The sequence below is a fragment of the Medicago sativa genome, chromosome 3, assembly GCF_051527215.1.
Source record: "Medicago sativa cultivar Bolivia chromosome 3, Bolivia_mono, whole genome shotgun sequence".
Lineage (NCBI taxonomy): Eukaryota > Viridiplantae > Streptophyta > Magnoliopsida > Fabales > Fabaceae > Medicago > Medicago sativa.
Window position 1 is genome coordinate 32,459,979 of NC_140751.1, and position 60,948 is coordinate 32,520,926.

Genomic DNA, 60,948 nt, shown 5'->3' on the forward strand with positions numbered 1-60,948 from the left:
AAAACTCTGTTAATCGAAAATCAATTGAAATAAACTACTACAAAAACTACCAAACCATATAGATCAAGTAAATGACAAAAAACACAAATTGAATAAATTAACAATAAAACAAATGAAACTTAGAAATACCTTGTTAACATTGAGATTCTGAGGCCAAGCATGAAGAAGTTTGTGAAAGTAATGAAACATATCCAAAGAAGAACCAAACGTTTTGGGTCCCAAATTCACAAAACCAGATGCTTCCTTTTCTTCTTTTTCATCACCTTCGTTTTTCTCCAACTTCTCCAACCTTTCTTCTTCCACTGATTTTTCCTCGTCTACTTTAGCTTTCTTCGAAACCACGTCGTCTTTGGGTTCCTCTGCTTCTTCTTCTTCCCTGGCACGCTTTTCTTTGGACTCAGTGACGTTTTCAACTTCCATGTCTACGGTGGCGGCGACGGTGGTGTTGGGATCGACGATTTCGGGGGCGGTTTCTTCTGCCATTAGGGTTTTGGGGGAAATTGTAAAACCCTAGATTGGGATAGTTGGGAGTGTTCGTGGCTTTGTTCGTGGGTTAGACTCGGTGGAGCGGGTTTTGTTCGTGGCTTTAATTTAAGGAAAATGTTAACGAGTGGCCGGCCCGGGCACTCTTTAAGCACTTTAAATAGCAAGTTTATAATGAAAAGTTGTGTATTGAATGTATTGAAAATTGTAATAGTTGACTTTTCAAAAGAATAATTACTAATTTTAGGATGCTTAAAGAGTGTTCCGGGGGCACTCGTTAACAAGACCCTTAATTTAAAGGAACTTTTGAGCACTTGTTACACCCTTGTAAGCAAATATTCACTTTTTAGATTCATTCAATAAATAATGTATGTAGTCTACATACATCATTTATTAAATGAATCTGAAATGTCAATTTTTCAATTTTTGTTTATAAAAGTGACTGGAGAAAGTACTCTCCAAACTAACATCGTTCAAAGTTTAAAGTTTTTACACACATATTAAAAAAATTCAATAATTGGAAAAATTAATATTTTATCAAATTATCGTTTTTTTTTTTTGAACAAATCAAAATGGAATATAATGCTCAAAAACAAAGTGATTCACACCGCACAAGGTGTGCTAAAGTGATGAATCACCTAATGTCTGTTACATCATCACGGCACCTAACACAGATGCCAACACCGCTAAAAAATTACATGACACCCATACATAGGAGTGGATGTCTCCATCAATCGTGAAAACCAAAAGCAATAGACATAACGTTTGAAGAGAGCCATAAGAAGGAATTTAGCTTTACTTTATCAACAATACGGAGAGGATCAATAACCGTATCTATGAAGATCAAATAACCTTTAGATACAAGTGTGAAGATCGCGGTAACCCCGCCAAATGAATAAACTGAGTGTAATGATCCTTGATGCAACCTGGAGGAACAAAATAGAACCCAAGCCATTGATAGAGTAAAAGCCAAACCATTCTAAAAGATTCACAATCAATGAAAAGATGATCCGTTGTTTCTATCAAACCGCATCCTCCAACACATAAACTGTCATTAGGTTGTAGAACACGTCGTCTCACCAGGTTTGATCTCGTAGAAATTTTTGTCTTGAATGAGGCGCCAAGCAAAAAGAGAAACCTTTGTCAGAACCAGTTTGTGCCACACATCAATAACTGCACCATCAGCCACCTGTTCTTCAATAGTTGTTAGGAAACGATAAGTTCCGCGAACCGAATAGCCATGAACAGGATCGAGAAACCACCGCCAATGGTCCTGAGTATCAACCTGCAAAACAACATTTTCCAACAAAGTGACACATTCCCTCACACTCTCCTCCTCCCAAGCCAACAAACGCCGTCTCCAACCCCATCCATTACTGCCTTCTTCCCACCCCCAACGCTCCATATCCGCCACAGAACACTCCTTATGTACCGATAAATCATAAAGACGGCTGAATTGAGTTTTTAAGGGAACTCCGCCCAGCCAATTATCAGTCCAAAAGAAAGTGCTACTACCATTTCCTACCACCCTCCTAATATTATCATCGAACCAACTACCTACTCCTGATCCTACCCCTTCCCTCACGTTGCATATCATCCTCCACCAACCAGACACATCTCTCCCTCCTTCCAGAATTCGACCTCCAACCTCCCCATATCGAGCCTTTAAGACACGATACCACAATCCATCTTTATCAACCAACAACCTCCAGCACCATTTCCCTAACAAAGACAAATTAAATTCTCCTAACCTCCGCACCCCCAAACCACCTTGATTCACAGGTAAACAAATTGAATCCCATTTTATCCAAGCAATTTTTTTAGAGACCTCACAACCCCCCCCCCCCCCCCCCCCAATTTTTTTTTTTAAAATAGATTCGATAGAGGAAATTATACCTGTAGGTGCCTTGAAGAAGGAAAGAAAGTAAACCGGAAGAGAAGACATGACAGATTTCAGAAGAACCAGACGGCCACCGAGCGATAAAAACGTATTATTCCACGACGACAATCTTGCAGTAATTCGATCCAATACCGGTTTCCAGAAACTGAATTTCCTACTATCTCCACCAATAGGTAATCCCAAATACATAAACAGAATTGAACCCGTTTTACAGTTCAACACTGAAGCCGTTTCTGACAGCCAAGTTGGAGGAATGTTTACACCTGCAGCATGCTCTTATTAAAATTTACCTTCAGCCCTGACACCTCCTCTAATAATAACAACACATCCCTAATAGTACGTACATTCAACCAACATTTTTCACCAATAATAATAGTGTCATTAGCAAACTGTAGATGAGAAATTTTGACCTCCTGATGGGCTCCAACACCATAGGCATTAAATAAATTCGTCGACACTGAAGCCTTCATCAAAGCATCAAATCCTTCTGCCGGCAATAAAAATAAAAATGGCGACAAAGGATCCCCCTGTCTAAGCCCTCTCTGTATAGGAAACTCTTCTATCTGACTCCCATTCACAATTACTGAAGCAGTTGCTGTTCCGACACACTCCATTATCCACTTCCGCCATAGAGTTGGAAAATTCATGTTAAGCATCACTGAATTCAAATAATTGAGGTTAACCGAGTCATAGGCCTTTTCGAAATCAACTTTGAACAATAATAATTCCTTTTTCAAACGTTTTGCTTCATCAACTGCCTCATTCGCAATTAGAATGCCATCAAGGATCTGTTTACCCCGCACAAAAGCTGACTGAGTGTCTGACACCACAAAACTCAAAATAGCACGTAACCTATTTGCAAGAACCTTTGCCAACACTTTATACATACAGCCAACTAAAGATATTGGTCGAAAGTCAGCAAGCTTCTGAGGACTTGCCACCTTTGGAATCAAGGCAATAAAAGTGGAATTGACACCCTTTGTCAACTTCCCATTTCGATGAAAATCCAGAAGAAATTTCATAAAGTCATCTTTCAACTCATTCCAAAAATCTTTAATAAACCCAAAATTAATACCATCCGGCTCGGGGCTTTTGAAACTCTCACAATCCCAAACAACTTGTTTAACTTCTGATAAAGAAAACGGACGAATCAAGTAAAAATTATCAAATTATCGTTATTAACTATTGATTAGCTTTCTATTCAAGTAAAAATAATAGTTGAAAGTAACATGCATAGTGTACTTGCAAAAAGTACGGTAAGGAATACTAGGGTTCTAGGGCTTAGACTGATGATTAGATGCCTTGAGACTGCTCTCAAGAGAGGTATTTATAGCCTGCTATGGGCTTGGGCTTTGGTTGCTTGGTTCCCAAGCAACAGGGGTATTTACGTATTTTGGGTGATTTTAGAGGGTTCTGGAGACTAAGTGAGGCGGCGCCCTCATGGAAGACGAGCCTGGGCCAGGATAGCCTTTCTGAAGTTGTCCTGGCCCCTCTAGCGGGCGACTTGGCCCTTCAGGAGGGCGCCTAGGCCCTTATGGAGGGCGTCCAGGTCCTTATGGAGGGATTTTGGCCTTTAGAAATATTATGACGGTCCATAGCCTCCCAAGCACGAGTCTTGGGACAAGGCGAACTGTTTGAGTCATGCAATGTTTCGTCTTCAGCACATACGTCATGAGACACTGTTGCTTTACAGAGCTAATACTTCCTCGCCTTACTTCCCGAGGGCGTACGTGTGATTGGCGTGCGAAGTATTCCCTTAAGACTGTAATGAGATATTCTAACATCTGCTGAGGGTGGGTATATCATGCTACACTCATCCGTGCAGCGTCCACAACCCCCCAAGCACGAGTCTTGGGGGACACAAGGCGAAGTGTTTGAGTTGCGTCATGAATTCGTGAACGCCGATGGTCTGACTTTACGACGCCCCGGGGCGTGATAGACTTTCGCGGCGCGTTCAACTCACCGGTGATCGTTTCGTATTTTGTTTCCCTGATGAGCGCCACGTGTCACGATCCTATGACCTATCCCACTCAATCGTCTGCGACACGCTTCCCGAAACGAACTTCTCGCCTCCCTATAAGAAGGTTATGTTTGGCTTTCCAACATTTCTTTTCATTTCTCTTCCTCTTCATTTCGCTATTCCAGCTGCTCGAAGCTTCGACGATTCGTGCTAAGCTCCCATACAGGTATTCTTCGTCCTCTCGTCACTTCTTCTCGTATTATATTCATTTTTACTTTAGCGCGGTCATAGTTTTTAGGGGGATGGTTTTAATTAGGGATTGTGACGAGGATGGTAAATTAATCTGTCCTACTGACCCAAACGAAAGGGATCAGCTGAGGAAGGAATGTTTGTGACATGCCACTGGGCCAGATGGGATTATTGACTGGGATAAGTACTACTTCGGGTTACACGGAGAGGAGTTGTTTAGTGACTTGTCTAGTGACTCTAGCTTTGATTCGGGTAGGGATAGTGACTGTGTGATTCTGTCTGCTACTCCATGAACCCAGTGTAGACAGGACGATTTCCAGGACAGCCTTCCACCTCGAGAACTCTTGCAAGGATCTGAAGACGAGGGTTCCTTTGTTAGCTCGGTTGGAATGGTTCCTTTCGTGGAAGAAGTGCGTATGGAGGAGTCGCTATACGTTGATGTTTCGGCTGTAGATCTATTTAGGAGTAAGTTTGATATTTCCGCAACTGAAAGTGAGGAGGATGTGGTGTTGTTATCTTGTGATCCTGACGAACGAGTCTGTGATCAGGAGATGGCTGGTGAGGGCGATGAGTCGTACTTTGTGTATACTACCGTGCTGGAAGAGTTTGGTGTGAAGATACCGTTCACGCCCTTTGAAATGGACGTCTTAAAGTTTTTAAATGTGGATCCGACTCAAATTCGGCCTAATAGTTGGGCGTTTATTAGGGGGTTTGAGATACTGTGTAAGGCATTCGGTTTGGAGCCTTCAGTTGGCGCGTTCCTTTGTTTCTATGGGACGAAAGACGTCAATAAAGGTACGTGGATCGCCATTTTTGATCATTCAGGGAAACGAGTTTTTCCTCAATACGTCTGTTAGAGTTCAGGGATCGCCTGGATGTTCAACTTCGTCAGTGCTGTTGGATGGAAAGCCTAAGTTTCCTCTTCGGTGGACTAATAATCCTCTGGCGGTGGGAGGATATGACTTGGACGCCATGTCCTCTGACGAACGAATCTTGGTACAATTTCTTGAAGAGGTTCCTCTGACCAAGATTCATGAACTATTGAATAGGGAAGGTGACGAAAAACGCTTGACGGCTTATTTGCGTGAGTGTCCTACTTGGCTTTGTTTGTCGTATTCCTCTGCTGGTTCCCATTTTGCTTTTATTGACCTTCGTCTCTTTTTTTGTTTCTCGTTTCTTTGCAGAAGAGATGCTGTCTTTAACTGGAGCGGAGATGAGGAAGTATCTGGCGGAGTTGGAGGCAAACAAGAACCCTGAAGGGTACGTGTCGAGTGATCCAGCTGGAATGTCTTTGAGGAAGCTAAAAAGGAAGGAGGCTTCTACGAAGGGTGATGCTGGGGGTACTGAAACTGATGAGCCGGAGGTGGCTGCTGATGGGAACGCCGTTGTTCATCTTGACTCGCCATCTGCCAAGAAGGCAAGGACCGGCAAGGGCGCCAGGTCAGGAGGTAGTCGCTCTTCGGCGCGTGTTAACGTTGGGGGTACTTCTCTGAACGACCAAGCCATGGAGTCGTTCTGGCACTCAAAGTTTGACTTCCGCCGGTAAACTTTCTTTCCTTACTGTTTTCTGGATTCTGACTTCGGTTATTATAGTCTAAACGAGCTTGGTTGTTTGTTTCGAAGGTATATGGCAGAGAAAGTTCCCTTTGCTCAGGTTGATGTTGAAGCGACGGTGAAGGCAAAGGCCAGTGACTTGGTTGCCGACGTTGGCACAGCCGCCCTCCGTACTTTGCTATTGACTCATGCTTGGGAGTTGAAGTACGGAGCATTGGAGAAGAAACACCTGGATGCTGCGGAGGACGTGGAGAAATGGAAGCACAAAGCTGTTGGTTTGGAGGGGCGACTATCGGATGCGTTGAAGGAAAAGAAGACGGCAGAGAAGGCACTGGAGGAGATGGCGAAGGAAGCTGCTGAGAACGAGAGAGATGAGAAGGACGCGGCTCTGAAGAAGTCTAACTTGGCGGTTGATGAGGGGAGGCGCTCTTTAGCTCTCTATTTTCAGAACGGATTCAAGCTGGCTACCGAACAAGTTTTGCTCTTTAATCCAGAGGCCAAGATGGAGGAGCTTGATCCTTTTAAAACCATTGTGGATGGTAAATTGGTAGATGATGAGTGAATTTTATGTTGTACCTAACTATGGCGACTCTGCGTAGCGCCTTTATTTTGAACAATGCGTTTTGGCGTTTTTGTGTTTTGCGAACTATATTTATACTTCTGCGAATTGAATCTTATATTGCTTAAACAATGCTGGATGTTTAATGCTTGTATTGGCGGCTTAAGTCATTTTTATTTGGTTTCAAGGATGATCGATCTTGCCCGAACTTTGCTGTGTCTTACTGGCGACCTCTGTATTGGTTGAAAAATCGTTCGTTTATGTTTGCAGTTTTTCTTTCGACCGTCTATGATTTATGTACGGAAGGCGAGGTTATCATGGCGACCTTGGAGGTTGCGGTGCCTTAGTATTTTTGTTGGTGTTGTTATACCCTAATTTTGGACCTAAAAATACTTATTCAAAATATTTCTTCTATCTTGAATATATGTCTATTACTCTTGAAGAATTGTCAATTTGCTATTGTTTACACTGACATTTTACTCTGCTTTATTTCTCAATTTAGCTCTAAAAATCTTTTCAACTGTGTATTTGTCTATGTTTTCTTGCATTTCAAGTCATCCAAAAATATTTTCCTTGCATTTTAAGTCATTTGAATTTGTCTCTGATCAATTGCATATTTCTCTGCATTTTATTTCAATGTTACTTGCAAGACTCATGAAAAAGGGTATTTTAGTCATTTCCTGCATTCAAACTCATTTTAGTCCTTGAAAATTGTCTGAGTCTTTTTAATTGGTTTGAATAAGTCCTTGTTTCAATCTCATGTCAAAATCCATTTCAAAAATTACGTTTAAAGTCATTTTGAGTCAGTTTAGCCCCTAGGGGCATTTTAGTCATTTCCAGTGTTAAAACTCTGGTTAATCTCTGAAAAATTGTCTCTGAGTCTTTTAATTTGCTTGTATAAACTCTTGCTTTAGTTCCCCGTTAAAAAAACCATTTTAAAATTGCATCTGAGTCATTTTGAGTCATTTTAGTCCCTAGGGGCATTTTGGTCATTTCACATAAAGTTTTGACAGAGAGAGGTTACTTTAAAGTACCTCATTTAGTAGTTGGTTCATTTTAGTCCGTTTTGTTATTTTTAATTGTTTCACTTTACGTTAATTTTCAAATTACTTTTTTTAATGCAACTTTAGTTAATTTTGCATTTTAGTCCTCAAGTTGTTAAAATTGCACCACCTCTAACCACCCTAACTAACTTCTTCCACCACAACCTCATCTCTAACCTCTCTCCAACCACCACAATCTTCTTCCTCCACCATCATCATCAACAACATCCACCATTAAAATTCACCACAAAACCTCCATAACCACCACAATCTTCATCTCTAACAAACTTCAACCACCACAATTAACCTCAAACCTCCAAAAATCCATTACCAAATTCACGGATTCATCCAAAACACTCATCAACACAAACCTTCAACTCCACAAAAATCACATCCATGAACAACAACCTTCAATCAATTCCATTGTGACTTAACTCAACAACGACGAACTGAAATCGGACGAAGGAAAGGAATCCAATCGAAGCAAAGGGAGAAGAGAAACAGTACCAAATCCGAATACATAAGAAGAATCTGGAGCCATTGAAAGCTTCGTCAAGCATCACGGTATTGTTCTTGATCCAAGCTTTTTATTCCATTCTTTTGCCTCAAATTTGCGTGACTGTAGCTTTAGATTTAGGTGGATTGATTGTGTTTTTAATGTTTCCGAGTTCATATTCGAAAAGAGGATAACGATCCGGTTTTAAAAGTGTAAAAAAAATTCGAATCGGAGCTTGCCGGAATCCGGAAGTGTCGCCGGAGTTATGAATTTTCCGGCGAACCTTTGAAGATTCCGGCGAGTTTGTTGAACCTTCCGGTGACATTCATAAGGTTGAAGATGAACATTTAAGAGAGAGAAGAGAGAGTTTATGTATGCTTTGGCTTTAGAGAGAGAAAGAAGTTGGCATATGAGCTTTTCTTTCACGTGTTCTTGTTTCAAAGAAGCTCTTGTTTCATTTTTCATTCCATGCGCGCTAGTACATGCCCATACCATGCTCCCTCGCCTTCAGGATCGCAGGATCAATGGTTTGATCCAATTGGATCAATCATACGGTTCCTGTTCATCCTGTATGAACCTGGATCTTGTGTGTTTGGGCCTGGACTTTTGTTACTACTTTTTCCTTATTTTCTCGCTATATGCACACTGTTTCTTGCTGTTTGCACCACTGTTTGCCTAAAAACTTTGATAAAAATTCCTAAAAGATTGGTTTAATATTTCCTTATTATTTTCAATAAATGTTGATGTATTTTACATATTAATCTTGATGAAAATACTTGAAAATAATTGGTGCTTTGTTAATTCAATTCTTTTTTATCTTTTGTTAAAAAATCTTGTTGAAAGCTTCTAAAAATTTTGTGAACCTCCTCGCAAGTAGTTTTGACACTTAAAACTTGTTACTTAGGATATTTTGACATACAAAAATGGGAAAAAATATTGTGTTGTGTGTTGCTTTATTTCTTGAATTTTAGGTTAAGAACTTGTGAAAATATGCATAATTTTGATCCCAATTTTTAGTGTATACTTGTGAGTTGGGATGTGTGGATTGGGGATTGATTTGTCACTGTTTAGATGTGTCTCTTGCTGTATGTGAATATGTGTGGTTAGTTACTTGTTTTACAAGTCATGTGAACATTTGTTTGTTAAAATAAAGTGTAAAAATATGCCTATGAATATGTCATAACTCTTGGCTTGATATTTCTTGGTGATTCTTATGTCATGGCTGAAATAAACCCTTTGAAAATTGTCATGATATAGGGATTATGGGTCATATAATTTCTTTGATGTTATGGTAAACCTTAGGCATATTTTGCTACTTTTAGGTTAAGAGTTTTATTACTTTTTGTCAAGTTTTTTAGTGTTTCTTTTGCTTATAATTTCCATTCTATTATGTCCTATGCTACTAACCCCTTTTTATTTCATGTTTCATGCATTCCATAAGCTCATCTCATCTCATATTCTAGCTTAATTTTCTTGCCATTTATATTTCTTATGGAAACTTAGTATGTAAAGATTTATGGATTTTGTAATTTTCTTTTATGCTTTTAAATTCTTGCAAAACCATAGAATGTAAACTAGGGCATATGTAAAGGACAATGGACTCTAATGATGTACACCGACACAAGCACCGACACATGCACACACGCTTCACATGGATACTTTAGATGTATGCTTAGGGTGTGCATGCCTAGATGTATGTTTAGGTGATTGAATGCTTAGATGTATGTCTAGGAACTTTGAAACTTAGACAAAATTCTTTTTTCCAAAAATATGAACAACATCACTCAAATCATTTTCCAAATAAACCTTGGGATCCAAATTCCCATTGATTTTCCCTTTCTTTTCTTAAATAAAACCTTAATGAATTTTAATCATACTTAGACCTTTTTTGCAAAATAACTAATTCCACCTCACGTTTTTCCAATCTTATGCCCTTGAGGCCTCTTTTCCTCATTCTTCAAATTTCCATTTTCAAACTTAAAATCAACCAACAAAAACAAAAACATTTTTTGGAAGAGAACTACGGTGGATTTGATCCCTTAAAAGGGTACGTAGGCAAGGAACCAATATTCCTTCAATTCAAATAAAATAAAAATTCAAGCATCTTCTTCTCCCTCCAATTCTTCACTCAGTGAACTCTTAGGTGTAAATATCATTTTTCAAATAGCATTTAAAAATAAAGCGCGCGCATAGAGAGTAAAGATGGTTCCTATAGGATACTATAGTCGTTATGGGTGCCTAACACCTTCCCGTAGCGAAAACAACTCCCGGACCTCGATTCTCAAGGGTTTTGCTTATTTTTTTCCCTTCCCAAGAAAAAAATAAGATATCAAAGGTTAAAAAGGTTCAAACGTAATCAATGTTTGACACCCGAAAAACCAAGATAAAACAGCTGGCGACTTCACTGGGGAAATTCGAAAGTTACGCCTAGTCTTTATTTCCACGCTTGCGCTTTCATTTTTACTTGCTTCTTTTTGCTTTCCTATGTGAATAATTGTTTAAATTCTTGCAAACGTGTGGGGTGAAAATATCAAAAGTCCTACACCCGGGCTGAGTGAACTTAGGATTTAGGAGGGATATAATCGACAATTCATTTCGAGGGTTGCCTCGTGTATTGGATTATGCGATCAATCCCACATAGTTGAGGCATTTTGGAGGTGATGTTGTCGGCGCGTGTTGTCGCGTTTAGGCACTTTACTTCTAATTGTTCTATGACGCTATGAACCGTAGATAACCGAACCCATCCATGGCCATTTTCTAGGATATAGTGCGGAGGCTAAACCGAGTGTTGTCTCGAATTTTAGTCGTCACACGATACTACACTCGAGTTAGACCTTCTTACGGATAATCATGGAGCGAGTGTTTGTCTCGTGGCACCATGATATACGTCGGAGAGGTTGCAACTTGGGAACCTTTTTAGAACCCGGTTACTATTATCCAAAGCCCTGGTTTCACCGGACACCGTGTCCACCCATGACTCCTTGACTTTGAATTTCAACCCACCATGTTTTCTCCGTGCTTGCACATAATCATGCATACATGCATACATGCATACATGCATAAACTTTTTCCATGCATTTATCGAAGGGCTTAGACTAATTGAATTTATAAACATTGTAGGAATGGGGAAGACTAAGTCCTACAAGTTCAAGGAAGTGGATTTGGCTAGTTTGAGAGATTTGGCACTCAAGATCGAGGATCCGACTGGTTTCCAACATCGTTACGGGGCCTTACTTACTCTTCTCCAGACTAATGTGGATGAGAAGCTTGTGCACACTCTAGTGCAATTCTATGATCGGGACTATCGGTGCTTCACTTTTCCCGACTTTCAGTTGGTGCCCACACTTGAGGCTTATTCTTGTTTGATGGATCTATCTATTGCTAAGGGGGTACCCTTCGCGGGACTTGAGAATCCTCCTACTCCATTGGTTATTGCTAAGGATCTCTATCTCAAGACCACCGATGTCTCCAAGAATCTTGTCACTAAGGCTCACATCCGAGGGTTCACTTTGGAGTATCTACTTGAGAAAGCCAACCTCAAAACCACTTATCAGGACACTCTTGAGGCTATTCTTGCACTCCTCATCTATGGGCTTATTCTCTTTCCGAATCTTGATGGCTTCGTGGATATGAATGCTATTATGATCTTCCACTCCAAGAACCCGGTTCCTACTTTGCTAGCTGACACATACCATGCTATTCACGATCGATCCGGCAAGGGTCGTGGATACATCCTTTGCTGTGTACCTCTCCTATATAGGTGGTTTATTTCGCACCTTCCGAAGTCTTTCCATGATAATCCAGAGAATTGGTCTATTTCACAAAGGATCATGGCTCTCACCCCTAATGAAGTGGTTTGGCTCACTCCCGCTGCTAGAGTCAAGGAAATCATCTTCGGTGGTGGGAAGTTTCTTAATGTACCTCTTCTTGGTACCCGGGGTGGAATCAACTATAACCCGGAGCTCGCCTTGCGACAATTTGGTTTCCCGATGAAAGAAAAGCCCATCCATCTTGCTACATCTCCTTACTTCTTTCACTACTCCAATGCACCCACAGGAATAAGAGAAGACTTCATAGAAGCTTGGTCTAAACTCCGGAAGAAAGAGGTGAAGCATATGGGTGTGAGATCCGGTGTCGCTCATGAGGCCTATACACAGTGGGTGATAAACCAAGCTGAGAAGATTGGTATGCCTTACCCCGCTATGAGGTATGTGTCTGCATCTATTCTAACCATGCCTTTGCCTCTACTGCCACCTACTCAGGAGATGTATCAGAAGCATCTAGCTATGGAGAGTAGGGAGAAGCATCAATGGAGGACTAGATACTATGAGGCTGAGAACTTGATCATGACTTTGGATGGAAAAGATGAACAGAAGACTCGTGAGGTTTTGACGTTGAAGAAAGAGCTGGCTAAAGCTCGGAAAGAAATTGAAGAAAAGGATAAGTTACTTATGAGAGACTCCAAGAGGGCTAGGAGTGCTCGTAACTTCTATGCACGATACTGCAGCTATGAGTCTGGGTCTGAGTCTGAGGATGATGCTTCCACTTCCTATGCTTGAGGATTTCTTTTTCCTGTTGTTATTTCCAGTTGTTTATGTTGCTTTACATTTCAAAGTCTATCCCTTGGCTTAGTATTTCAAAGGGAATTATCTAGTAAGACTCTGTGATGCTTGATTGTTTGTCTGGTTTTGATGTTTCAATTGTTTAGTAATGTTTACAAATTTCTAATTTGTCTAAAACCCTTCGATAACACAAAAAGAGTCTTTTTGCATATGCATTAACGCATCTCATGCATCATATGCATTCATTGGTCACAAAAAACTTCCCTCGCGCTCATTGCCTCCTGGTTCTTTTGCCACAGTCTGAAAAGTGGCTCGTGCTCGTAAGGTCTACCAACCAGATAGAGTTCATCAAACAAGATTGTACAAGAGGAGAAACATGGCTAACTTTGAAGAAGAAAATGCTCAGCTCCGTGCCGAATTGGCTGCTATGAAAGCGAACTTGGCTAAGGCTCATGACGCTATGTCCACTATGATGGCTGCACAAGAACAACTAGCCACATCTGTTCCAGCTTCTACTGAAATGATTCCATCTATCCCACTGTCTACTGTGATGTCTGATGCTCGGTTTGTTATGCCCAATGGACGCCCTTATGGACTCTCAGCTTTCTATGCTCCTAATACTGCAGCTGGTATTTCTGGTATCGGCAATCAAGGACAGATTCCTGTGACGACTTTTACTCCTACGTCTACCTCTATGCCTCAAGTGACTACTGTTGTTACCGATCCTATTGTACACATTGTACAACAGGTAATCGATGTTGACACTTCGCGTGGACAAGATCCTATAATGGAGGCTATGAGAAAACAGTTAAGAGAGTTAGCTGGAGAACTCCGTGAGGTCAAAGCTAGCCGTGGGAACAGTGTTCCTACTAAGGCCCGTGATCTATGCCTGGTGTCCCGATTTGAGGTTCCTAAGAAATTCAAAGTGCCAGATTTTGACAAATACAATGGATCTTCTTGTCCACACAGCCATGTCATCCGGTACGTCCGAAAGATGGCCAACTACGCAGATAATGATGCGCTGATGATCCACTGCTTCCAGGATAGTTTGATGGAAGATGAGGCAGACTGGTATACTGGTTTAAGCAAGGACAATATCCATACTTTTGAGGAACTCGCCGCTGCTTTTGAAAATCATTATGAGTTCAACACCCGCTTGAAGCCGAATAGGGATTCTCTTAAGTTTTTGTCTCAGAAGTCAGATGAAACCTTCCGTGAATATGCTCTGAGATGGAGAGGGGTAGCTGCCCGGGTTTCTCCCCGGCTTGATGAGGAAGAACTAACACAGACATTCCTGAAAACTTTGAAGAAGGAATATGTTGAAAGGATGATAGTCTCTGCTCCGAATAATTTCTCCGATATGGTTACTATGGGAACTCGTCTAGAGGAGGCTGTCAGAGAAGGTATCATTGTTCTTGAAAAGGGGGAATCCTTAGCTAGTGCACCTAAGAAGTATGGTAATGGCCACCACGTGAAGAAGGAATCCGAAGTAGGGATGGTATTTGGTAACCAGTCTACAGCTGCTACTCAGTTACCTCTACCCTACCAATATATGCAGTACTCTCAACACCCTTTCTTCCCACCATTCTACCAGCAATATCCTCTGCCACCGGGTCAACCACCAGTGCCCGTTAATGCCATTGCCCAGCAGGTGCAACAGCAGCCTCCTGCTCAACAGCAACAGCAGCAACAACAGGGTCCTCGGCCCAAGACTTATTTCCCACCAATACCAATGCGGTATGCTGATCTGCTCCCAACTCTACTTGCTAAAGGCGACTGCATCACCAGACCAGGCAAGCCTCCGCCTACACCATTGCCTCCCAAGTTCCGACAGGATCTCACATGTGAATTCCATCAGGGCGCTCAAGGCCACGATGTTGAGGGTTGTTATGCTCTGAAATATGTGGTAAAAGACCTGATAGACAGAGGACGGTTGACGTTTGAAAATAGTGTTCCTCATGTTCTTGACAACCCACTTCCAAACCATGCTGCCGTTAATATGATCGAGGCTTTCGAAGGAGTTCGTGTTCCTCGAGAAGCTCTTACTTTAGATGTCCGTAATGTTGCCACTCCTTTGGTGCCACTACATGTCAAACTTTGCCAGGCTTCTTTGTTTAATCACGATCATGTTTCTTGTTCAGAATGTCTTCAAAATCCTATGGGTTGTTGTGTGGTGCAAGGTGATATACAAAGCTTAATGGATGACAAGCACTTGATTGCCAATGATGTTTGCGTGATTGTGCCAGTGTTTCATGATTCTTCGACTGAAAGTGCATCTCAGACAAGGAATGTTGAACCTTTGGTGATCAGGCTACCTGGCCCGGTACATTATGCCTCTACCAAGGCAATCCCTTACAAGTATGATGCAACTATGATTGAGAATGGGGTAGAAGTGCCTCTGGTATCCCCAACTACGGTTGATAACGTTGCTAGTGAAATTACAGCTCTGAGAAGCGGAAAAGTCCGTCCACCCTTGTTCCAAAAGAAGGTGGTTACACCTGTTGCTACAATAACTCCACCAGTTGCTCCTCCTGTTGACAAGAACACCGGCCCATCAGGCCAGTCTATTGAAGAGTCTAATTTGGACGAAATCCTGAGGCTCATTAAAAAGAGCGATTATAAGATTGTAGACCAACTACTGCAAACCCCGTCAAAGATATCCATCTTGTCTCTACTCTTGAGCTCAGAAGCTCACAGGAAAGTGTTAATGAAGGTACTGGAACAGGCCTATGTTGATCATGAAGTTTCCGAGGATCAGTTCAATGGAATAGTGGGTAACATTACTGCTTGCAATAACTTGGGGTTTGGTGACGATGAACTCCCCGAAGCAGGGAAATACCACAACTTGGCTTTGCATATCTCGATGCACTGCAAGTCTGACATGATATCCAATGTGCTGGTGGACACTGGATCATCCTTAAACGTAATGCCTGAGTCTACACTGAGACAGTTGAGTCATCATGGACTCTCTTTAAGGGGAAGTAGCTATTTGGTTAAGGCTTTTGACGGATCTCGCAAGGATGTTCTTGGGGAGGTAGATCTACCAATTACCGTTGGTCCTGAGACATTTCAGATCACTTTCCAGGTCATGGACATCAATGCTTCTTACAGTTGTCTCCTCGGAAGACCGTGGATTCACGACGCTGGGGCAGTAACTTTTACTCTGCATCAGAAGCTCAAGTTTGTGAGGAATGGTAAGGTTGTCACTGTACATGGTGAAGAAGCATATCTGGTTAGCCAAGCATCATCTTTCTCTTGTGTTGAAGCCGGGTCCGCTGAAGGGACGTCATTTCAAGGCTTGACTGTTGAAGGTGCAGAACCCCGGAGAGCTAGTGCTAGTATGGCTTCATTGAAAGACGCCCAGAAAGCTGTTCAAGAAGGGCAAACTGCCGGCTGGGGAAAAGTGATACAGATTTTGGAAAACAAGCGTAAAGAGGGCCTTGGGTTCTCCCCTATCTCAGGCGTTTCAACAGGAACTTTCTATAGTGCTGGGTTTATTAATGCTATTGCTGAAGATGCTGCGGAGAGTAGCTATGTGCCTACGTTTGTTGTACCAGGAGGCACTGTGAGAAATTGGGAGGCCATTGATGTTCCTTTAGTCATGCATGCTTCCATATGTAATGTGTCTTGTTGCTCATGTTTTTCTTTGTTTTCAAAATAACAATCCTTTCGCTCTGCCCAAGGCGAAAGTGATATCCTTGTAAGGGCATGTTTGTTTCGGCATTGCCGTTATCAATAAAAGTTGTCGTCTTTTCCGCGACTCTTTGTTTTTGTGCTTTTTAGTGCCTTTTTCTTGGAAATAATGGTAATGCCAGAAAAAACCAAAACATCTGTATTTTCTTATTAATTTCAAAAATCTGCATGAAAAACATTTTTCTAAAATCATCCCAATCATATTATGCAGATTGAACCACAATAAACCCGTTGAACACAGTGACCCTATGGTTTCTCCAAATTTTGAATTCCCTGTATATGAAGCTGAAGATGAGGAGGATGATGAAGAGATACCGTATGAGATCACTCGACTGCTTGAGCAAGAAAGAAGAGCCATTCAGCCTCACCAGGAAGAAATTGAGCTCATCAACCTGGGTACGGAAGAGAACAAGCGAGAGATCAAGATTGGTGCTGCACTAGAGCCAGAAGTGAAAAAGAAGATTACTCAGCTTCTCCGTGATTATCCAGATGTCTTTGCATGGTCCTATGAAGATATGCCGGGTCTAGATCCCAAGATTGTGGAACATCGGATACCGACAAGACCGGAGTGCCCTCCCATCAAACAGAAATTGAGAAGGTCTCGTCCAGACATGGCTCTTAAGATCAAGGCTGAGGTGCAAAAGTAAATTGATGCGGGTTTCCTCATGACAGCTGAATATCCTGAGTGGATTGCCAACATTGTACCAGTACCAAAGAAAGATGGGAAAGTTCGAATGTGTGGCGATTACAGAGATTTGAATAAAGCCAGTCCGAAAGATAACTTCCCACTGCCCCATATTGATGTGCTGGTTGACAGTACTGCCCAATCCAAAGTGTTCTCTTTCATGGATGGTTTCTCTGGCTATAACCAGATACGGATGTCACCTGAAGATAGAGAAAAAATGTCCTTCATCACTCCGTGGGGAACGTTCTATTATAAAGTGATGTCGTTCGGCTTGATAAATGTTGGTGCTACCAATCAAAGAGGTATGACTACTCTGTTTCATGATATGATTCACAAAGAGATTGAGGTATATGTTGATGATATGATTGTGAAATCAAGCGATGAGGAGCAACATGTCGTGTATTTGAAAAAGATGTTTGAAAGATTGAGAAAATATAAGCTGCGGTTGAATCCCAACAAGTGCACATTATGTGTAAGATCTGGAAAGTTGCTAGGCTTCATTGTCAGTCAAAGAGGCATTGAAGTTGATCCTGACAAAGTCTGAGCCATCAGAGAGATGTCGGCCCCTCAAACTGAAAAGCAAGTCAGAGGTTTCCTCGAACGCCTGAATTATATTTCAAGATTTATATCTCACATGACTACTACCTGCGGACCAATTTTCAAATTGCTCAGAAAGAATCAGCCTGTTGTATGGAATGATGAATGTCAGGAAGCTTTGATAGCATTAAAGAATACTTGTTGGAACCACCTATCCTTGTCCCACCAGTGGAAGGAAGGCCTTTGATTATGTACCTGTCAGTGTTAGATGATTCCGTAGGTTGTGTTCTCGGTCAACAAGACAAGACTGGAAAGAAAGAACATGCTATCTACTATCTGAGCAAGAAATTCACCGACTGTGAGACTCGGTATACAATGCTTGAAAAGACTTGTTGTGCTTTAGCTTGGGCTGCCAAACGCTTGCGTCATTATATGGTGAATCACACCACTTGGTTGATATCCCGAATGGATCCAATCAAGTACATCTTTGAAAAGCCTGCTGTTACTAGAAAGATTGTATGTTGGCAAATGTTGTTGTCCGAATATGATATTGTGTACAAAGCTCAGAAGGCAATCAAAGGGAGTATCCTTGCCGAGCATCTTGCTTGTCAACCTCTTGATGATTCCAGCCGATTAAGTTTGATTTCCCTGATGAAGAGATTATATATCTGAAAGCAAAGGACTGTGAAGAGCCATTGCTCAATAAAGGGCCGGATCCCAATAGCAAATGGGGATTGGTATTTGATGGTGCTGTCAATGCTTATGGTAAAGGGATTGGAGCCATTATTGTAACTCCGCAGGGGGACCACATTCCTTTCACTGCACGAATAACTTTTGAATGCACGAACAACGTGGCTGAATATGAAGCATGCATCTTGGGCGTTGAAGAAGCCATTGACCTGAGAATTAAGCACCTTGATATCTATGAAGATTCTGCACTTGTTATTAGTCAGATAAAAGGTGAATGGGAGACTCATCATGAGAAGCTGATCCCTTACCGTGACTATGCAAGACGTCTGTTGACATACTTTACGAAGGTTGAGTTGCACCATATCCCTCGGGATGAAAACCAGATGGCTGATGCTCTTGCTACTTTGTCTTCCATGGTTCGTGTGAACCACTGGAATGACGTGCCCGTAATCAAAGTGCAGCGTCTTGATAGGCCCACTCATGTGTTTACTATTGAAAATATGCCAGATCAAGCTGATAAAGATGTGAATAATAGAGAACCTTGGTATTATAATATCAAACAGTTCTTGCAGAATCATGAATATCCACCTGGTGCTTCCAACAGGGATAAAAAGACCTTGAGACGATGGGCTAGCAGATTCCTTCTGGACGGAGAAATCCTATACAAGAGGAACTATGACATGGTCTTGTTGAGATGTGTTGATAAACAAGAAGCTGAGAAATTGATGCATGATGTACATGACGGTACCTTTGGGACCCATGCTACAGGTCACACTATGTCAAGAAAGCTGTTAAGAGCCGGCTATTACTGGATAACTATGGAGCATGACTGCCACAGGCACGCCAAGAGATGCCACAAGTGTCAAATTTATGCTGACAAGATTCATGTGCCTACACATGCTCTCAATGTTATCTCTTCCCCATGGCCTTTCTCTATGTGGGGCATTGACATGATCGGGAGAATTGAACCAAAGGCTTCCAACGGACATCGTTTCATTCTAGTGGCAATTGACTATTTCACCAAGTGGGTCGAAGCTGCCTCCTATGCAAATGTGACCAAACAAGTGGTGGTGAAGTTTATCAAGAATAACATCATCTGCCGATACGGTGTTCCCAACAAGATCATCACTGACAATGGTTCCAATCTGAACAATAGCATGATGCAAGCTTTATGTGAAGAATTCAAAATCGAACATCACAACTCTTCTCCTTATAGACCTCAGATGAATGGTGCAGTTGAGGCCGCTAACAAGAATATCAAGAAGATTGTTCAGAAGATGGTCACTACTTACAAAGACTGGCATGAGATGCTACCGTTTGCCTTGCATGGTTATCGTACTACAGTGCGCAGTTCAACTGGGGCAACTCCCTTTTCTCTGGTATATGGTATGGAAGCAGTTCTCCCTCTGGAAGTGGAGATTCCATCTCTTCGAGTGATCATGGAAGCAAAATTAACTGAGGCTGAATGGTGTCAAAGTCGGTATGATCAGTTGAACATGATTGAAGAGAAACGTATGGATGTTATGGCTCATGGACAGTTGTATCAAGTACGAATGAAGAATGCGTTTGACAAGAAAGTCCGACCTCGAGAATTCAAGGAAGGCGAGCTCGTATTGAAAAGAAGAATAAGCCAGCAACCCGAACCAAGGGGCAAGTGGACGCCTAACTATGAAGGTCCTTATGTTGTCAAGAAGGCTTTCTCTGGTGGTGCTTTGATCCTTACACATATGGATGGTGTTGAACTTCCGAATCCCATAAATGCCGATATAGTCAAGAAATACTTTGTCTAAAAGGAAAAGAACAGCGTGGTAGGTCGAAAACCCGAAAGGGCGGCCTAGGCAAAAATGTGCCTCCCGGTGGATCGAAAACCCCAAAGGGCGATCCAGGCAAAAGTTAGGGACAAAAAAATGAATATGAAAAAGCTCGCTGAGAATGTACGCAACTCAGGCAGGAATGAGCGTCTCGATGAGCCGAAAACCCGAAAAGGCGGTTCATGCATAAATGAGATTGATAATAAAAGACAAGTAACTATATTTGGCAAACCACCATCACCCCTTGGGGCATCTGCAACTGTCAATGATAGTCTTCATCAGAAGCTTCTGTACTTGTGAATTCAAAATTTCTATGAAATGTAGCGGTCATCGTGTTCAATGTAACACCAACCAATAAAATTACCATTTTCCAAGCTTTGTAAATCCGTGAAGTCATGCCTTTGGCTGACTCTCACTCTTCTACATCAATTTGAGTCTGTGCTATTATTTGACACTCTATTTTTCTTTCTATTTTCAATGCTATATACAAAATATTTCCTTTCTATTTGATAATGTCAATATCTGGAACAAACATCTTTGGAAATTAAAAAACCTTTTTCTGTCTATTTTGAAAGCAAACCTGAGCAATAAGGTACATTCCAGTGAAACATGCATGAATAAATGTATATCAATGTCCATTTCAATACACGTTACAAGCAGGTTGTTCCCCAGGATGATCTATGGTCAATGGCAAGAATGAAAAAACAGAATGAAAGTAAAAAATGCAAATAAAAAGCTCGCTAAGTTGAAAACCCGAAAGGGCGGTTTAGGCAAAAATGAGCACCCCGCTGATTGACAACCTATGAAGGCAATTCAGGCAAAAATGGGGCAATGAAAAGAATTTATTCCCGGTGAATCGAAAACCCGAAAGGGCAGTTCAGGCAAAAATGGGACTGAAAAATGAAAAAAGAAAGAATGAAAGAATGAAAAGCATTGACCACAGATGCGAACATCCAACGTTTACCCAGCACTGACACGCCTAACAACGGCGACCTGTATCCAAGAATCTTCCAAAGGTTCCTCCTCTACAAGTTTCTATTGCCCTCAGCCATGGTTTTGATACGTCTTTCAACGACGGTCTCTCCAAGGAGGATTTCCATATGAATATGTTATAGCACGAGCCACTACGTGCCCAATCTTCCAATGTTTCGTCTGTCTCTGTGAAATTTCTCTGTCAAACTAGAAACCAATCATGCATTTCAAGCATTCTTACATGCATAATCATGCATTTTATGTGCTCATACATTTACTTATCTTGTTATACCATACATACATGTTGCATCTCCAATCTCAATTTTCAATTTAACTCAGTTCAATCTCCACTTTCAATTCAACTCAATTTCAATTTCCAACTCAAGTCAATCTCAATTTCAATTCAACCCAATTTCAATTTCCAATTCAATTCAATCTCAACTTCCAATTTAATTCAATTCAATTTCAACTCTCAATTCAGTGTCTATGTTTGTATCTCTGATTATTTTCAACTTTCAATGTCTCCTTCAATGTCAACTTTCAATTCAATTCAAGTCAATGTTAATCCACTCCCAATTTGCTTTTGGGCCAACAATAATGGTCATGTCTATTTTCAAATCAAATCAATGTCAACTTACTCTCAATTTGTATCTTTTCAAATCAAACTTCCAATTTGTATCTTGTTATACGTCTTGTTATCGGTCAAGTGGCTAGTTCGATCCAAGGAACAGCTTGTACCTGCTTATACGCCTATGTTTCCGGTCAAACGACAAGTTCGATCCAAAGAACAGTTTGTACCCTACTTACATTTTGTTATCGGTCAAACGACAGGTTCGATCCAAAGAACAGTTTGCACCAACCTACATGTTGTGATATTGATCAAGCAGCAGGTTCGATCCAAAGAACAGCTTGTATCAGCCTTTTGTCTATGTCTCCAGGTCAAACGACCAGTTCGATCCAAAGAACAGTTTGTCCCTGTCTATCTGTCTGTGTTTTCAATCAAGCGACAAGTTCGATCCAAAGAACAACTTGTATCTGCCTACATGTCTATATTTCCGGTCAAGTAGCAAGTTCGATCCAAAGAACAGCTTGTACCTGTCTTGTATTTCTATTCCCAGTCAAGCGGCAAGTTCGATCCAAAGAACAGCTTGTACCCATCTTCTGTTTGTATTGCATGGTCAAGTGGCGAGTTCGACCCAAAGAACAGCTTGTACCTATCTTTTGTCTCCTGGTTTGTCTACCCTGTCAATGTCTACCTAGATCCCCAGTGATATGGCATGCTCCGTGGACTCCAGTTGTTTGTCTTGCACTCATAATCAAAATGTTGCATGACATTCATGTTTTTGAAAATGTGAAAAGCGTATTTTTATGTCCAAAAACAGTGCAAATGTTAATATTTAAGTATCTTCATCCTGTCAAATCAAAGACTTCGTCTCTTGACCCTCCGGACGAAGAAACTTAAATAGGGGCAGCTGTTATACCCTAATTTTGGACCTAAAAATAATTATTCAAAATATTTCTTCTATCTTGAATATATGTCTATTACTCTTGAAGAATTGCCAATTTGCTATTGTTTACACTGACATTTTACTCTGCTTTATTTCTCAATTTAGCTCTAAAAATCTTTTCAACTGTGTATTTGTCTATGTTTTCTTGCATTTTAAGTCATTTGAATTTGTCTCTGATCAATTGCATATTTCTCTGCATTTTATTTCAACGTTACTTGCAAGACTCATAAAAAAGGGTATTTTAGTCATTTCCTGCATTCAAACTCATTTTAGTCCTTGAAAATTGTCTGAGTCTTTTTAATTGGTTTGAATAAGTCCTTGTTTCAATCTCATGTCAAAATCCATTTCAAAAATTACGTTTAAAGTCATTTTGAGTCAGTTTAGCCCCTAGGGGCATTTTAGTCATTTCCAGTGTTAAAACTCTGGTTAATCTCTGAAAAATTGTCTCTGAGTCTTTTAATTTGCTTGTATAAACTCTTGCTTTAGTTCCCCGTTAAAAAAAAAAAACCATTTTAAAATTGCATTTGAGTCATTTTAGTCCCTAGGGGCATTTTGGTCATTTCACATAAAGTTTTGACGGAGAGAGGTTACTTTAAAGTACCTCATTTAGTAGTTGGTTCATTTTAGTCCGTTTTGTTATTTTTAATCGTTTCACTTTACGTTAATTTTCAAATTACTTTTTTTAATGCAACTTTAGTTAATTTTGCATTTTAGTCCTCAAGTTGTTAAAATTGCATTTTAGTTCATTTTTTGTCCAAGAAGTTAGTTACGCCACGTGTCCTACTCCTATTGGTCCAAAAATTCACACATCACCTATATAATGGGTCCCATGGTCAAAGAGTCAACACACTAATCATTTTTTACAAATACACAAAAATCACAAAAAATCAATTTTCTTCTTCCCTCTTTCTTCTCCAAACCGTGACCCCCACCACCACCATAACAAACTTTTTCCACCACCTCTAACCTCCATAACAAACTCTTTCCACCACCTCTAACCACCCTAACTAACTTCTTCCACCACAACCTCATCTCTAACCTCTCTCCAACCACCACAATCTTCTTCCTCCACCATCATCATCAACAACATCCACCATTAAAATTCACCACAAAACCTCCATAACCACCACAATCTTCATCTCTAACAAACTTCAACCACCACAATTAACCTCAAACCTCCACAAATCCATTACCAAATTCACGGATTCATCCAAAACACTCATCAACACAAACCTTCAACTCCACAAAAATCACATCCATGAACAACAACCTTCAATCAATTCCATTGTGACCGAACTCAACAACGACGAACCGAAATTGGACGAAGGAAAGGAATCCAATCGAAGCAAAGGGAGAAGAGAAACAGTACCAAATCCGAATACATAAGAAGAATCCGGAGCCATTCAAAGCTTCGTCAAGCATCACGGTATTGTTCTTGATCCAAGCTTTTTATTCCATTCTTTTGCCTCAAATTTGCGCTGCTGTAGCTTTAGATTTAGGTGGATTGATTGTGTTTTGAATGTTTCCGAGTTCATATTCGAAAAGAGGATAACGATCCGGTTTTAAAAGTGTAAAAAAAATTCGAATCGGAGCTCGCCGGAATCCGGAAGTGTCGCCGGAGTTATGAATTTTCCGGCGAACCTTTGAAGATTCCGGCAAGTTTGTTGAACTTTCCGGTGACATTCATAAGATTGAAGATGAACATTTAAGAGAGAGAAGAGAGAGTTTATGTATGCTTTGGCTTTAGAGAGAGAAAGAAGTTGGCATATGAGCTTTTCTTTCACGTGTTCTTGTTTCAAAGAAGATCTTGTTTCATTTTTCATTCCATGCGCGCTAGTACATGCCCATACCATGCTCCCTCGCCTTCAGGATCGCAGGATCAATGGTTTGATCCAATTGGATCAATCATACGGTTCCTGTTCATCCTGTATGAACCTGGATCTTGTGTGTTTGGGCCTGGACTTTTGTTACTACTTTTTCCTTATTTTCTCACTATATGCACATTGTTTCTTGCTGTTTGCACCACTGTTTGCCTAAAAGCTTTGATAAAAATTCCTAAAAGATTGGTTTAATATTTCCTTATTATTTTCAATAAATGTTGATGTATTTTACAAATTAATCTTGATGAAAATACTTGAAAATAATTGGTGCTTTGTTAATTCAATTCTTTTTTATCTTTTGTTAAAAAATCTTGTTGAAAGCATCTAAAAAATTTGTGAACCTCCTCGCAAGTAGTTTTGACACTTAAAACTTGTTACTTAGGATATTTTGACATACAAAAATGGGAAAAAATATTGTGTTGTGTGTTGCTTTATTTCTTGAATTTTAGGTTAAGAACTTGTGAAAATATGCATAATTTTGATCCCAATTTTTAGTGTATACTTGTGAGTTGGGATGTGTGGATTGGGGATTGATTTGTCACTGTTTAGATGTGTCTCTTGCTGTATGTGAATATGTGTGGTTAGTTACTTGTTTTACAAGTCATGTGAACATTTGATTGTTAAAATAAAGTGTAAACATATGCCTATGAATATGTCATAACTCTTGGCTTGATATTTCTTGGTGATTCTTATGTCATGGCTGAAATAAACCCTTTGAAAATTGTCATGATATGGGGATTATGGGTCATATAATTGCTTTGATGTTATGGTAAACCTTAGGCATATTTTGCTACTTTTAGGTTAAGAGTTTTATTACTTTTTGTCAAGTTTTTTAGTGTTTCTTTTGCTTATAATTTCCATTCTATTATGTCCTATGCTACTAACCCCTTTTTATTTCATGTTTCATGCATTCCATAAGCTCATCTCATCTCATATTCTAGCTTAATTTTCTTGCCATTTATATTTCTTATGGAAACTTAGTATGTAAAGATTTATGAATTTTGTAATTTTCTTTTATGGTTTTAAATTCTTGCAAGACCATAGAATGTAAACTAGGGCATATGTAAAGGACAATGGACTCTAATGATGTACACCGACACAAGCACCGACACATGCACACACGCTTCACATGGATACTTTAGATGTATGCTTAGGGTGTGCATGCCTAAATGTATGTTTAGGTGATTGAATGCTTAGATGTATGTCTAGGAACTTTGAAACTTAGACAAAATTCTTTTTTCCAAAAATATGAACAACATCACTCAAATCATTTTCCAAATAAACCTTGGGATCCAAATTCCCATTGATTTTCCCTTTCTTTTCTTAAATAAAACCTTAATGAATTTTAATCATACTTAGACCTTTTTTGCAAAATAACTAATTCCACCTCCCTTTTTTCCAATCTTATGCCCTTGAGGCCTCTTTTCCTCATTCTTCAAATTTCCATTTTCAAACTTAAAATCAACCAACAAAAACAAAAACATTTTTTGGAAGAGAACTACGGTGGATTTGATCCCTTAAAAGGGTACGTAGGGAAGGAACCAATATTCCTTCAATTCAAATAAAATAAAAATTCAAGCATCTTCTTCTCCCTCCAATTCTTCACTTAGTGAACTCTTAGGTGTAAATATCATTTTTCAAATAGCATTTAAAAATAAAGCGCGCGCATAGAGAGTAAAGACGGTTCCTATAGGATACTATAGTCGTTATGGGTGTCTAACACCTTCCCGTAGAGAAAACAACTCCCGGACCTCGATTCTCAAGGGTTTTGCTTATTTTTTTCCCTTCCCAAGAAAAAATAAGATATCAAAGGTTAAAAAGGTTCAAACGTAATCAATGTTTGACACCCGAAAAACCAAGATAAAACAGGTGTAAGTTTCTTTTCATGGCGCGTTATTATGTGCAGTTTTATTTGATTTTCTGGCGACTTATCTAATCTTCGTTTTTTCTTTCTTCGCGGCTTTTTAGTCGAAACTTTTTAGGGTGATCGCCTATTTTGTTGCTGGCGACTTATTTGGCCGAACCCTCTACAGGGTGGTCGCATACTTTTAATTTCTTTCGGCGGCTTATTTAGTCGAACCCTTTTAGGGTGGCCGCCTATTTGTTGCTGGCGACTTATTTAGTCGAACCCTCTACAGGGTGGTCGCATATTCTTTATTTCTTTCGGCGGCTTATTTAGTCGAACCCTTTTAGGGCGGCCGCCTATTTGTTGCTGGCGACTTATTTAGTCGAACCCTCTACAGGGTGGTCGCATATTTTTTATTTCTTTCGGCGGCTTATTTAGTCGAACCCTTTTAGGGTGACCGCCTATTTTTTATTTCTTTCGGCGGCTTATTTAGTCGAACCCTTTTAGGGTGGCCGCCTATTTGTTGCTGGCGACTTATTTAGTCGAACCCTCTACAGGGTGGTCGCATAATCTTTATTTCTGTATTGCGTCGTCGCCTTTCTATTTGACTTTTGGTCTGTTAAAAATGAAAATAACGAGTAACATGTGCAGAGGCAATCATATTTGAAAAGGAGAGGGCGCCTCGTTAAAAACCCCTGCCCTTGCAAGGGAAAAGAGTGCTACCCTAACCTTATGTTCTTTTAATAACTTGAAGAAATAACAATACTCATAGTGGTGGCTTTATGCCATCCTTATTCATAAATAAATAAGATATTAACTATAATAATGGCGTAGATTAGCTATATTCCAGGTGCGGGGAATAGCCTCTCCACTTAATTCTTCCAGCTTGTATGCACCATACGAGCACTTCTCTCGGATTCTGTAGGGGCCCTCCCAATTGGGAAATAGCTTGCCTATCCTTGTTGGGGCGACGACTTGCTTCAGTACCAGGTCGCCCTCCTTCATTTCCCTGAGAGCTACTTTAGAGTTGTAGGGCGAGCAACTCTTTGCTTGGCGGCGAATTCTCTGATGTGGGCTTGCTCCCTGACCTTGTCAATGATATCCATGCTGACTGCCATACCTACTTCATTTGCTTTTTCAGAGAAATAAACACGTATATTGGAGAAACAATTTTGGTAATTTATCTGAAGTAAAGTTTGTTTTCCTGCACGAAAAATGTGTTAGATGGTCTAATAACAATATGATACCTTCTTCTGAAAACGTGTCTCGCCGCCATGTGGGAGTATCTATTTCCACAGGAAGCATGGCGTCCGCGCCGTAAACCATTGTGAAGGGCGTTTCCTTGGTAGTGGAGTGTGGAGTAGTGTGATACCACCATAGTACCTGTACTTATGTGGACATGGCATTCATTGTAGTCTTTTCGTGGTATACTTCAAGACAAATGAGTTTAATTCAATAGTTTAGATTAATTTTAACCACTATACTTACCTCATGTAGCTGCTCTGCCCAAAGACCCTTGGCCGCCTCCAGCTTTTTCTTGATCCTGTTCAGAATGACTTTGTTTGCAGATTTGGCTTGCCCATTAGCTTGCGGATGGATTACTGAAGCGAAGTTTGTTTGGATCCCCAGGTGCTTGCAGAAATCTACTACAATTGAGCTTGCGAATTGAGTTCCATTGTCCGATACTATGCATCTGGGGAGCCCAAAGCGACAAATGATCTTTTTCCAGTAGAACTTCTTGACCCTTTCGGCTGTTATCTTGGCGACTGCTTCCGCCTCGATCCATTTAGTAAAGTAGTCCACGCCCACGATAAGAAACTTCAGCTGTCCTGGGGCGAGAGGAAAAGGTCCAACGATGTCAACCGCCCATTTGTGGAAGGGCCATGGAGAATAGACAGAGGTTAACTCCTGAGCTGGGGTGTGCTTCTTGACAGAGAATCTTTGGCACTTGTCGCATTTTTTCATAAAGTCTGAACTGTCCTGAAGCATGGTGGGCCAAAAGTACCCTGCACGGAGGAGTTTCGCCGCCAACGCCCGCCCTCCAATGTGGCTGCCACAAACACCTTCATGTACTTCGAGCAGCACTAATTGGGTCTCATCTTCTCCTAGGCAGCGTAGCAGCGGATTCGTTCGCCCTCGCTTGTAAAGTTTTCCTGATATGATGACAAATTTGGAGGCTCTTTTCCGCACTGTCTGCTCTTCTTCATTGTTTCTGGGCGTGAATGATCCAGTTAAGTATCTTAGCAACGGTTCCATCCATCCCTCCTTTCCCTCGACGATGTGATGCACGCTTTCGTTATTGGTGTTGGGCGTCGTAACAACTTCTTGGATGACGGTCCTATTGTTGCCTGGTCGTTTGGTGCTGGCGAGTTTGGCCAGTAGCTCAGCCCTGGCGTTTTGCTCTCGTGGTACGTAGACTGCTTCGAAGAACACAAATCTTTTGGCGAGGTCTTGTACTTTTGCCAAATACTTGATGAGTTGGGGGTCTTTAGTCTGATATTCGCCCGTAATCTGACTCATCACCAGCTGAGAATCACTCTTTGCTCTCAGGTTTTCCGCTCCCATTTCTTGTTCCAGCCATTAGCGCTTCGTACTCCGCTTGATTGTTGCTCGCTTTGAACTCGAATCTGAGGGATTGTTCTATGAGGATATCATCTGGACCTTCCAGGATGACGCCAGCCCCGCTTCCTTTTAAATTGGAGGAGCCATCGACGGATAAAAGCCACACAAATGGGGGGCGTGCTTGTGCAGGTGATGTGAGCTCTACGACAAAATCTGCTAAAACTTGAGACTTGATACTTCCTCTTGGTACGAACTGAACATCGTACTCTGACAGCTCTATAGACCAAGCGACCATCCGTCCCGCTAGATCTGGCTTTCCGAGGACTTGTTTGATAGGATAATCTGATTTCACCACAATCTTATGACTTTGGAAGTATGGTCGGAGCTTCCTTGCCGTAGTCACCACCGCAAGGGCTAGGCGCTCTAGCTTTTGATATCGTAATTCAGCGCCCTTGAAAATTCTGCTGACAAAACAGATAGGCCTTTCTCCTGCGTCCGAGTCTTCTACTAGAACTGTGCTCATGGCGTTCTCAGAAATAGCCAAGTACAAGAATAGGATGGCGTGCGGACTTGGTCGTTGAAGGATAGGTGGGCTAGATAAGAACTGTTTGATCTGTTGGAAGGCGTCTTCACATTCTGGCGTCCACTTGAATTTCTCTTTCTTCTTGATGGATGCGAAAAAGGAAAAGGCTTTGTCGCCGGCACAAGATAGGAAACGAGATAGCGCTGCTAGTCGTCCTGTTAGCTGCTGGACCTCTTTGATGCTGGAAGGACTCCTCATGTTGATAACCGCCTGACACTTGTCTGGATTTGCTTCTATACCCCGTCTTGTTAAGAGGAATCCCAAAAACTTTCCCGCCTGTACTCTGAAAGAACACTTAGCTGGGTTCAACTGAATTCTATACTTTCTTACTTGACCCAAAATTTCTTCCAAGTCGTCGGCATGGCTGCGTCCTTCCTTTGTTTTTGCCACCAGGTCGTCGATGTATACCTCTAGATTTCTTCCTATTTGTTGGGAGAAAGCCATGTCCATAGACCTTTGAAAAGTGGCTCCGGCGTTTTTTAGGCCGAAGGACATGACTTCGTAGTGGTAGTTTTTCGTATTGGTCATAAAGGCAGTCTTGGGAGCATCCAGGGGATCCATCCTAATTTGATTGTAACCAGAGTAGGCGTCCATGAAACTCAGAGTCTTGTAACCTGAGGCGTTGTCAATTAGATGGTCGATGTTCGGGAGCGGGTAAGGATCCTTAGGGCACACCATGTTTAGGTCAGTATAGTCCACGCACATTCTCCACTTGCCATTCGCCTTTTTTACGAGAACAGTATTAGCCAACCATGTGGGGTACTTGATTTCGCTAATGAAACGGACGTCTACTAACTTCTTTACCTCTTCGTCTACGGCTTTCCTTCTCTCTTCGCCTATCTTTCGCTTTCGTTGTACAACTGGTTTTACTCCTGGCTTGATGGATAGGTGGTGGCAAGCGATATCAGGATCCATCCCTGGCATTTCGGACGGATGCCAAGCGAAGAGATCTAGGTTCCTTCGGAGCAGACCGATGAGGGCGGTTTCTTCTTCTTCACTGAGCGACATGCCAATCTTCGTCGTTTGATGGGCTTCAGGACCGATGGAGATCTCTTTTAGATCCTCTGTGGGCTCTATTCGTTCTTGTTGGAAATCTTCCCTGGGGTCAAGATCTATCATGTTGACTTCGTGTGTGACTTCATTGGTGGATTTCTTCTGAGTCTTCTGCAGGCGCAAGCTATTGTGGTAGCATTCTCTGGCCAGTTTTTGGTCACCTTTGATAGTGCCTATCTTTCCGTTATCAAGAGGGTACTTCATGACCAAGAATTTTCTTGATAGGAAACCGCCTAACAGGTTGAACGCGGGACGCCCAATGATGATGTTGTATGAACTTGGTGAGTTGACTACGAGATACCGTACACGAACAGTTTTGGCATGAGATCCATGACCAAACGTTGTCTTAAGAGTAATGTAGCCTCTGACATGACTTGCTCGCCGGTGAACCCCGCCAATGTGCCTCTGAAAGGTTGCAATTGCTTTGGATCTAACCCCATTCGATCAAACGTGTCGTAGTAAAGGATGTCGGCGGAGCTCCCTGGGTCTATTAGCACCCTCTTTACATCCCATTTGAAGATTTGTAGTGTGACCACCATGGGATCGTCGTCATGTGGTACGACGTCTTTGTAATCCTTCGCAGTAAAGGATACATCAGGTTCGTGCTCTGGAACTTGCTTCTCATATTCTTGGCAGAGCATGACCTGTCTTACATACTTCTTGCGAGATGAGCTCGATTCTCTTCCTCCAGAGAACCCGCCAGAAATTGTGTTCAGTGTGTGCCTCTTTCCTTCTGGCATCCCCTCCTTCTTGTTTTCCCCCTTGTGTTTGTCTTCATCCCGCCGGTCTTGGGTGTATCCCCTCAGCTTTCCATTTTGTATTAACCTTTCAATTTCGCGGCGCAAATGTATGCATGAATCAGTGTCATGACCCTTTATCCTGTGATACTTGCACCATTTGTCTTTGTCGGCTCCCATGGTGTTGAATCGTGGTGGGGGTGGTTCTGGAATTAGCTTGGTTTCATAGATTTCCTTCATGATGCGTTCCGGTCTGGTGTTGAGCGGAGTGAAGTTCTCCATGCGTGGTCTGTAAGTATAAGGCGCATAGTTTCGCTTTTCTGCTCTCTGATAGGGGGCGCGGTCCCTGTTTGAAGGTGGTTGGTGATGACAATCAGTCATGCACTATTTTTAGAGTCTTTTTCATGATATTTTTGAGTTCACAAGCAAGTTTAAGTAGCAAGAAGAGCAAGAAAAGCAAGAAAATTGGAACAACTGCAAGCTGCCAATCGTATTGCGATTTGCACCATCGCAATACGATTTCTTGAAGTCAGAACGCATGTTTTTGAAGAAGCTTAATCGCAGTACGATTCAACCAATCGTGATACGATTTCAAGAAGGGCTTGGAAGGAAATTAGGGTTTAATGAAGCAATCGTGATACGATTTATAGAATCGTGGTACGATTTTGGCGCGGCCAGATTTGCCTATTTACACAAAAGTCAGTTTCTGGCACAAGGAAACAAAAGAATGTCACAAAATGGAAGGTGTGAAAAGAAGAAACAAGTGGGCTTGGTGTTATCATGGGTCATTGTAATAAAAATAAAAAGGAAATATGTGGCTTGAGCAAAAAGAAAAGGAAAACGTGATGCTTGGGGAGAAAGAAACAAACTAGGTTATAGGCACCTATATAAAAGGAAGCTGCACTTTGCAACAAGGTATTCACGTTTTGTGCAATCACGTTTGGAAAAAGAATAGAAGCCGCACGCTACAGGAGAAAAAGAAAAAGGCTTTGCACATGGAGATGGAACTTCATCAACAGTAGCGATTGGAATTAATTAGAGGAGCAACGCCGACAACGACGGAACTCTATCGGTTTATTTTCTTTACTATGTTGTTTATTCCTTTTATCATGACTAGCTAATTTCCTTTGATTAGGTCTGAGATGATTTTATGTAACCCTAATTGAACCATGTTGCTGTGAAACTCTATTTATTGTGAATGATTATTTAATCTTTATTCAATTCAATTGTTCTTAATGCTTTTTATATCCTGATCAAATATAAATATGATTTAGTGAGAATGAATGACTACTGACCATAGCTTTCTACTTAGACCTAATTGAATTGTTCTAATAAACATGGTTAGTCTAGGAATAGATAATCTTTTGTTAGTGATATTAAGTTAACGTGCTTCAAACCTTCAAAGATTATTAGACCACCTAAGGAATTAGGGGCTGTAGTTCAAGAGGAGGGTCCTAACTCAAGGGATTGATTAGGACTATTTTGTTAACTATCGTGGGACTAGAAAATCATTCATAAGAATAGGTGCAGCATACCAATTAGGGGAACATAGATGATTCGAAAGACCTAATCTCATCTCTCTTTATCTTTTCCAAAACTATATCTATTTTCTGTTTATTTACTTTTTATGCAAATCAAATCTACTGCCTAGTGGCAAACAAAATATTTTACACATCCTAAATATTAACCTTATTGCTGAATTGAGATTAACACAGTCCTCGTGGGATCGATATTTTTACTACTTCGATGCATTTTTAGTACACTTGCTAAAAGTCTATCAAGTTTTTGGCGCCGTTGCCGGGGACTGTTAAGTCATTTCAATTTGGCAATTTTGTTTTTATTTAGGATTTCTGTCATTTATATTTTTGTATATATATTTATAAAAAAAATAAATATATTATGCTCTTTGTTTTCTTCTCATTGTACTGTGCTACTGAAAAGTTTATCCAAGTTTTGCATCTATGATAGACAGGGTACTCCTCTATGACACAAAAGAGATTGCTAAGTTGCAGTATGAAAAATATATGATATCTTTTAAGATCAAAATTTTGGACAACAAAATCTCGAGTTGTGGTCATTATGAGGCGAATCAACCAGGTAGTGATGGTGATGGGAAGAAAGAGGTGATCAACATCGATTACAATACTCAACTTCAGAATATTTTAGATGATTTCTTGGAGTCAAATCAAGTTTTATTTGAAAAGTTTGATGTTCAGTGTGGTGATCTTGTTGAGAAAGCACATGAGTCTCAGAGGAAGCTGGTTCAGATGGAGATTGAGTGTCACAAGGTTGTGGTGGAAGAAAATCCAAAAGTGAGGAGTGTTGACATTTTTCCGAAGTCTGAACAAACAGGGGTTAAGAAAATCACTCGTGTGCAGATGGTTGCTTGTCCTTCTCTAACGTGGGAGAGCCTAAATTCCAAGGGTTTAACTATGAGCGCATGGGAGCATCTACTTCTTTGTTACAAATTCATGGAATTCCTACCAAACAAGAGGAAGAAGAAGGATGATATATTCTTTCTATCATATTTTCCACCCTAACATTGGTTGAAGCGTCAAGCTCAATGACGTAAAAGAAAGCGCTTGGTGGGAGGCAACCCATCCTTTTTATTATGTCTTTATTTTCAGTATTTTATTTTTATTGTTGAGTCAGACAATTGTCAGTATGTTTGAATAACTCAGTTGTATCCCCCTGTTATGTGATTGAATCTGAACTTGTTTATTATTGATGAATTTGCTTGTTTGTTGACTTTTTACAGTTTAGTAACAAATATTTGTTCAAGTGGTATTCCAAAAGTTCAAAAGGAGGAGTGACTTGGTATTTCAAAGGCGAAGTGTACGGCAGTAAAGATAGGTAGTCACAACTCCCAGAAATCTCAGCCATAAGGTTCATTGCCAAATTTTGTTTTTCAATTTACATATATTAGATCATTCCATGCATCTACATTTCTAGAACTTGCGATTTTTCTCTATTGTTGATTGATCTTTGTCATTAGCACACTGAGGCAAAAGTGCTTGGTCCTGTGAGCCTTTTGAAGCCTACCCTGATTTTAATTGTTAAATTTATCCTTTTCTTAGCCAATTTGAGCCGGTAGGATTAGAACTTTTTGTTCGGTGACAAACTACATTACAAGCCTAGAGACTTTTAGGATTTGTCCCTTAATGTATTTTCTGAGTTAAGGCATTGTAGAATGTTGCTAAAGATTAAGTTTGGGGTTGCTATTGGAATTTGCAACCAATTAAGTTTGGGGTGGGTGTACTAGAGAATAAGAGAACAAAGAATGAAGAATGAACTTTATCAATGAAAAATACACACAAAAATGGTGTATGAAAAAAAAAATGAAAATGAATGATGAAAAAAAAGGGACAAACATTGAAAATCCGAGTAACTTCAAACTCGATTGTCCCTAAATGTTAAAAATGTTCTCTAGTACCTTTGCATTGATTGTATTACCACAAGGTGAATGATTGAGGGATTGAATTTTGTGTTTTAACTTCCGTAGGAATGCCTAACTCAAATTTTGTGTAGCCTACTTATCCAAATATATCCCACCTTTCACCTAAGCCCCGTTATAACCCTTAAAGACCTCAAAGTGTGCATTGACATTGATTTTTATTGACGTTTAGAAACTTTTCAAGCGTATGGTAATATGTAGATTGCATGTCGACTGTGAACCCTATTCAAATTGTTGCGTGGAGTTGTGAATTGGTGGATGCGAACAGGTCAAACTAGCTCATCTTTAGCTAGTAAGGTGTTGAACTTTTAGGTACTATCGCTTGATCAGGTAATTGATATTTTACTGTCGATTGTCAATATTGCAAGTAGATTCCTTGAGGACAAGGAATGGTTTAAGTTTGGGGTTGTGATGACAGTCAGTCATGCACTATTTTTAGAGTCTTTTTCATGATATTTTTGAGTTCACAAGCAAGTTTAAGTAGCAAGAAGAGCAAGAAAAGCAAGAAAATTGGAACAACTGCAAGCTGCCAATCGTATTGCGATTTGCACCATCGCAATACGATTTCTTGAAGTCAGAACGCATGTTTTTGAAGAAGCTTAATCGCAGTACGATTCAACCAATCGTGATACGATTTCAAGAAGGGCTTGGAAGGAAATTAGGGTTTAATGAAGCAATCGTGATACGATTTATAGAATCGTGGTACGATTTTGGCGCGGCCAGATTTGCCTATTTACACAAAAGTCAGTTTCTGGCACAAGGAAACAAAAGAATGTCACAAAATGGAAGGTGTGAAAAGAAGAAACAAGTGGGCTTGGTGTTATCATGGGTCATTATAATAAAAATAAAAAGGAAATATGTGGCTTGAGCAAAAAGAAAAGGAAAACGTGATGCTTGGGGAGAAAGAAACAAACTAGGTTATAGGCACCTATATAAAAGGAAGCTGCACTTTGCAACAAGGTATTCACGTTTTGTGCAATCACGTTTGGAAAAAGAAAAGAAGCCGCGCGCTACAGGAGAAAAAGAAAAAGGCTTTGCACATGGAGATGGAACTTCATCAACAGTAGCGATTGGAATTAATTAGAGGAGCAACGCCGACAACGACGGAACTCTATCGGTTTATTTTCTTTACTATGTTGTTTATTCCTTTTATCATGACTAGCTAATTTCCTTTGATTAGGTCTGAGATGATTTTATGTAACCCTAATTGAACCATGTTGCTGTGAAACTCTATTTATTGTGAATGATTATTTAATCTTTATTCAATTCAATTGTTCTTAATGCTTTTTATATCCTGATCAAATATAAATATGATTTAGTGAGAATGAATGACTACTGACCATAGCTTTCTACTTAGACCTAATTGAATTGTTCTAATAAACATGGTTAGTCTAGGAATAGATAATCGTTTGTTAGTGATATTAAGTTAACGTGCTTCAAACCTTCAAAGATTATTAGACCACCTAAGGAATTAGGGGTTGTAGTTCAAGAGGAGGGTCCTAACTCAAGGGATTGATTAGGACTATTTTGTTAACTATCGTGGGACTAGAAAATCATTCATAAGAATAGGTGCAACATACCAATTAGGGGAACATAGATGATTCGAAAGACCTAATCTCATCTCTCTTTATCTTTTCCAAAACTATATCTATTTTCTGTTTATTTACTTTTTATGCAAATCAAATCTACTGCCTAGTGGCAAACAAAATATTTTACACATCCTAAATATTAACCTTATTGCTGAATTGAGATTAACACAGTCCTCGTGGGATCGATATTTTTACTACTTCGATGCATTTTTAGTACACTTGCTAAAAGTCTATCAGTTGGTAAGGTCGCCGCTCCGTATTGGTAGACGCCCGCTCCTTGGCGTCTCTCGCTTTCTTTTCTGCGTTGCTTTCCTCTCCTTTGATATAGCAATCCGCTCTGGCGATTATTTCTTCCATGGAATCAGCAGGTTTTTGGGCTAGTGACTCGTTGAAGTGGCCCGCCCGAAGGCCATTCTGGAAAGCTCCCACAAATACTTCCTGGTTAGGATTAATTACCTTTATAGTTGTTTCGTTGAATCTTGCCAGGTAGTCTCTGAGGGATTCGTTGTGCCCCTGTCGTACGTTGAAAAGGCTGGTGGCGGGGACCATACGGTGGCGACTAGCAGAGAACTGTTGGATAAGTTTTCTTATCATATCTGGATAACTGAGGATGGAGAAGCGTGGGAGGTTCATGTACCAGCGCAAGGCGGCATCAGAGAAAGTACCGGCCAATAATTTGCATTTGAGGGAATCAGGGGCTCCGACAACAGCCATGCGAGTGTTGAAGGCCGTGACGTGCTCCATGGGATCGCTTTTCCCGTCAAAAACGGAGAGGTGAGGAGGCTTAAAGTTCTCAGGGACTGGTGCGCCCCAAATTTCGGCGGACAGAGGTTGGGGCTCTGGATCATCCATCTCGTCGTGGTTTGATTCATCTTTTTCTTCTTGCTGTTTCTGCTGCACGGTCTCCATTGAAGCCTGCAGGGCTTCATTGTGCTCTTTTAGCTGAGCGAGTTGAGTTCGCATGGACTCAAATTCTTCGGCTGTCGCCATGATGACGCTTTTCTCTAAACCGTACGTGAGGTGCGGTTTAGGTTTGGTTGAAAAAAGGGGTAGGGTTTCCAAATCGTAAGGGAGTTTCACGACTTGGAGGTCTCGTTTCAGGGTTTCCGAATCGCGATTCGCGATCAGAAACGTGGTCAAGGTTAGTTTTACCTTTTCCCACAGACGGCGCCAACTGTACTTGCAAAAAGTACGGTAAGGAATACTAGGGTTCTAGGGCTTAGACTGATGATTAGATGCCTTGAGACTGCTCTCAAGAGAGGTATTTATAGCCTGCTGGGCTTGGGCTTTGGTTGCTTGGTTCCCAAGCAACATGGGTATTTACGTATTTTGGGTGATTTTATAGGGTTCTGGAGACTAAGTGAGGCGGCGCCCTCATGGAAGACGCGCCTGGGCCTGGATAGCCTTTCTGAAGTTGTCCTGGCCCCTCTAGCGGGCGACTTGGCCCTTCAGGAGGGCGCCTAGGCCCTTATGGAGGGTGTCCAGGTCCTTATGGAGGGATTTTGGCCTTTAGGAATATTATGACGGTCCACATAGTATTAATTGAATGATATAATTGAGAAAAAAAGTATTATTATGTTGAAAACCGAAAATAACATTCATTTTAAAATATTTTTTTATTAAGACATTCATTGTTTTTTACCAAAAAAGTGGCATTCATCTTAAAACGGCGAAATACTAAATTTTTTATTCGTGTGATAAACGGGTCTATAAAAAAACACAAAATAATTTAATATAAATTAAATATGAAATCAAAATCATCTTAATATGTCTTTAAAATGAATTTACAAACAAATAAAAGGTATTTTATATGATTAGCGTTTTCAAATTAACTTCTTAAAATTTTAATAATACATGATATTTTGTTTCAATTAAAACATATAATAATCTTATGACTCAAAAATATAATCTTACAACTAATAAAAATGATGAGATAAAGGGAGCTGAATGGATCCAATGAGGACGACGCCAAATAAATAGGACTGAACCACGTCGAAAACGTTTCAGTTCAAAGACATTAAAAGCCAACTACTCTCACTCACCACTATAGGGCGCCACATCAGCACGGAACACCAAAAAATGTTCTTCCAAAACCCTTGGAGGCGCCAATGTTTAAGAGCGCCCGCCTCACATGATTAAGTCACTGCGCCATAAAGGCATCAACGATTTGGAGGACAACTGCTATGGACCGGTCAGAATGTCAATTACATTGCGACACGTGGACTAAACGTCCACCAGACTAAGGCGCGACGGAATAAAAATAAAGTAAAGAGATGTTGGCGTAAGAATGAGTCGTGTTTATGAATTAGATTGATGAAGAGGTAAGGTAGTGATGTGAATGTCTTAATGGGGGCAATGATGAAGGACTTCGTGATCATCTTACAGTCATGCTCTCTCTTCTCGTCTATTTTAGGCTCTCTAGGTGCTTTATTCTAATAGCATACCCTATTCTTCATTCTTAAGATGTTTAATTCTCCATTAACATTCCCTATAACCGTCTTCCCTCCATACACCTAAATTTTACTGCACCATCGTCATTACCTCTTTCATTGAATTGATGTTTATTATTATCTAAGATGATCCATTGAATTTTTTAAATAAGATGGATGTTTCAAATCAACTAGAGTTTTGATTGGATGTATCCAAACTAATCTATCAACATTTTTTTTTGTTTGATGGATGGATTAGATAGATTAATCAAAAGATGAATTTGATGAATATAGATTTGGTGCATCCTATTGCTGCCCCTATTTCCAAGCCTTTGCCCTACAGTTAGTACAAGTTTAAGAGAGAATTCAATCCCACTTCCTCTTTTTTTTTAAAGGAAAATAGCTTATAACATTTTATTACTTCTTCAAAAAAAAAAAACATTTTATTACTTAAAATGTGTTCAATACAATCTTATATGGAGTATCTATCAAGACCTGAAAACTAGCATTTCCGCTTCCTTCCTTTCTCACTATTCTTGGTCAAAATATTTCGTAAGTCGTCCTTCAATCTAAGGGTTAATTGCATCTCAAAATTTATTTTATTTTACTATAATTCAAATAATATCTCAAAATATAAAGAAATCACATCCCTCCATTGTTACCACTTCTGAGATGATCCCACCATAAAGCATTAGAACCCACAGAATTGCAATAAAATGTCTTCTTGTTTAATCAATCACAAAAATGAATTGATATGCGTAGTATTGATTTATTTGGTAGATATATGAAATGACAATAATCATTATAAACTCACAAACCCAAGTGGAAGAGTCGGAATTTCAACTCCGACCATATTCGAATTCCGAGCATGACGTATGTCATTGTAATTTCGATATTTTGGCCAACTAAGCTAGACTTGTGTCCTACATAGTATTGAAATTAAATTGTTTTAGAATGTTAAGAGAAAGAACCATAACTTTGAATTAATGAGAGTTTAATTCAGCTTATACAACATAAGAACAAAGTAAGCTTTACTCATCGTATACTAAAATTAAAATATCTGCTTGAATAAATATTGAATAGCTCATATCATATCACCTTTAATTCCTTCATAAGAAACTCAGTCCAACTTCCAACATACGCAACCTAAATTTAGTAACAGAACAAAATCTTATACACTGTAGGAAAATGAACTTGTAAACAAATGAAGTCGAAGTAAAATGAGGAAATTTTGGAAGAACTCCTAAGTCATAACCTCTATATAACATTAACAGCCCAAAGAGAAAGAGTTCTTAAAATACAAAACAATGAATGACAAAAATTAAAAGGAATGAAAAAACCGATTATCCTCCGTGAACTTTGCAGCCTGAAGAAATTAAATTAAATAATTATTGCAGAAAGAAGTCGTAAAATGACTAGAGTGCAAGTTCATCCAGATGCATTTGCTCGAGTCAAGACTCTACTTGAAGATTGGAATTCAGTTCAGCAGATGAAATAGAGCAGAACCTGCAAGCTTCTCTTTTTATCTTAGTTGACAAGAGATTGGACCCAAGATATATCAGGCTCTTCAACATTGTTTCCATGCTGAAAAGAGGTATATCTTTGCGATCGACCAAAGTCATTTCCATTTACGGACCAATCAGGTTTACCAGTATGAGATCCCCACTTAGACGAGGAGTTAACAGACCGACTCACTGAAATGGTACCCGGACGGGGCTGTGAGAAACAGCTCAAGTCATTTAGCATGTGCTGCTGACCATCAAAGAGGCCATTTGCATATAGATACAAAGGCTGTGCAAAAGGTGATGGATACATCGAAGAGATTGTTGATAGTGAACCACGATAAAGGCTCGTTGCAGCAGCCATGTCCATGACAATAGGAGCCGATGCAGCTGATCTAATGGAAGCATGCGATGGACGCAGCTCTTCAGCAACATGTGCAAAAAAGCACACCTTTCGGTTACAACTAGTACCCTCTTTGCAAAGGCTTGTGCGATACTGATCTGGATGTAGCCAGGTCTCGAATACTCCATGAGCATATTCACACATATCCCCGCGTCTGCAATTCCTATTTCTAAAATCAGGGCATGGCACACAGCTGTAGGTGAACTTTCTAGGGTCTCTCCTTCGAGCATTCTCATTAGGATGGTAAAAAGGACACTCGGTCCAATCATGAATGTATGCACGATGACAAAGAAGGACCTTGACCGAATACATGCGAAATTCATCTGTGGCGTATATGCTGTTTCGTATATCAGGAATTGATGGATCAACTGGATATTTTTTCTTTTCTGATGTAGAACTAACAGCTGTGTCGGTCAACATTGGAGCCACAGGAGAGGATGGAGACCCCTTTTCACACGATGACAGCGGAAGCGAACCATCATTAACACACTCATCAGCAGCACTATTTGAGAGAAGTTGTTCAAGACTTCTTTTCACGACTTCGAGCTTATGGGGAACAACAATAGGAAGAACAATAACATCCACTGGACGGTTCCCATTAGCATCCACGCAATTGATGTCAGCGCCAGCTGATAAAAGCAGTTTTACAGCATCAACAGCATTAACCGAACCACTCGAAGCAGCACAGTGAAGAGCAGTGGTTTTATCAGTCCCACAAGAAAAATTTACACCAGCCTCTGAAGATGAAAGTATAAGCTTTAGAATATCAATACTCCCACAGGATGCTGCCACCATCAAAGCGGTTCTGTCCTCGAGAACAATTTGGTTATGTCCATTTTGACGGACACACCAGGCGCCAACTTCATGTAACAGCGAGGCATCACAACCTAAAGCTACCTTAAATTGTTCAAAATCATTCTTAGAAGCATGTTCAAGTAAGCTGGACAAAGAATCATCTGTACTAACAGTTAGATTTTTCATGTCTTTGACGATATCTGAACCTCCTAAAGCAGATGAAGTTGAAATACATGTTGATTTTTCAAGTCCACCGCACATCCTTCAATTAGCTGAGATTAACAAAAACAAAAACGAATTAATTGGTTACAAGATGTGATATTAGTTACAAGACACATATTTCAAATAGATTTCAATAATTTATATTTAGATCCTTCAAGCGTAAACAAATTAATTGGTTTCTTGAAATCGAACTACAGACTTCAAACACTATGAGTAGTAAACATCCCGCGTATCCCCAGATACGATACGAAAACAGCCATAGGTGAGACGTATCAGAGTCTGCATACCAAATGATCATGTATCGCGGGCGTATCCCATGTAAATAACATGTATATATCTTATTATAGTACCACTTAGATTTTTCCCAAAATGGGCCACTCGTAAATAAATTGCCCGAGGGCATGGCCAATATCTATATATATCAAAATATAAAATGCCCTAGGTCATGAAATCAAATTCAAATGGAAATAAGCCAAATGAATTAAACAAATCCATCTGGTATTAACATGATGATCAAGTGCAATTGGCAAAACAATTTATAGATAAAGTACATATAAAAAGGAAATTGTTACACAACACAATAAGACAAGCATGACTTATTATAGATAAGATGGAAAAATGTCTTGTGAGCTTAGCTCAGTTGGTAAGGACGATGCATAATATATGCAAGGTCAGAAGTTCGAATCCTGGCCACCACAAAAAAAAAAATAAGATGGAAAAATAATTATTTATTTATTCCGTAAACCTATATGACAAGGGTAAACCTATATGACAAGTAAACCTATATGACAAGGGTATATATGATTTTATGACAAGGGTATATATGATTTTTCCACTTTCATCTTTTATTTAAACTACTATGTTTACAATTTCATCCATTTTACTTTATTATTTAAATTTTTAATTAAAAAATAAGAACAACGTATACAACACACCACAACACAATGTAAACTGTAACAAAAAAACAATATGAATTTAAATTATTAATATAAAAGTTAGTTAAATCTTATTAAAATAGGAATAAAAACACTTAAATAAGAACAACATTTGACCTCGTAAAATAAAAAATATTTTAATCATATTTGAAAAAAAAAAACATTTGATCATATTATATGAAAAAATTGATATCTCTTTGTATAGAGGGAGGTTGGGTAGTTTAATTGATTTAACTATGGGGTATGGAGTCTGAGGTATGTTGTTCAAACCCGAATAAAGGAGAAAAATTAATCCAACACCTAATTAATAACATTTATCATTAAAAAATAATAACTAAGTACACCTAATTAATAACATTTATCATTAAAAAATAATAACTAAGTGCAGTAGGAAAACAGATACACTAGAGACATCTAGATATAGTAATTAGGTTTTGGAAGAAGATGAAATCAGATAGAAATAAGCGAGAAAAAAACAATGCCCTTGATAATTAAGGGAATCAATATGAGCCTTTAGATCTCATCAAAATAAATGGATGATAGTTGATGTCAAAGTTTATTACAAACCTATAAAGCATAGACACCCTTTAGATTAGGCCTGTCGTAATAACATACATGTGTCATGTTTGATACCGACACACATATATAATTATACCAAATTATCTAATTTTTTTCAAATTATTAATCATGTCAGTGTGTCAATATCCGTGACTGATATCCGTATCCGTACTTCATGTTTACAAACACATTGGTGTTTAGGTGAAAAAGTTTAAAACATTCACGGCACATTAGCATTAACAAATTAACAAAGTATACAAATTAGCAATCAGGAAAATTAAGCTTCTTGTCAAAAAAATGATACGAGTACCCTACATAGATGATTTTGAAAAACTTACCTCTTTGTCTTCTTCCTTTCTACCACTCTTCTCGATTTTTCTCTTAAATTCTTTGAAAAAAAGTGTATAACTCTCACCACTTTTTTCTGTATTTTTATATTGCGCGTTAAGGTCGAGTATCGGTGCAATGAATTTTTATTTTCATTTTCTTCCGAAAGAATGATGGTGCAATTGCTATTTTTTATTTACTACTACTATGCAATGGGTATGGAAGGCTGATAAATAAGGTATAGAATTGATTATTGAATTAATCAGCCATTAAATTAATTAGTCAATTAATGGCAATCAAATTAATTTTTTTATTATCTAAAAAAATTAAATTGATTGGCATTAATTGATATAAAATGAATATATTCTTTTTTTTAAGGATATTCTCCTTTTATTGATCACTTCTTTTTCCGGTTTGCAGTTTGCAATTGCGCATAGAGATCCATTTCACAAAAAAAAAAAAAAAAATCAATTGCTTTAGATTATGCATAAAAATAATAGGTTTATATTTTTATTATTTATTAAATTTAGCACATGATGAGATGGGGGCAGCTTGTAACCAAAAAAAAGATGGGGGCAGCTTTTTTTTTTCCTTTCTAAATTTTGTTCTTTTTTATTTCCTTGTAATTAATTACTTGGCTGTCATTTGATATCAATTTGCTCCATTCTCATAAGTGGCCTACTTTTTATTTTATTTTAATTGCAATTTTTTCTTGGTTAGACTTTGTTAATTTTTTTAAACTATTCAACTTTTTTTTTCTTCTATCAAATTTAAAGTATTTAACTTAAAATTTAATTAGAAAATAAATTTATGTTTTTATTTTGATTTAAGTATTATGTAAAATTCAACACCAAGAAAAAGTAGGGTTAAATATGTTTTTGGTCCCTATAAATATGTCAAATTTTCGTTTTAGTCCCTCTAAAATATTTCTTCAACTTTTGGTCCCTCCTTTGAAGTAAACTCACATGTAGAATTCATATTTTTGAATAAAATATTGCAGAAAAAATTATAATATTATAATAATCTCTTCGAAAAAAAATTAGAATTTTTTAACAAAACATGAATTAAATATGACTTTTTTTATATTTTTGGTGGTTAAAAATTAATATTTAATTCATGTTTTGTTAAGAGATTTTTTTTTGGAGAGATTTAAACAATATTCTACACATTTCTCCATAATTTCTTTAAAAAATACAAAAATTTACTTAAATAGGGACCAAAAGTAGTGATCGAAAATTTTATAGAGACTAAAAGTTGAAGAATTTTTTTAGAGAGACTAGAACGAAAAGTTGATATATTTATAAGGACCAAAAACATATTTAACCCAAAAATGTATTATATATTATAGGGACCAAAAACATATTTAAGCCAAAAATATATTATATAAAATTATCAAGGAGCCAATAAGCACAATGGATCGTGCCCAATTTAATTTTAATAAAGAAAGAGATTTGCATTCTATTAGTAGGTCATTGCCTTAAAAAAAGTGTCATATTGATATATTTATTAGGAATTTATGAAACACGTCTTTCCCTAAAAAAAAAACCTCTAAAAAAGAAACACGTCTTATTTTCCCTAAAAAAAACACGTTTTATTTATTTTAGGTGGCCAAAATTATTTCAAATAGGTTATGATCTTAGGGATTGAAATTTCCAATAAGAAAATAAATCTTTTTTTGTTTAGATTTAATTAGTGTAAAAATTTATATATTTTTTGGGGGAAGGATTTTTTTTTCCTCCCAGATGAGATGAGGGAATGATTTTTCTAGAACCTTTCTTCAATTTTTGTTTTCTTTCTAGAACCTATTGAGAGGAAATTAGGGTCGACTTGTTGAAATAACTATTAGAGTAAATTACACTCCCTTTCTCTCAAAGATTCTTGAATTACATTCCCCTCCTCTCTTATGTTAAAATATACACTCCCCTCCCATTTTATTCAAAATATATTAGAAAACTTTTCACTCCACTCCCTAAGAGAAGCTTAAATTACATTCTTCTCCCCTCTTATGTTAAAATCTACACTTTACTCCCTCAGTATTTTTTTTTATTTCTAATAATCTAACAAAAAATAAAAATCTAACACACTTTGAAAAAAATAGTATTGTGGGTCAATTTTAATATAATAAAAATTTGAATACATATTTTTTTGCTATTTTTTATTTACAATTTTATTAACATGTAGTTTTAAACCCTATTATAAAATATGAAACAACCCAAAATAAAATAAAAATATGTGAAAAATTACTAAAGACAATAAAACATGGTTATTTAAAAGTTAATTTTATACTCTAAATCATAAAATCAATAGCAAAGTATTTAAATATAATTATCATTGACAATTAAGAAAAGCTCCGAGAAGTCAAAAGAAAGTTGGTTTTAACACCTTCTCCTTTTTTTTTTTTTTTAAGCAAATGGGATGCAGATGGTGAACCAACTGTCATGCCCTAGATATATATAAAAATAAAAGAAACAATAACAAAAGAGAAGGGGACTAGACCAAAACCTTCTCCTTTTGTTGAGTTTTGTACATAAAATAGAAGCTCCTTGATTGGTTAAGAGCTTTTTCGAATTTATGTTTGGCCCTCCTTTTACTTTTAAGAAGAAGTGAAGGAGAAAAAAAGTGTGGCCAAACGGGCTCTTAGTGGTACACTCTTCGAATCCAGCTGACCACTTTATTTATTTTTACTGTTTTTCCATCTATTAAACGTAGCCTAACGATTCCTTCATGCTTTGCTTGTTATGCTTTATCTTCAAGAATTGGTCACTTAATTTATAGTCCAGCTACCTCTAAAAAAAGATTTACCAAATTTCATAAAAATCCAATAAATAAATACTCTTTCATTTTTCATGGAAAATGAATTCTTTTTCATATAATGAATTATAAATATTATTCATTTTTATATACAATTAACTTAAAAATTGTTTCATGAATTGATATTTTTTTCTAAAATTTTCAGTCATTAATAATATCACAAAAAAAATTATACCAAAAAAATATAGTATGACAACAATCAATGTTTTTTCTTAATATTTTACAACTATTTGGAACTTTTGAAAATAATTTTTAAGCTAACAAACAAGACAATTATTACCAAACAACTTTTACTTTATTTTTAAAGCTCTTCCTTTTAACTTTAGTTTTAAAGTAACTTTTAGACCCTAAAAAAGTCAGGCCAAACGCACCCTAACATAGATAAAAAAAACTTTCATATATTAATATACCATTTTTTTTGTTTTTGAAAAGGTTAAGATAAAATATATTAAACCAAAAGAAGCCCCTCTAGTACAAGATGTAATAGAAGTGACTTACAAATCCAGAGATAACACAATACAATCCAAACTACATGATGTAGCCGAAAAACTAAATCAAGAAACCACCATTAGGCAATACAAAGGGGTCGTCCTCTAAATATTGTAATCAAAATCGAATAAAATGTAGTACGATTTTAACCATCAGAATGCTAGGATTTTGACCTTTATTTGCTAACGCTAAAAGAATCTATGTCTTATTAAAAATTCTTCTATTGCGGTCCTTCCAAATAATGTAGAGCACCGAAATCCAAACAATATTTCGGGAATTTTTTTTAAAATCCACCAAGACCACCAAACCGAAGAGAATGATCTTGCAATGCACCCTGTGAAACAAAAGAAAAACCTAGCCACCAGAAATCAGATACCACGGTCTTCCTTAAAAGTTGCATTGGAAAAATAAATGATTCCGATCTTCAATTACATCACGCCAAATCGTACACGAACCATACCATCCGTATTCGAGAAAATATGTCCACAAATAAAATTGTTTTTGGTTGCAAGTCTATCTAAACACAACCTCCATACAAAAATGTTGACCTTTAATGGAATCGCTTTAAGCCACAAAATTAGATTACTAAGAAGAGAGTTGGGATCACTATTAGGTTTTGATATCGGCTCTAACACATCCTTACAAAACCTATTTGATATGTGGATATAAATGGTGAGTAACCCGAATCGATAGACCCAATACCATATTTTTCTTTTAAGAAGTTGGCTATGATACCATATATCTATATGGGACTTGGTTTTTCCAATAATCACCAACAATATGACGCTAGCACTGTAATTTGAAATTCGTAAAACTATAGAAATTGATTTCATTTTAATCTCTGTTAATTCCATAACAAAATTTGTGAGTTGCTACTAGATATAGTACCAGGTGAGGAATATGGTTTCTTTCTTCAAGAAGAAGAAAATGGTACTCTTGTTTGTACATGATAAAATCTGCTAACATATAAAAGTATTGTATCTCAATTTAGGTTAAGAATTTATAGGGTACATATCCTATGGAAAAAATAAAATCTCACCATCTATATGCTTAGTATCTGATTCTAGTTCTAATTTATATCAAAATCTACTCTATGAGACTCAGACTTGATGTATAAAGCAGAACAGATTGATGAGAATCAGGCTCTTTGATATGCTGCAATAAAGGACTAAACTTCATCCCAAATATCTGAATCTCTAAGTTCGAGTGCCTCTTCAGAAAAAAATCTGTTACCTGCAAAAGTACTTAACAAATCAGCTAATTCCTTTGTATAAAGACTCGATCGACAAATTACGTTTATATATTTTAAATGATAGATATACTTACCTCTGAGCATCCGAAAAGTTTAAGTGACCTTAGCGACAAGCATCTATCCACAATTAAACCAAACTCATTGTCTGTCAATTTTCGACACCATGATAGATCTAAGGTATGCAAATTTTTGGCATTCTTTGCTAATGATAAAGCTGTCTGTTGGCCAACCTGGATTAAACCAAATGTAACAGACACTCCGAAAGATTAACAATAGTCTCACATAGCTAAGTAATATTCAAGAATAGGTTGAGTTGAGTCGACAATGTCTTCCACAAACCGTAGAACACATTAGCGATAAGTGCTAATGTGTTCAACATGAGAGACATCTGGCAAGAAAAATATTAAAAATTTTACCTTCTTAATTTTATTAAGTGAAAGTTCTTTCAAGGATTTGCCTGTTATCTCCAGAAAAGCGGCAATTGCTATATCGCTGTATCAGAAGAAAAGTTAAGTTATTAAGCAATTGGAATTTAGACAGATCATTGATTACATGCAGCAAGCACTATGAACACTATCCAATGAATGGAAGATATCAATCAGATCCACAAAATTATTCCTGACATTCCAAATGCAAGACAATCCATACGAACAACAGCAAAAAATACATTACCAGTTAGAGAATCTATAGCATCTTAAGGAAGACAGGACGCAGAAGTCAAATTTGAGTTTCGAAAACCGTTAAAAACTTCCCAAGGAGGATTGCGATTAATCATAAATCTTCCGACAAATAATATATAGAGTTGTGATATTTTGTCCAAGATGAGTTGCATAAGTTATGAGTTTCCTTCCTTATCACAAACAAAGATACTTATCCTACTAAAAAGCTAGAAATTACTAGCAAATGAAATACATCAAAAAGTATAATGAAATCAGAAAATTTCATAAAACAAGAGACTACCTGAATGGATTGCGGCAGAAATTCAATTTACGCAGTGCTCGGCAACTATTTGTAAGATATCCAATAGTTAAATCGGTCAATTTGCACAAGTTCATAAGATCAAGAGCTTGCAGTCCTGGACAATGTTCAGCAATGACTTTCATCGATGCATCCGTCAAATTTCTACACATTGATAAATATAACACAAGTTTTAGAAAGTAAAAAGAGAAAATATTTTCACAGTAAATGGAGCCTTAAAATAGTACTTACATACAGTCCTTTAAAACAAGCTCCTTAATGTTGTGACCACGTGCAATGATGTAACTCTCGATAAACTTATCACTAACAGTTGTAACACCGGCTAGTGACAACACTTCTAATTGTTCGAGTCGCTTCAATCCCGACAAGATTAGATCAGCATCAATGAGTATGCAATCATCAAGATACAACTCTTTCAAAATGGATCCTAATGAATCGGCCAAAATATCAAGACTAGCATATGTGAGAAGCGAACATTGACTTAAATTTATGGATATAAGCGCTGTTGCAGAAGAAACTAGTAACTGCAAGTCTTTATCCGTAAGACGACATGCACCAGTGAGGGATAAACTGATCAATCTAGACAAGCAGCTTGGTGACTTTGCCAATGTAGAAAGTAACGTATCTTCAGTTATAACTCGTCCACATTGGTCAAGTTGTAGCACCTATTCCACAAATAAATGTACAATCATGAATTAAGATCTTGCAGAAGCTGCTAAACAAATCTTCTGATAGTAGACAAAGCATGCAAAACCTAAAAGCTAGCGTATATATTGCCACTAAAATCTTACAATGGAACAATGAAATACCTTGAAAAGTTGTATGTATCATATATTGAGATTTTCCAATACAAGAAAAACTATAATTCATTAGCTGCAAAGGTTAATAAAGTTAAAAAAGCATCATAAATTCTCACCATCTAATTCTATTCACACAAAGTAAATTTATGTGAAACAATGCTCCATTTAAATTTAATGCTATATCATATGAAACAATTGAATTTAATGGACATACCTCTAATGTGGAAGTGTCCACCACTCCAAAATATGTAATGAATTCTCCCTGTGTCAACCAGGAGCAATCTTTAAGCCGAATCCGAGTAGGAAACCCACTTAGAAGTAGTTGAAGAAAGCGACCATTCATTTTTCTCGAATCACAAAGCAACGCGCAAAGCCTTTGTTTGAACTCATCCGGAATACCATCAAGCGAAACCATTGAATCAACATGGTTAGCAAGGACTTTAAGAGACAATTCTGTCAATGAAGGAACACAAAACCTTCTATTCACCAAATCTTCTCCATTCCTTTTCGGAACCCAAATAAGGGATTCATCAACAAACCCCATTTTCTTGGTTTTGGAAATTCGTTCTTGAATAACTTTGATTGTTTCGGAGAAAGGAGTTGGAGAACCATCATAAACTTCAGGCACCACATCATCGTCACCATTATCTTCTTTCTCTGAAACAGTGTGAATAAGTGATGCATATCTCTTTGCAACGCCTTTGTAAAACTGCCTGTTCCTATCATCATCATCATCATCATATATCACTTTCAGTTTCACTGCTAATGATATAAACAGGCAATGGATTTTGATTCTCTATCATTTCCTTCCTCTGATCATCGTCGTCAGTGATAGCGATGATGTTGTCGTCGTTGTCATCATCAGTGAGGGATTTCTCGTCTATTGTGTCGAAAAAATTGCTCTTAGAAATAGAGGCATAATATTCTTTGGATAAGCGACCCAAATAATAATCATCGGTGTCGTCATATTCAACATTGTGACCCTGTTGTTGTTGGGTTATAGAAGCTACATTGCTGAGTGGAGGAACAGAAGAATTGGAAGAAGAAGAAGAAGAAGAAGAAGAAGGTTGTTCTTGTTTTTGGTTGGTATTGGAATTTTCTGTTCTTGGGTCCATTTTCTTCTGTTCTTGCTTTCCCGCGTGAAACTGTGATAAGAAACTAGAATGTCAAAATATTAAAACTAACAGAAAACAAAAAGGGTATATTGTAAAAACTGTACTGGACCGGGTTCAAACCGGGAACCGGAGCTAGCTGGTAGTACCGGTCCAGATGATAAATAAGTTGATAATGAATATCACTCTAAATATCCCATGATTGTAGGACATCCTGATTGGCTTCTTTCCATGTTTAGCTAACACAGCCTCAGTCATAATTTTTTTTTTTTTTTTTTGAGGGAAGCCTCAGTCATAAATTATAAGTTGTTTTTATTATTTTTATTTCTACACATTAATATATGTAATTAATTTTAAACAAGAAAGAAAAGTTATGAATTGTTTTTCAATAAAAAAAAATTACTACTTTTATTTGTTTTAAGATGTGCAATATTATACACGTTAGACAAATCCTTTATAAAATTATCCTTTATTAATGGTATGAGAAAGCTGAAATAAAGAATTGAATGAAAAGTTAAGGGTATTATGGAAAAAAACATTAAGAATTTATTGCTGCTACATCACATGCTTCTGCAAATCTCTGCTGCTTCCTCTTGAGTGCCTAAAATTATGGGTGGACAATTAAACCAAAAAAACGAATCGAACTATTGAATTGAACTAAATCAATCCAAAAAAACTGAACTATTACTAACAGTTCTTCGGTTCAGTTCAAAATAGTTCAGTTCGAAACAGTTTGGTTCGATTCAGAACGGTTCAGTTTTACTGTCTAAAACTCAATTTTGTTTGGTATTTTACATTTTTTTTCAATGGTACCAATAATAGCAGTTTGGTTCGATTCGGAATAATTTGGTTCGGTTTGAAACAATTTGGTTCAGTTCGAAATGCAAACAATTTGGTTTGATTAAGTTATTTTAAATTTATCGAAAGATTGAGTTCGTTTCGGTTCGGTTTTCATCCCAAACCAAACCATGTCCACCCTACCTAATATTTCATTTCCAAGAAAAAAATTACAAAAAGGCATTACAAAATTCTAAACTTTCCTTTATTACACTATTAGTCTATTTAGTAAACAATCAATTATGAATAAAATAACTTTTTTAAAACGCGTTGTACCCAAATTTTTTAAATAGTTATTGCCAATTTTTATTTTCTTTGTTATTGCTTTAATTTACATTTCATGTAAGTAAAAATTATTATGTTTTTTTTAACATATTGGTTAAGTTTAAATTTGGTTTTAGTCTCTAGAGCACTCTCAATTTTTAAGTTAAGTTCTTGATATTTTATTCAATTTTAGTCCTTAATTTGTTGCTATCAAGATTAAATGACCAAATCACTCATTATCAAAAATCGAATAATGTTTTTGCAGTGACTAAACCTAAAAAGTTATAATTTATTGGAATAAAATTAAATTTTTCTTTAAATTTAATATGTTGATTTTCTTTAAATTTGGCCTCTGCGTAAAATTTCTGCTAGCTTCATCGCTGTTGGACTTCATCTTGTTTTTATCTTTCTTTACTTGAAAAAGGTTCCAACTTTGCTACTACCTAACAGATTCTATTTCTCTTGCAGCAAGATTTTATACATACTCAATCATTACAACAACAACAACAACGCCTTATCCCACTAAGTGGGGTCGGCTACATGGATCAAATGCCGCCATAATGTTCTATCAAAGACCATATTTGGATCCAACTCATTGACCTCTAAATCTTTTCTAATGGTTTCTCTAATAGTTTTCTTAGGTCTTCCTCTACCTCTTTTAACCTGACTCTCCTCCATTTGATCTACTCTTCTTACCACGGCGTCTACGGGTCTTCTCTCTACATGTCCAAACCATCTAAGCCTATTTTCTACCAACTTTTCTACTATAGGTGCTACCCCCACTCTCTCTCTAATGATGTCATTCCTAATCCTATCATGTCTAGTCTTACCACTCATCCAACGCAACATCCTCATCTCCGCTACGCTTACTTTACTCTCGTGTTGGCTCTTAACCGCCCAACACTCCGTACCATACAACATTGCCGGTCTGACTGCTGTCCGATAGAACTTTCCTTTCAGCTTAAGTGGTACTTTCTTATCGCACAAAACACCTGAGGCTCTTCTCCATTTCAACCACCCAGCTTGAATACGATGATGTACATCAGCTTCTATTTCTCCGTCATTTTGTACTATGGACCCAAGATATCTAAACCGTGTAACTTGGGGTATGATATGATCTCCAACTTTCACCTCTAAGGTAGACCCACTTCTCCTTTTACTGAAGTTACATTCCATATATTCCGTCTTGTTTCTACTCAGGCGGAAACCGTACGCTTCTAAGGCTTGCCTCCAAGTCTCTAGCCTCCCGTTTAACTCCTCCCTCGACTCACCAAGCAAGACTACATCATCTGCAAAAAGCATACATCTCGGTGCTAACTCTTGGATGTGTTCCGTCAGTACATCCAAAACTAAAGTAAAAAGATAAGGACTTAGGGTTGACCCTTGGTGCAGTCCTATTGTTATGGGAAAATCTCCGGTATCCCCATCCTGCGTCCTCACACTAGTCGAAGCCCCCTCATACATATCCTGGATAGCTCTAATATAGGCAATCCTCACCCCTTTCTTCTCCAGGGCTTTCCACGAAATCTCTCTAGGTACTCTATCATACGCCTTCTCCAAATCAATGAAAACTAAGTGCAAGTCTTTTTTATCCGTCCGATATCGCTCCATCACGCGTCGAAGTAAGTAGATCGCTTCCATAGTCGACCTCCCAGGCATAAAACCAAATTGGTTATCCGTAACGTGAGTCTCTTTTCTTAGTCTTCGCTCAATTACCCTTTCCCATAACTTCATGGTATGACTCATTAGCTTAATTCCCCTATAATTCGCGCAATCTTGTATATCCCCCTTGTTCTTATAGATTGGAATTAAGGTGCTTCTTCTCCACTCGTCCGGCATTTTCTTCGTCCTCATAATCTCGTTGAAAAGTTTTGTGAGCCACCCAATTCCTCTATCGCCAAGACTTTTCCACACTTCGATAGGTATGTTGTCCGGCCCAACTGCCTTGCCATTACTCATCCTTTTCAACGCTTCTTTCACCTCGTGCTCCTGAATCCGACGATAATAGTTATAGTTTCGGTCCTCCTCTCTGATGTCTAACCTGTTAGAGTCTGGTAAGATCTCATATCCTTCGTTAAATAAGTTGTGGAAATACTTCTTCCATCTATCCTTAATATCTCTCTCTTGCACCAAAACTATACCCTCTTCATCCTTAATACACTTCACTTGGTCCAGGTCTCTTGTCTTTCGTTCTCGTCCCTTCGCAAGCTTGTATATAGATTTCTCCCCCTCCTTGGTACCTAAAGATTGGTATAATCCTTCAAATGCTTGAGTTCTCGCTTCGCTCACCGCCTTCTTAGCCTCTTTCCTAGCTATCTTATATTTATCCCAAGTTTCGGCATTTTTACACTTAGACCAATCTCTAAAACAATCTCTCTTGATCCGAACTTTACTCTGAACACTGTCATTCCACCACCAAGATTCTTTACCCCTAGGTCCAAAACCTCTAGATTCTCCCAATGTCTCTTTTGCCACCTTCTTAATCTCATGAGCCATCCTCTCCCACATATCATTAGCGCTTCCATGTGGTTGCCTCAAACCTCCCTCTAATATCTTGTGTTGGAATATCCTTTGTTTGTCACCCTTTAAATGCCACCACTTGATTCGCGGAGCCCCGCTACGGTCTCTTCTCTTTGCCCTCCTCTTAACCCTTACATCCATCACCATTACTCTATGTTGGGTAGTTAAGCCCTCTCCCGGTATGACTTTACAGTCTAAACAGATCTTCCTGTCTGTTTTCCTAATGAGAAAGAAATCGATCTGAGAACAAGAGGCCCCACTCTTGTAAGTGATGAGATGCTCCTCTCTTTTCCTAAAACACGTATTTGCTATTGTAAGATCAAAAGCCGATGAAAAATCTAAGATGGAATTTCCCTCCGCATTTACCTCCCCGAGACCATACCCCCCATGCACGCCCTCGAAACCTCTCGAAACCCTCCCTACATGCCCATTCAAATCCCCTCCTAGAAAAATCTTTTCTCCTAATGGAATATCCTGAATTAATCCTTCTAGCTCCTCCCAAAACTTTACTTTAAGGTGTTCTTCTAGTCCTACCTGAGGTGCATAAGCGCTAATTACGTTAAAGGTGTCTTGTTCCACTACACACTTTAAGGCTATAATCCGATCTCCTATCCTTTTAACATCCACAATATCTTTCTTCCACTCCTTATCCACAATGATGCCTACCCCATTTCTCGATCTAACTTCGCCCGTGTACCAAAGCTTAAATCCTGAACTATCTAATTCTCTCGCCTTTTTCCCCACCCACTTAGTTTCTTGTAGGCACATAAAGTTAATCCTCCTCCTAGTCATAGTGTCTACTACTTCCATAGATTTACCCGTAAGAGTACCTATATTCCAAGTTCCAAAACGAATCCTACTCTCATGAACTAGCTTCTTTACCCGCACCCGTTCACGAAGATGTGGGAACCCTTGCTTATTTTTCACTACATCCAGGCGGCGATGCAGCGGCCCTTGCTCATTTGACACTGTACTCGAGCCATACAGCGCGTTGCTTCCGGGCAACGACCTAGCATTCACACTATTTCGTATTTGGTCCATGTCATAGAGATTCGACAAAGTTTTACGTTGGCTGTCGAGGCCTAACACAACCCTCTCCATTTTACCCGGGCTTGGGACCGGCCTTGGCAGGATTACATACTCAATCATTGATTGCTAATAAAATAAACCAATCATGTTGAAAATCTACTTCTATTCCTCTGCTTCTGCATGTGAAGAAGTGAAAGACTTGTTAAGTTTTTGAAAAATGAAATTTATTTATTTATGTAACTACCAACCAAACATATATAAACTCATGAACTCAACAAAGAAAACATGGGTGTTTCACTCCGAAACACAACAAAACTGGTCTCTTTAAACTAAACAAAAGGAATGAATAGGCATTTTTCATGTAACACCGACTTCATTCCATAGGGATCTATGTTATGAGAAAAAGACCACGTCTTTCTTTCTTTTTTTTTTTTCTCTCTCTTTCTTTTCTTTTTTGTACTATATTTTTTTCTGTTTAGATTTGTTTTTTTTTATGAAAGCATTAAAATATAAAAGACAGGAGATGCATGAACCAATACAATAGAGTCACAATGTGTAAAACCTCTAAAAAGAAAAACAGGATCTATCCCAAGAAGGGAAAAGACCTAAGGAAAAGGTGTCAAAGACCACCATAGTACAAAGAAACTTACAACTGCTACAAAACTACCCTCTCTATGGAAATTTGAACAAAAGTGTTGATCTACGCAGTCATATTGTTGCCTTCAAACCAACTATTCTGTATCTGTCAAGGTAGCTTTAGAGGAGCCGTTTTGGGCACGGGTCCTCATTCCGGGTGAGTTAAAGTTAGAAGGCTTCACTTTATTCACCTGTTTCTTCTTTCTCTCTGCCTTATTGCTCTCAGATAGACTTGGATGGTGCTGCTCAAAGTCTTCCTCATGGTCTTCCACCGCTAGTCTTTCGTCATGGCTGAGAGTGTCCTCCAGCACCTCTTCTACTTCATCCCCCCAAAATTTGGAAAGAATATGCACACTCTTAAAGGCTGCGGCAGAATGTAGAGAGGGTTTGGAAGCATGAACCAAGATTTGGATTGAAGGGAGCTTGTCACTTATCAAACTATCATAGCGGGTAGTTTTTTTTTAACAAGTCAAAATAAAATTATATTACCACAACAATAGTAGTTCCAAAGCACAAGGTGTGCCTAGGATACCAGTACAAATATATCATATATCTAGCGGGTAGTTACTTGCTGCGGCATAGAAACAGATTAATTTAAGACACCCCAGCAATTAAGTTAGGCTTTTGTTTCTCTGTTTTTATTTTTTGGTACTATACGTTTTTTTAATGCAATTAAGTCTTAAGGGATTAATGATCATAGGATAAAAGAACAATCTTGTTCAGTCGCCCAAATGAAATCCTTGTTAAATATATGATTTTTGCCAAAGATTTGATTTGTTGGAAAAATCTTAACATAGATATTGTGCAGAATTTTTATTTGTATGATCATAAAATGAACTGTTAATTCATAGTTAATTTCTTCTGTGTAAATGTATTTGATATAATATTAGGACCCTTTAAAAAAAATGTATTTGATATAGTATTATTAAACTTGGTGTCAATTAGATTTTTTTTTTTTTGAAGAATGTCAATTAGATTTTTAAAAGCCATTTTCAAGTAGAGATTTAATTATTTGAATTGCTTGTTACCACATGCTGGTTTTTAAAGTTGTCAGGCGTCAAAATTGTAAATGTTTCAATGGCATTGTGTTGACAATTGCCAAAAAAAACCTAAATTGAAAACTATAAAACATGAAATGGTTGGCTTGATTTTCACACTCATAACAAGAATGCATAGATATCAGGTGAAACAGACAATCATGAGTCTTTGATTTTATTCATATACTGTAACAATTGTTTGATTAGCTATAAACAACATGTGCCACAGAAAAACCCTAATTCAAAATAAAAGATTTGAGGTTTTAAAAGGTGAAATTACCTTATATTACCTCGTCAATACAACTAGTTAACACAATAAAGAGGATAGCCGGGAGGACTAAAGCTCTCGCATACGCAAGTCCAGAAGGGGTCACGTCATTTTGGTGTATCGTATGCATGCTTACTCTTTTTGCACAAGACTGTTTTCGGGACTTGAATCTGTGACCTTTCAATCACGTGACAATTACTTTACCATTGTGCAAGACTCCACCTTACAATTTAAGCTTTCTTTGATACAAGAGAGATAACCATGGCTTTGAATTTGAAAACAATTAGTTCAACTAAGCTTATACAAAATAAGAAACTCAGTCCAACTTCCTACATATCCAACATAAACTTACTGAGAGAACAAAATCTTATACACTGCAAGAAAATGAACTTTTAAACAAATGAAGTCGGAGTAAAACGAGAAAAAAAGAGTCCTGCTTTGAATTTTAAAACAATCAGAGTTCAACTCAGCTTATACAACACAAGAACAAAGTAAACTTCAAGTTTTCTAGTATGACAAAATTTAAAGGGAAAGAGTTCTCAAAATATAAAATAATGAATGACAATAATTAAAAGGAAATTAAATAAATAACTATTGAAGCAAGTTCATACAGATGCATTTGCTCGAGCCAAGACTCTACTTGAAGATTGGAATTCAGTTCAGCAGATGCAATAGAGCAGAACCTGCAAGCTTCTCTTTTATCTTAGTTGAGAATAGATTGGACCCAAGATAGATCAGGCTCTTCACCATTGTTTCCATGCTCAAAAGAGGTATATCTTTGCGATCGATCAAAGTCATTTCCGTTAACGGACCAATCAGGTTTTGCAGTATGGGATCCCCGCTTAGGACCGGAGTTAACAGACCGACTCACCAACATGGCACCAGGACGGGGCTGTGAGAAACAGCTTATGTCGTTTAGCATATGCTGCTGACCATGAATGTCTTGGAACATATTTCTTCCTGGTAAGTGAAGAGCTGGCCAAGCATTATATGAGGGAGAGATGCCATTTGCAAAAGGAGATAAAGGCAGTGCAAAAGGAGCTGGTAGCAAACCACGATAAAGGCTCGATGCAGCAGCCATGTCCATGACATTAGGAGCAGATGCAGCTGATCGGGGTAAAGGAACAGCAGATCCAGTGGACACATATATTGGACGCAGCTCTTCAGCTACATGTGCAAAAAAGCACACCTTTCGGTCACAACTAGTACCATCTTTGCAGAGAATGGTGCGATACCGATCTGGGTGTAGCCAGGTCTCGAATAGTCCATGAGCAAATTCACAATTATCTGCACGTTTGCAATCCCCTTTGTTAAAATCAGGGCATGGCACACAGCTGTAGGTGAACTTTCTAAGGTCTCTCCTTCGAGCATTCTCATAAGGATGGTAAAAAGGACACTCGGTCCAATCATGAGAGTATGTACGATGACAAAGAAGGATCTTAAACGAATACATGCGAAATTCATCTGTGGCGTACATGCTGCTTTCTACACTAGGAAGTGCAATTGGATATTCTTTCTTTTCTGATGTAGAATTAACAGCTGTGTCGGTAAACTTTGGAGCCACAGGAGAGGATGGAGATCCATTTTCAGCAGATGATAAAGGGGCAGCTGAATGAGGACAACCGATATCAGCCCCAGGTGATAAAACCAGTCCTTCAAGACTTGTTTTCACAATTTCGAGCTTATGAGGAACAACATTAACATCCACACAATTGATATCAGCGCCAGCAGCATCAGCAGCCTTAACCAAACCACTTGAATCAGCATCAGCAGCATTTGCACCAGCCTCTGGACCTGACGGTGTAACCTTTAAAGTATCAATACTCCGATAGGAAGCATCCACCATTGAATCAGCCATACAGACAGTTAGATTTTTCATGTCATTGACGTTATTTGAACCTTCTACCGCAGATGAAGATGACGAAATTGAAGGAGATTTTGATTTGTTAGGACCACCGTACATCTTTCAATTAACTGAACAATAATGATCATAAAAATAAATAGGTCATCAAAAATGAATCTAACAAACAAAAATAACAGGAAAAGGAATAGATTTTTACAATTTATAATTAGATCCTCCTGGCTTAAACAAATAATTTCGGTTCTAAACATCAACATGAACATTATAAGTACAAATAACGGTAACCTTAGCATGAACATTATAAGTACAAATAACATATATATTATGAAATTGAAACACATATTTTTTGTACAAGGAATCTTTTTTAATAAAATCACGATCCAAACCACAAATTAATAATATTTACGACAAGAATTTATCCACAGAGCCAAAAAGATTTCTAATAAAAACCAACAAAACTGAAACATATATGAGCTTCCTAATAACTCAAATGATGCCAATTTTCCACTTAGCAAGCAGCATCGCATCCCGGACGCAATTATAATTCAAATTATATCAACCCACTTTCAAATTTTGTAAATAATTGTAAATCATTACAATTATTGGACAAGATATCGCAAAAATATTGTAAATCATTACATTTCAACAAAAAAAAATTATTTCTTCCTAAAAAAATAAATTTTATTTATTTCATAATAATTTATGAAATGGGTTCTGTCAAAAAAAAAAATTATCAAATGGGACTGGCAAAAAGTGAAGAGAGAGGTGCTTCCATAGTCACTTTTCTTTATAAGCATCCAAATGTTATACTTCACAATGGGGTGTTTATTTAACTTGGTGTTAAATAATTATGTCTGACGATATATAAAAAGAATTGTTTTTTTAGTGGAATGAAACATTAATTATTAAATTGAATAAACAATAGTAATAACAATAATATTAATAATTCTATAAATTTGACCAATTTTCTTTTACAAACAATAATAATAATAATAACTTTGACTATCATCCTTCAAAAAAAAAACTTTGACTATCATCTTTAAAAAAAAAATTTGACTATCATCTTTAAAAAAAATAATATAATAATAATAAGTCATTTCACAAACCTACTTGACTAAGGACCTTGGAGTTTATGGTTTCAATTAACCCGTGCCAATTTAGTTTGGCTTCTTAAAGCAAAAAATAGTCACGATAAAAAAAAATAGTTAACTCATGGACGGAATGTTTTCTTTGGTGGTGGCCGGGGTTTAAACCCCGGACCTTGCATATTTTTATGCATTGTCCATACCAACTGAGCTAAGCTCGGGAGGACGGGGACATAATGTTTTCAAAGGAATTGAAGAGATGTTAAGATGAAATCAAATATAACAACACGAAGTAATAAGCAAGATACAATGCACGTGAGAATTAAATGAATGAATACGAGCCATTAGATTTTTTTTTTGTGGTGTCCGGGATTCGAACCTCGGACTTTGCA

The 60,948-nt window shown here is 38.2% G+C and overlaps 5 protein-coding genes and 1 pseudogene across 5 annotated transcripts in view; all 6 read right to left on the bottom strand.

The window, feature by feature from the left end:
- Positions 1–582, bottom strand: part of LOC146937205 (uncharacterized) — a 2,011-nt gene extending 1,429 nt beyond the window's left edge. The window contains exon 1 of the mRNA XM_085751623.1: positions 130–582. Within this exon, the coding sequence (XP_085607749.1) occupies positions 130–483 (354 nt within the window). The 5' untranslated portion in view covers positions 484–582. The remainder of the gene's footprint in view (positions 1–129) is intronic.
- A 30,334-nt stretch (positions 583–30,916) lies between these two features.
- Positions 30,917–31,744, bottom strand: LOC146937206 (uncharacterized). The gene has a single exon (XM_085749362.1). The coding sequence runs from the start codon at positions 31,742–31,744 to the stop codon at positions 30,917–30,919; it is 828 nt and encodes a 275-aa protein (XP_085605488.1).
- A 4,884-nt stretch (positions 31,745–36,628) lies between these two features.
- Positions 36,629–37,396, bottom strand: LOC146937207 (uncharacterized). Its single transcript, XM_085749363.1, has one exon. The coding sequence runs from the start codon at positions 37,394–37,396 to the stop codon at positions 36,629–36,631; it is 768 nt and encodes a 255-aa protein (XP_085605489.1).
- Positions 37,397–40,362: 2,966 nt separating this feature from the next.
- On the bottom strand, positions 40,363–41,796 carry LOC146937208 (zinc finger CCCH domain-containing protein 30 pseudogene; annotated as a pseudogene).
- A 6,167-nt stretch (positions 41,797–47,963) lies between these two features.
- Positions 47,964–51,022, bottom strand: LOC146937209 (DNA repair protein rhp7-like). Its single transcript, XM_085749364.1, has 7 exons — positions 50,848–51,022; positions 50,122–50,666; positions 49,339–49,772; positions 49,090–49,251; positions 48,546–48,621; positions 48,204–48,359; positions 47,964–48,110 (listed from the first exon to the last, which is right to left on the bottom strand). The coding sequence occupies exons 1-7, from the start codon at positions 51,020–51,022 to the stop codon at positions 47,964–47,966; spliced, it is 1,695 nt and encodes a 564-aa protein (XP_085605490.1).
- A 7,291-nt stretch (positions 51,023–58,313) lies between these two features.
- Positions 58,314–59,590, bottom strand: LOC146937210 (zinc finger CCCH domain-containing protein 24-like). The gene has a single exon (XM_085749365.1). The coding sequence runs from the start codon at positions 59,571–59,573 to the stop codon at positions 58,314–58,316; it is 1,260 nt and encodes a 419-aa protein (XP_085605491.1). The 5' UTR covers positions 59,574–59,590.
- Between the last annotated feature and the right edge of the window lie 1,358 nt (positions 59,591–60,948).

Coding starts and splice junctions, on each gene's coding strand:
- LOC146937206 (XM_085749362.1), bottom strand. CDS start 31,744: ATGACTGATTGTCATCACCAACCACCTTCAAACAGGGACCGCGCCCCC.
- LOC146937207 (XM_085749363.1), bottom strand. CDS start 37,396: ATGGCGACAGCCGAAGAATTTGAGTCCATGCGAACTCAACTCGCTCAG.
- LOC146937209 (XM_085749364.1), bottom strand. CDS start 51,022: ATGGACCCAAGAACAGAAAATTCCAATACCAACCAAAAACAAGAACAA. Junction 49,252..49,338: donor CTTGTTTTAAAGGACTGTAT/GTAAGTACTATT, acceptor ATCAATGTGTAG/AAATTTGACGGATGCATCGA. Junction 48,622..49,089: donor TTCTGCCGCAATCCATTCAG/GTAGTCTCTTGT, acceptor CTTCTGATACAG/CGATATAGCAATTGCCGCTT.
- LOC146937210 (XM_085749365.1), bottom strand. CDS start 59,573: ATGTACGGTGGTCCTAACAAATCAAAATCTCCTTCAATTTCGTCATCT.